The following is a 59688-nucleotide window of genomic DNA, read 5'->3' as shown; positions in this document are numbered from 1 at the left end:
AAGAGAGTGAAAGAATGAATGGAACGGATAAGAAATAACAAGAACCTTAGGCTTTAGAGGAAATAAGATTTCTTATGTAATATGTGATTAATAGGGCTGTTCAAAAAGCTCGAGGCTCAAAGCTCGGGCTCGTGGCTCGCTTGATAAAAGCTCGAATAAAACTAGTTAAAAAACTTGATTTGAAACATTCTGAGTTGAGTTGGCTCATTTTTGTAACCAAGCTCGGCTCGATCATGGCTCGGCTCGTTTGCTCGATTTAAATCTCGTTTAGCTTCAAAATCAAGCTAGAGCCTTAGCTGAGATGCCTCGTTTAATTTCAAGCCCAAGCTCGAAACCACCCTGGCTCGACTCGGTCTCGACTCGTGAACAGCCCTATATGTGAACCAGATGAGCTCGGGATGGTACCGGTACCGATCCCGAAAATTTGAAATATTTGATACCGGTACCGAAATGTTCAGTTTGGTACCGGTATTTCATGCAACATTCTAGAAATACCAGTATTGTACCGGTACCGAAAACTCAAAATTTGGTACCGATTCGAAATCGATGGTATCGACTTGATATCAAGTTATGTAGTGATTATTTTACAACCTTTTTATCTACAAGATAGTATAGATCATCACAACCTATCTATAATATGATAGACATCACAATGTTTTTCATGATCATCGTAGGATGCTCATTTCACTTTTCTAACACCTGTTACAAATGACATGAAATGTTGGTGTTCTCGCTTGACCTTCACTTTTATTATGATAAAAATTGTAAAAAAATTTTAAATTAGTCGATCAAGCTGGTTCTCAAGAGAGAGAGAGAGAGAGAGAGGGCGAAAACAACATTTTACAAGGAACGTACAAATAATTGATGACACGGTTGGATTGTACATCAACCATGGCCCTTTTGAGGTTATCCTATCCTACAACTTTTGTTGCAATAAGTCCAAAGTTGTCTTAAAGCAAACATATTAGTAGGGACTTATTATGTTTTCAAGACAACTTTTCTTACAAAAACGAATGAACACTTGTTTGTTTCTCAAAGTTTCGGACGACACCACATTGCGTACTTAGTTTTAAATTTGAAAATCGTCTTCTTTATGGAAATTGATTTCAGATTTTTCAGGACTTTTCAAGTTGGTTATACATAATTTAATGGGTTTTTATAAGTTCATTCAAGTGTGCCCATGTATATATTGAATCATTGCTTTGACAATGTTGAATGGTGGCTTGAAAGCTTGAACTTGATTAAATGTTGCTTTTATTTTTTTGTTGAACCAAATCATTATTATTAAACTGTGAAACACCCAAAATTGATAAATTAAAACGTTTTGCGACAAAATTTCCAAACTTTACTCCATTATACTTGTAAAACTTACGTCATTATAATACACAACACCTTTTTTCTTTATGTTTAATCAGATTATCCAAAAGTTAAAATCATCTAAGGTTATAGTAACACATTTACAAAAGTTTTAAGTGTTGTAAGTTATTCTTCACGTGTGATTTACAATGATATCTTTTATAGGCAACAAAGACTTGCTTTTAGCCTCACTGCATCTACTTCCATACAAGTAAACATACATAAAACACACTAGTTAGCATAAGCCAAGTAAACACCCAACGTCAAACGAGAAAACAAAAATAAGAAACCATACAAAAGCCCACTGGACACTACCAAGGATTACACCATATAGTCGTTTAACAGTTGCATTGTTATTTGAAATGTTAAGTCATGTAACGACTTTACATCCATTTGAAAAATTTTCCTCTCCACACCTAAAGCCCACTACTATGAACCATGCTAGGGCGGCGTAGTGTTTCACGCATGACATTTGGCTACATCACCTCCACACCCTTCTCCATTGTTCTACACCCCACGGTCTAAGAACTTGTCAACGAAGAAAATAACGAAGAGCATGAGTTTTGAAGTGGCGCTGACACTGCTCAAGAACCTTATTCTTATGCTCACAATTTTGTTGGTGTGAAGGTGACATTGTGCTTGTTGATGAAACTTGAATCAGGTCATATATGACTAAAGAACTTTTTGGGAATATTTTTCGTACTAAAATATTCAGTAAAATTGTAATGTGTTACAATAAAGTGATGTGTTAGCAAATGATTAACTAAATATGTTTACTCGCTGGATTTTTCTCGATTTTTATCCAAGAGTCATGTAATCCCTATAGAGATTATTTTTTGACTGATCAACGCCAACCAAGCAGCTGTTATAATTTATTACAATAAAACAAAATACTCGACACCATACGAGCTCTGTTGTAACATTATGTGCTTCATAAACGTGTAAAACCAAACTTATACGTTCAATATATAGTTTTGTTATTTCGAGTAAACAAGGTAAATTATAAGATGGTTCTTGTTGAACAGCGTTGAAATTGTTTAGAAAGACAAAACCTTATTATGATAATATAATAAGGAATACAATGTTCACATAGTATCTTGTTATTCAATGTGTAAAAGGTTGTAGTAATCTGGACTTTAAAACTCGTGTTCACGCAACCAAAATATTTAGTAGACGTAATTTGACACCTCAAAAACTTGATTACTACTTGAACTTTTTCGAACATTTAGTATGGTTTTGTAAGAACTTACACCTTTTGTAAAATTCATTTTCATTGATATATTATGTAGCAATGGATATATATATATATATATATATATATTGCCATTGGAGAAAGGTGTTATAACAAAAATTTGTACCTATTTCAAATATAAACACACATCTCTCTCTCTCTCTCAAAACAAATCACTACAAAGGTGGTGTATGGAAGAGGGGTTGTGGCATGTGCCAATGATGATTTTAGGGGTGGCTATGGTGTGTATGAAAAGGTAGCTATGTATGTGCGAAGAGGGTTGCGATTTTGACACAACACAAAAACAATTAGTTTTAAGATTTTCATATCTAACCCGTTTAATAAACAATTTGTGTTCGAAATGACAGATTCACCGATTTTACTAAACAAATTGACCCATTAACCCGTTTAATAAACAATTTGTGTTCGAAATGACAGATTCACCGATTTTACTAAACAAATTGACCCATTAACCCGTTTCAACCCACCAACCGATTAACACAATTATTTCTTAATTACTACCCATCAACTTGACACATTTTAAAAAATACTAATAATTTCAGTAAGTTATGTTCATGCTACACAATTTTAAATGTGTGCGAGTTAGGGTTGATGTTTAGACGAATAAATATATGAGTCATGTTCGGATTGATCAAATTAACCTATTAACCAGACACGATTAACACTTGAAAGAGACTGAGTGTTTGTTTGGTTTGTTATTTATTTTTGCTACACATTGATAGATACATAATCTCACCAACATTTACATTTTCAAAAGATTATAATGTTAACTTATTGCTGACCCATATTAATTTTTCTAACATTAAATATCTTAAAAATTACAAAGAGTATAATGGAACAAGGTGCTATGATATATTTAGCCTAGTGCCACAAGCTACAATAAAACCCGAACCATTTTCGGATGTTTTGTTTCTACACGACGCTAACTTATTACATAAACCCGAGTTTAGCAACTAATTAGCTTTCTTGATTGGCATTTCATGATTATGTTTACCTTCATATGTTGTAATAAAAACACTTGGATCATCTGATGTTCTTTCCACATGTTTCCTTACTTCACACTTATCGCCTGTGCATCTGTAGTAACTTCTGCACAAGTTAAAAACATAAACTTATTTACCGAATATACATAAATTTTCTTCTAGTAAAGTTATAATGTAATAATATTAAACCTCGGATAAGGGTTTCCCTTGACAACTTTCTGCCCGTATTTTCTCCAACGATAACCGTCTGAGGTTGCTTCTGAATCATTGCCATCATGGACTACAACCCGAGGTTCTTGTGCGCGCTCACCGTGTGTTTCATTTGATTGACTCAAATTTCTCCTGCAAAATAAAAAAAAAAAAAAAAAAAATAATAATAATAATAATAATAATAATAATAATAATAATAATAATAATAATAAATGGGCTTAAACTTAATTGCATAAGCATGTGATCTTTTGAGTAAAAAAACTAGCTTTTTATTAACAATTATAACCAGAAATAAAACAAGAGTATAAAACTATAATTAAATTTAAATTTAAGTGAACTAAAGAACTGTCTAAAATGGGTAAAAGAAAATATTAATTCAAAATACAAAGCACAAAATATAGTAAATTGGAACACCGTTTCAACTAACTGAACTTGAACAAAAACTGACAGTTTGGTTTGGTTTTATGTTATCGTAAAAACTGAACTTTCGGCACGGTTTCAGTTTTGCATGCAATAAAACCAAAAAATTGAACCAAACAAATGTCTAGATTTTCATTTTTTAACTTGGAATCACAAGTAATTTATAAGAATTTAATAAATAGTGTAAATCAAATATTTTAGCAATTTAGCCTAAATGTATAGTAATAAATTAATCATTTGTTAAAAAAAATTAGTAATCATCTGGTGTTTTGGACCATTTTTTTTTCCCAAAAATTTTAAGCTGAAATGGTAAAACCGAAGCCAAACGGTTAAAAACTCAAAAACCAAATTTCAGTTTTTGATTTGTTTTAGCCAAAACCGACACATGCACACCCTAGTTTCAATTGGTCAAATTAAAGTGAAAAATTCAGCCACATTAAGTATAACTAATTGCACCTTTTTTAACCCGAGGAGTTGCAGTACTAGCATCAAATCCTTCACTTGAACCATGATGGTTAGACTCTTTGACTTTGACCAAATTGGTCAATCGCGAAGACGATCCAACGACTTCATCATCATAATCAACCGAGTTATTTGGAAACTCGCGGTTTACATCTTCACTAGCCCCATCAAACGCATGTCGTCTAGGAACCCGAGGCTTTGAATGATTATGCTCATCTTTATACACAATCTCAGCTATTTTCCCGTCTATTGATCTTTCAACCTTCTTTTTAACCATACAATTCGGGTGAGTGCATTTATAATAACTTCTTGGATATTCACTTCCTTTTACTTGTTTTTGTCCGTATTTTCTCCAGTTATAACCATCATAAGAAGACTCGTCGATATTATTCGTGCATAACTGTGATCGCCTATCGTTTCCAGGCTTCTTTGATTGTGGTGCAAGATTATAAGGTGATGCTTGTTCATGACTTGCATTAGATGTTTCCTAAAAAATTATAGTTATAGTTAGCCTTTTGAATTTTGTTTACAGAATGTAAATAGTAAAAAACTAACCATGTTTGACAATAGACTAATGGCTGCTCTTGATACTGTTTTTGCCAATGGTTTATATAGCAATTGAGATGTGTGGTTTGATTTCAAGGGCTTATCAGATAAATGGAATGATTGAGTTCCGGTTAACTCCGCCTGAAATCAAGAAACCTTAGTAAGCAGCTAGGGTTGTTCACGAGCTGAGTTGAGCCAGGCCAAGGCGCCAAGCTTGGGCGTGGCTTGGTTTTTAAAAGGATATTTAATAAATACATTTCAAGTTACCATTTAATAGTTTAATACTTACGAACTTTAAGAACACTTAACAATCAACCATTATTCAAACTTTTTTTTATAAATATTTATATTATTTGATACTAGTTTTGTCACTTATTATATGTGATTTTATAATTATAATTATGGAAATTAGTTTTATCATAGGGTAGTTTTATCACTTATATATTATATGTAATTTTATGAGCCTTATAATTATGGAAATTCGTTTTATTTAATGATAATTTTGTCACTTATAATATGTAATTTTTTTATTACAATTATGAAACATAATTTATTTGATGGTAGTTTTATCACTTATCATATGTAATTGTATGATTACAAATTATGAAAATTAGTTTTTAACACATATGTAAACTTATTAAAAATATGTAATTTAATTATTCATCATATATCTAACTTATTTATTTACCCATATGTAAACTTGTGATTGAATATAAGTAATCACAAAATGAAATATAATAAATGATAAAAAAAATACCCATAAACAATATTAAATATACAAAAGATAAATAAGTATAAATAACTGTTTGTTAAGAGTTTTTAAAATTCTAAGATGGGTTTGGACTTGAAGGTTAGAAGAGACGAGTCGTTGGTTCAATTGTGTGCCAACTAACCGTCAACTTCACCTAACTATCAACGTATATGCTATGGAGCGTCATGTACAAGGGGTCACAGCTTTGGCCGTTTTAGGCAAGTTGGTCCACTAAGTTATATAGTCATTTAAAGTATAACAACAAAATTTATTAAAGTTGTACAAAATCATTTTAAATTAAAAAAGGTGTTCGAGTTAGGAGAGGAGTTGTTAAAGTGAAATATACAAGTACAAAAGGTCAAAGACATATTAATAAGTTATGAAAGTTTATAAAAGAAACAAATAAAAAAGTAAGTGATGTTTAATTTTATATATTAGATGGAACTTTTGTGAAGGGGCCATGGTGGTATAGTAGTAGGCGACGTGCTTTGTAACAGAGTTCATGAGTTTGAATTTGGTATTGTGTTTATGTTAAGAGTTTATGTAATTTACATAAATCTATATTGATTATGAGATTAGAGCGCTCTTAGATCGGGTGTAATAGGATGGCACCTTAGCCAAACCATTGCATGCCTACAAGAGGGCGATGGTGTGTTAACGGACTCAAGAGCTCTTTTTATGTAGCCAGTTTATTTTCTAACCAATCACATAATCCAAACATTATTTTTATATTAAAAAAAGATTATAAAATAATTGTGTTGTTAGTTAATTCATAGCGTTTTTTAATTTATTATTCATAATAAGAAAATACTTCATAAAACCTGAAACATTGGTAGTCAAATCAGAATATTTTGTTCGAAAAATTAGAATACTTTGTTCACAACAAAACGTATTAATAAAAACATCCTGCATTAGTAAATAAAGAAGCCGTTCTAGCTCAGTTGGTAGAGCGCGTGGCTTTTAACCACGTGGTCGTGGGTTCGAGTCCCACGGATGGCGTCTTGTTAATTAATTTTTAATAACATTTGTTATTTTATAAAAAAAACGTAGGCATAAATTTTGGCCATAATTGCGGGACCCTTCCGTTTCGGGGAGGTCAAACTCCATTAAATTCCATTGTCGGCTCTATGCATCCAAACAAAAACAACATTAAATTAGTTTAGGGTAGTATGTTGTTAGAAGGCCTAATAGTCTATGCAAAGTGCAACACCAAGCCTTCTTCGGAAGTATCTCTTGAGGTAGTAGTATAACATTGGTCATAAGTTTTGTGACGGGTATTTTAGACATTTAACAAATGGAGATAATTGTAATAAACCGAGTGTAAGAGCGTGATTGCTGACATTTCCATGGCTAAATAATGATATCCTAGCAAGCTCGCAACAACGACCCATGTAAATTACAAGACTTTTCTGAAAGAAAGTGGTTAATGCTTACCAGAATTCACTACATTGTTCTAAAATAGTTTCAAATGTCACACTAAAAATGTTGAGTGTAAACGAATGAGGGGTATTTTACAAGAAAAAAATTGGTAGAAGTTTGTTTAAAATAGATTACAACGGTTTTCTAAACCATGAGAACCTTTATCTGAAAACTCATGCAACTTGTTAATACTCAGCTAACCCACAAAACCGTTATTAAGAAGTTATGATAAGAAGCCAGTAAAAACAAGATTCAAACACCCATGACACAGAAAAGTTCAGTGTTTGCCATTACACCGCGCCTTCAAGGTTACATGCTTGGATTTTCCTTCTAAACTAGCAAGTGAAAGAAAAATCCAATGTTTTCATTACACTGCCCCTTCAAGTTACATCTGATAGCCATCTCCCGAGCCAGCGATCACTAGCCATAAGAATTATCTAACCTTGGTAGCGGAATTTAACCAATTAAATTACCCTTTTTTTGTAAAAATTAAAACTGCATATGAAAAATTGTCGGTTTACGTAACTAAGAAAACAATTTTATTTTTAGTGATCATTGCTAAAACTCTTGACACAATTCGTTTCCCATTGGTGTATTTGGAGTGTCCAGACCTAACACGATCGATCGACGGTCCAACTGTGAATCCACTGCACTCGTTTTGTGCACAATTCTAGCTTACAATATTAACTTCCAACTTCATTTTACAAATACAAATATGGTTGGATGTAAACATTTCCAACTTGAGACATACAATCATTTTCATGAATTATGTACAAAGCCATACGAAACCAGAGTACCTACTTGAGAGGAGAAAGAATGGTGTATACCAGAAGAAATGATACAATGACAATCGCACCACCAAGCGTGAACCCTGGACCAGTCCATAAACTCAAGTTCGACCTCTCTGCCCGTTTAATGGGGTCCGTCTCCTCCGATAACGGGTAGTTGGATCGCCTCGGGTTCCAACTCACATACTTGTTAGGGCTAAACTGTGAGAACATGTTCTTCTTCCCTTGCTTCTTGAAACTTGACCATGCCTTATCCCAATCGGTTGAAAACTTATCTGTCCATATACAGAACAAATTATCAACAATTCGGCGAACAATAGATCAATAACCTAAATTAAGTAACTTCCATGCAATTCTACATGTTTAATCATATATGATGTGTGAAACTACTCATTTAGTTCATATGCTTGTGGTGCGTATTTGCGATATACAATTTCTAGGGATTTGACTCGATCCCTCGCAAACGTGTTACAACAGTCAGCTTCATTCTATGCAACTCTACATGTTTATCAGTATACTATTTGTAATGCTACTGGTTTAATTTGTGTCAAAATCAATATGGACAGACATCAAACGGAAGGCTCAGATATTGCGGGTAGTTCCAAACGCTATTAAAAAAAAACTGTGTGTTGTGATGCGTATGCTCAATTTTTACGGTTTTGCAAAATTCAGCTTCAGATTTGAGAACAATTCAATTATTCAACAGAGATATATATAGCAAGAAATCATCAACGCTTCGAAGAAGAATAGATCAATAACCTAATTTCCATACACTTCTACATGTTTAACAGTATCATGTGTAAATCTATTCAATTAATTAACGTGTGTGTGGATATACTCAATTTGTAAGGTTTCGGCTCGATCTATCACACACGAATTACAACAATCAGCTTCAGGAGAACAATCGAATTATTATATGCAACAACAGATTACAGATCAACAGAAATATTGGAGACAAATCATAAACGCTTCGAAGAACAACAGATCGATAAACTAATTACCATGCGTTGTACACATTCCTCTGTTAAGCTTTTACCGGACAAGCGAACGGTTCACGGACATCAAACCGAACAACGTTTCGTTTATTAAGGAAATGAACTTGTTTGTGAATGGTTCACAAACACAAATAATATTAATCACATAACACTCATATATATATATATATATATTTGTTTAATTGATTCGGTCGGTATTGCTTAATTTGCCTTCATTCGTGTTTGTTCATTTAGTTAATCGAACGAAATTCCTTGTTCAGGTTCATTCGTTCGTTCACGGTCCTGTGTTCAACCGTATATGATGTGTGGAGATACATACTCATTCAGTTCATGTGTTTATGGTGCGTAACTGCACATATTCAATTTCTAGGGTTTCATATGAATAAAATTTAGAGTTAAATACCTTTGTTGTTGTTATTGTTATTATTATTGTTGCGATCGTCGCCGTTTGAAGGAGACGGTGGGCGTGGTTCTCTGGCGGAGCAGTAGCAGGTTTTAGGAGGTTTTTGATTCCTCCATGTGAAGCTTCCTACGCTCATCATCGCTCGAATATCCATCTTTGAAGACGCTCAAATTCCAGCCACACAATATGCAAGCGGTTGCGTGTTTTGTCTTCCGTGAAGATGATGGATGGATTCCTCTTCTTGAAGATCATTTTTAACGGAAAATCCCGAAAATACTCGCGTTTGGAACCGCCTTCGATATCTAGTTAACTTTTTTAAGACAAAATATCGACCGTCTATGTTAATTTTGTGTTAATTTTAATGCTCTTGACTCGTCTAGGAACACAAATAAAGAGAAAACCTTCCACTATAAAAAACCATACTAAATTAGGTTTCAAATCTAAGAATTTAAAGACTCATACCTCAACGATCTCACTCATGTTATTGGGCCAAAATGCCAATTTTCCCCAAGTCCCTGACTGTCCATTTTACCACAACAAATTAATAAAACGTTAAATTTGACTAAAAAAAGTGAAAAAGCAATGTACATCCTAAATCCATTCAACCAAGTTGTTTAAAATGTCAAGCGATAGTATTATCAACATATTATAAGAAGCCACATGTCAGATAGAATATGTTGTAAAGAAAATTCCATCAAAACTCCACAATTTTTGTCAGAACTCACAAAATTTCCAACGAAACTTACGAAAATATCATTGGAACTCACAAAAAGTTCATCATAACTCAAAATTTGGGTCAAAGCTCAAAAAAATAGCTAGATGTCACAAAAATTTGTACGCCACAAGAACTTTTTATATGTGGATACTTGTTGTACGTGTACAATACTGACATCTGACATGTTTAAACCATCGGATTCGACAAATTTAAGATGAATATTTAAGAAAATTTTTGGTCAAATGAATATTCTATTGAACTTTGTTAAGTAAAATTAAAATTTTGAGGGGTTTTTTTTCTTTCTTTAATGAGCTAAATAACTATAAGCCCAATTTGTTCAAAATTAGCCCACAATAGGCAAAATAGAGTGAGCCCTATTCTAGGCCTGGTCCAGAAGGTTCAGTCCATTTGTGTCGGTTCGTTTGACTGTTTAAGGGTCCCTGTTTACTACATAATATTCATTTTTCTCAACTAATAATTCATATTTCATAGGCTTACAACTATACAATTGCATCTCCACCTTATGTTATGTGTACGTTTTATTGACTTACTGTGATTTGGCTTAGACCCGCTACCTAAACCACTCCGAAGCGCCCATGTTGCACAAGGAGCGAACCCATGTGTGTGGGATGAGTGCTGGTATGCAAATCGAAAGCCAATGGGCACCCAAATTATTTTTGACACCGACACTCATGTAATTTGTTTTGTCAGTGTCACCCAAATGTCGGTAACTTAGCCTATTTTAATCTTAATTCACCGCTTCTCTACCCACTTGTATGATAATAGTTTAATTGATTATAAGGATGTTTATTATTTGATTGATTCATGTTTAGATTGAGTACTTAATAGTTAAAGAGCTTAAAGTTTAAAATTAGTCGCTAGGAGTTTAGTCTGAGTCTTCAAGGTTGATTAGCCATTTAGATAAAAATTGAAGTTAGACATCCAACCAAATTGACTAAATCGGGCCGAAAACCCTAAAAATAGAGCGACGGACATGCATGAAAACTAATTCTTGGGTCTACCAATGTGTCTCACCTCATTACATTGCCGCATATTTATCTAAGCAATGACGTATGTAGCAATAAATCATACATTTGCTTCATATAGTGTCAAAACACAAAAGCGGATCAAGAATCCACTACCATTTTAAAAAGAATCAAACATGATTGAAAGAAGCTAAAAGAAGAGTGTCCAGGGGGTGGTGTGTCTACAACGCAACACGCGGTGGTTAATTCAAAGCAAATCAAGGTGGATCTTTAGTTTTTTTGAATGACTGAGTCACGCACTCACTAATTCTACTCCCAAATATGCACCTTCGTCCATCATTGAAGCCGAACCTTTACCACTCATGTATGAAAACCATTTTATACTCTCCTTGATAATTGATACCACTTGGCTAGAAGCTCATTGGTAAATGAATATTTGATAGTACCAAGACGACGAGGGTAAGCATTTATGACTATATGAGGCAAAGAAGACGCATCGACAACATAGATGATGTACGTGCAATGCGTAGGCTAGATTAGGCGAATAAGAAATGGCGGCCATTCACCTTCTGATTAGAACTCAAAAGAAAGTACCCGAAAGAGGGGCGCGGGGGTACATGTGAACGCCTCAAGTGCCACAGTGGGTTTTAACATCTAGGGTACTAGAGATATTCCTCTATAGTACCCTAGACTACCATGAAACGCTACCAATCCTACACCATCATCTCAACATTTCCAATAAAATATCCTAAACTACCTTTAAAGCCCATCTTTAGTGATGTTAATCCTTTCAAGTAATCTAACCATTATGTTTTTTTTAGTAAACTTTCATATTATACTAAACTTATTCGAACATAAAATTCAATTCAATAAAACATGAAATAAAATACAATAGATGATTAAAACCAATTTATTTTTAAGAAATTAATTTTTACATTCGAAGCACCAGTGTCTGGATCGTCATGTCACACCAGTTGATTGAAGTGGCTAAATAAAGCATTTCTATGGTCATTTCTTCCTCATCGGTTCAAACTCTTGGTGGCAGTTTAGCTATCAGTGTATGATTTTAAGTGAAATTGTTAAACATAAGAAGAATGTATGAAAAATAAAATGTGATCAAGTAACGACATTTTCATCAAATTCGTCACTACATCATCAACAACTATAACCCGTGAAAGCTAAGCCCGACCTACTTGAACAGGTGACAACGATGTAGCCGCTCGACAAAGTCTACCGAAGAGGGTTGCCTCCTACCCCCAATATAATGAAAATTGAAAACAAAGAAAGCCCAATGGCCACCCAAGGCACGTGAACTATTTCCTTTATTAAATCATTGGCCTATTCGTCCAATTTTGCAAGGCTGTCGTAACGTCCCATGTTTTGTGGATACACTTGACGACACGTGTCCAACTCCGGTTATATAACCCAAAAACAACATTACCTCGATCAAAACATTAAACATGACCTTAAGACTAAGGGGTGTGGGGGCTTTAGTGGGGGCAAGAACCAATAATATTATGACGTGTGGCAGAGAGAGAAACTGGATAAGGGGGTGTTGGAGCCCCTGGTGTGGAGGGGCTCCAGCGAAATTTTTTTTTATTTTTTTATAAATATATTCAAACAACATATTATTAAAAAAACTCATAAATTATTAAAAAAACAAACATTAATAAAAAAACACATTAATATCTAAAAATAAAATAAAAATTAAAGTACTAAAAATAAATATTCTTCTTATTCTTCGGCTTGGTCTTCTTCTCCCGCTAACCGGCTCACGCCTGCCTCATAAAATAAAAATGGAGTATAATTATATAGAAAATATATATATTTTTTTGTTTTTTTCGGCTCCCCAACGGTTCAAAAAACATCAAAAGTTGTGCTCCTCTCTCTCTTCTCCCGCTAATCGGCTCACGCCTGCCTTGTTTTTCCCGCCAGCGCCCTGGTGGTATGGTGTTAGCGTCTGGAGGCGTGAGCGAAGGGGCTCTAGCGCCCCCGTTGAAGCCCCACACCCCTCAGTCTAAGTCTTTAACCGTTAGATATCGGTCATCTAACGGCCATGAAAGTTACATGGTCCCAGGAACCTAAACTAGTGGTCATGAGAAGCTTACACTTTGCAGAGGTGGGGCCCACTGAAAAACATTAATTATCTCGAAAAGTCGCATGTTTGGTGTTTTTTTTCAGTTTTAATTCATTGCAGTAAATAGGCCAAAATACAAAATAAGCCCCTCATGATATCAAACATTTACAAAATACAACTCATCTTTGTAAGTTTCTGTGTATAATATTGAATTGAGTTCAAATAAATTATTATTGCATGCTTGGAAAATCAGTATACAGTTATTATATCCTTATACGTATGAGCTTTATCTCCATGTATTTGTTTATTTAACTTTCATGTAAGAAGATTTCACATATTCTTCTACGTTTTGTGTATCGTCTTGAAAGTTTCAATTAATGTTAAGAGAGGTCTTCATATTTACCTTATATATGTTGATTTTACCTTTGACGTTATTTTACTAATCTCGTGAAAATAACGTTAAAAGTGACGGACGGTTAATCAGGCATCATGTAGTGGCGTTGATAGCTGAAAGATAAGGGTACATGCACCGATCAACATTGTTTTGGGCGGACTAAGCGTGAAATACGAATGAGAGGAGAACTCCAAGTTAAGCATGAACCCGAGAAGTCTTCACTTGGATAATCAAAAACAAAATTACGAGTTTCTTGCGAATACGGCAAACACTGATTAATATCAGAGGCAGACCCAGGAATTATTTTCTTGGGGGACGATATCGGAATTTAACACTAGTTTTAGTGGGGGCGATCGGGATTTTCACATACAAATAACACTAAAAAACAAAACTTAAGGTGGACGGCCGCCCCCCTTACAATTAACATAGGTCCGCCCCTGATTAATATGTGGGGCCGAACCTTACACCTTAAGCCCCCAACACTATCACAGTAGTATCACTCTTTCAAACTCAAATAGGAATAGAGTACTCACATCACATTATTCTAAGTGTATCAACTATCAACTATACAATAACTCACTACCATCATTACATCATAATATTTATAAACTATAGACATTAAACAAATCTTTTCACATGTTACTTCTCAAATAAACCTACTAATTCACCAAAATTTCAGTGTCCTTTTAATACGTATTTTAAATTCATAAAAACCTAATACTACATATAAAATTTAAGACCCACAAAAACAAGTGTACCTACTGCAAAACATTATACCCTAGATCACGAATTAAAAATACTTGATTCATTAATATGAACAATTTGGTTAAATCTAATAACCTTAACTTAATACTAGGATACCATCAACCAACATATCCGCAAATAAAAAACGACCATGCCCATAAATAGGCCGACGGAAACCAAAACATGTTACATGAAAACCAGAAAAGTATAAGGTCCAAAATGCATAAAATAGAAAACACAAACATTAACATTAAAGTTTGCAACAAGTGGGACGACTAATTAATCGAAGTCAGGCTCAGTTCACCTGAGCCACAAAACACACGCACACACACACACTGACCAGAATCCAGCAAATTAAACACATAATATTGCAACTCCACCATCAACTCTCTCTCTCTCTCTCTCTCTCTCTCTCTCTATCTCTCTGTGCATTCACAAGAACAACCTCCATGAATAACTCTAATAAGAATCATGCACATTCAATGGTGGCTGCTTCGGATAGTTCGGGTAAGAAGGTACGGAAGCCGTACACGATTACAAAGTCCAGAGAAAGCTGGACTGAAGAAGAACACGATAAGTTTCTTGAAGCTCTTCAATTGTACGTTAGTAATTATTTTACTTGACTTTTTATATATAATTATAATGTTTAACTAGTCTAGACAACATGTTATCGGAAAGTTTAAAAGCTATGTGTTGTGTGGTAACTAGTAGACCCTAGTTAAAGTGTCACGTGAATGCTACGTAGGCATGAAATCATTAACTACGTAGACATGCCCCCCCTCTCTCTAACGCTCCTTTTGACTTGAGTGGCGTACTGTTTAGGGCGTTAACATGCCACTGTGGCATGAATAACGCCCCATAGTTAGCCATAACATCCGGTCTAAAAGAGTTTTCCCTATTAAACAAGAATAATATTTGACTTATTTTTTTTAAAAATTAAGAGGTTGTTTCGAATAACCAGCCAGAAGCTTACACGTGACACATAGTGCGTCATGGGGCAACAAATTCTATTAGCAACCTTTGGGTTGGTGGGGCCATGGCGCAGTGAATCTCCTACGCCAATTTAAGAAAAGTGGTGAAGGATTTGGCATAGGAGAAGCTATTGCGCAAAATGTTTATTTATTATGCCAGGAATGTAATATGTTGCGATTACAAAGTCCAGAGAAAGTTGGACTGAAGAAGAGCACGATAAGTTTCTTGGAGCTCTTCAATTTCACTTGTTAGTAATCATTTAACTTGAGTTTGTATATATACATATAACTATAATGTTTAACTCGTCTAAACAACATGTTTAGTATTAAGGCTATGCGTTGTGTGGTAACTAGGAGACCTTAGTTAAAACGTCAAGTCAATGTCATGTAGACAGGAAATCGTTAACTACATAGACATGAACACCCCCCTCTAGCGCTCCCTTTTTCTGGAGTGGCGTACTTTTTGGGGCGTTAACATGCCTACGTGGCATGAATAACGCCCCCTAGTTAGCCATAACATCCTGTCTAAAGAGGTTTCCTTCATGTTCAACGGTTTATGTTTTCCCATTGTGGTTTTATAATATAGGATACTAGGAACTACAGACTGATAAGCTTGACAAAATAGCCTTATAATTTTTTAACAAGATTATTATTATTAAATAAGAAGTTGTTTTAAATAACCAACAAATTCAATTTGCAACCTTGTGTTTGGTGGGGCCCTGACGCAGTGGATCTCCTATGCCAATTTAAGAAAAGTGGTGAATAATTTGGTATAGGAGAAGCTACTGCGCAAAATGGAAATTTGTTATGACAGGATTGAAATATGTTGCGTTAAGAAACGCGAAAGTCAATACTACATTAAAATAGTCATTTTAGTGATTTTCCCTAAATATAAGTTTGGTGCCATGTGGCATGAATTGATTACAGTTTGCTTTCTATAACCATCATTAAGACATGAAGGTTGAAAAATAATAAAGTGGTCATCATGTTTTTGCAACTTAAAACCCAAATCTTTAAGCATATGCTTACTGTTTAATTAGCAGTTTGTGTCCCCTTTTTGTTTAAGCACAGGTTTGATCGCGACTGGAAGAAAATTGAAGACTTTGTTGGTTCCAAGACAGTAATTCAGGTGAAAATTTACATATAATGATGTATGTTCTTAATGTCCAATGTTCAATTTGAGCACACAATTCAATCTATTTGCAGATACGCAGTCATGCCCAGAAGTATTTTCTAAAGGTCCAAAAGAACGGGTCAATAGCGCACGTCCCGCCACCTCGTCCTAAACGCAAGGCCACACACCCTTATCCACAAAAGGCACCCAAAAATGGTTTGTATATGATAAAGTTGTAGTTACATTTTAGGCAAATTGAATTTTAATAATTCAAACTATGACTTCTTGACCGATAATAATCCATACTGACAGTGTTACGAGTGATATTCCTCACGTTTACTTTCCTTTTCAGCCAATAAGCCATAGTTTGAATTATTAAAATCCAATTCACCTAAAAAATTTCACATGTTTTTTATATAAGGTTTAAAACTATTTGATTTGACTTTGTGACAGTTTTATTGCCACTTCAAGCATCAATGTGTTATCCTTCCTCAATGAGTGGCCTTGCACCTGGATACACTCCATCTGATGGAACTATGTCATCACATGATGAATATGATCTCCATGGAATTGAAGGCATGCATGCATGTTTGTAACCTATCGTTTCGCTTAATTACTTTTCTGATTAATATTGGAAAGTTATGCTGACATGTAATATCAAATGTCATTTTTCAGCTAATACTGGATCAAAGGGTGTGGTGAACATTCCGAATATCAGTAATAGTGGCATTGGGATGTCAAGTAGAGAAATGCCAAGTTCTGAATTATCTATACAAGGCGAACAAGGCCCTGTCCTTCATGGTAATTCTTTTGATTCAATACATACATATATATATATATATATATATATATATATATCTACATATTATGTGATCATTAATGTTGTGATTGTATAACTTTGTTCAGGTATACCAGATTTCTCTGAAGTTTATAGTTTTATTGGAAGTGTTTTTGATCCACATACTAAAGGACATGTGCAAAAACTAAAGGAGATGGATCCTATAAACATTGAAACGGTGAGATTTAATCGTGTTAACGTTTATTTCATTAACGCGCTTGGATTTTTTAATGTCAATAAAATCTTAAATATATGTCATTGAACTTGCAGGTCTTATTGTTAATGAGAAATCTCACAGTTAACTTGACAAGCCCAGACTTTGAGCCAATGGTAAATATGTGCTTTTCACGAGCATATATGATATATCCGTTTTTAATTATTCGTAGTAACAGATTCAAGTTTGATAATTTATTTCAAGGGTTATGTTATAGGCACGTACACTAAATCTATACACCAACATGTATGTCACATTATACGGGTCAGTATATACTTTTCGCTATAACATTATGGCTTATAGGGTTATACGACCCGTATAACTAATGTTAGGAGAATCAGTAATTTTTGGTCTTCAAGACTACAAGTTACAGACTACCATCCATGACTTCTGTAAATATTAGTAATTTGACCACTAGATGATGTTGATGGGTGCAGAGAAAGGTCTTGTCATCATATGACATCAGTTCCAAAACCATAGGAGTATCCGAAGTCGACAATGTTTATGAACAATCAGAGCAATGAGATTATCGTGTTGAACCATAGGGGCATCGTCGTAATTACTAAGTAGTATGTCTTTTCCTTTGATCTATACTGCACTCGATCTACATTATCTTCATTCTTTTGCAAATCATTTATACAACATACTTAACTGAACATACAAGTTGTATCTAAAATGTTCGTGTCTTGATTGATCAGAACTATATACGATAACCGTTTGCAAGCGTACTAGGGGAAGTTGAAGCATATTGGTGTGTGAAGATGGTTAAATATTCAGACAAATGGAGTGAATTTAATTCTTGAAGATCTTCTTGTTGTCATTTTATCTTTTAACGTTTTTTCGGTTAGGTGCATTGTGTGTTGTAAGAGTGGTGCTACTGCAAGTAAAAGAGGGGAAGTAGTTAATATACCGATCGAAAATACAGTTGGAGAGCAATTTCTAGTTTATGTACCATTGATTTGAACTTGAATATGTTTTTCTTCTATTGCTAGCTTTTATCTTGAAAATGTAGACATAGACGTACTATTAGTTTTTAGCACATTTGTTTTTTTTGTTTATATATATGTAGATCAGTAACAAATCTATGTTTTGCATTAGACCATGTGTAGTTAAAACGCTTCACGTATGAGCGTTTTGCGACACGTTACGACGTGACCTCCTAGTTAGCAATGAGGCGTTTTACAAAAAGTGATGTAGTGGTAAAAAGTCCTTACAATCATTACGCAATTATTATAAATTAAATAAAATATAAATAACTTAAATATTTGACTGGTTGGAGTTTATGGGAAAAAACCTGATTGGTTAGAGGATTTAACTGGGTAACATTTTGTTCAAAACTTTTTTTTTTTTTGTAGGTGTGGGGGTGCGGTGGGGTGGGGTGTTCACAGAGTTTTGGGTGGGTAAGACGGCCATTACACATGGCTAATCAGCCTCAGAGTCCTTAGCCCCTTCCATCGTTACCCCAACATACTAATTTTAAATTATAGACAACTAAATGTTTGAGACTTTAAAAAACATGTGTGTGAGAGAGATTATGATTATATATAACTAGTTTTGAAGACACACGCGTTGCGTCAGGCTCGTAAAAGTTTACTAATTGTAACATATGTTGTTATTATCTGTATATAGTAAAAGAGACTTTTGGTGCCACGTCACAAAGTCGCCCCTCTTTCTTTGCCGAATCTTCCTAATACTCAGGTACACTCTAAATTGTCTCTCTTGTTCTATACAGATTTTACTTAAATAATTACTATCGAATTCCATTAGGATCATTATTGAAACATGAATTAGTAGTTCATCGTGTTTGATTGTATAAACATCCTTATTTGCAGTTGAATTGTTGTGAATTTGATACTCGGTTAGGGTTTTAAGCACCATTGAGAGCGATGATGAATACTGTATACTAATTATCATTGTGAATCTGGACTATGTACAACATCATGTAATAAAGTTTGTTGAATTTCAGATTTGCTGATTATATACAGGTTTTTCGGTGTAAGTCTTGTGTTGTTCTTTATACTATTGGTGATGGGATCTCCTGAAACACATTACTATGCTTTAAGGTAAAGATTAAATATGCTTCAACTTTTAAGATACTTTTTTCTTACATCTGTGCTCAATCATTTGTACATTGTTAGGGTTGTCTCAACATGCCATCAACCATTAAAGAGGATTTAAAGGTTGAAACTCAATCTGCTTCTACAAAGCTTTCTTATTCGCGTAAACATGGATGGTGTTACACTTTTGTGAGAGAATATGCTTCTTTTTATGGGTATAATATTGTTCTATTTTGAATGTGAAAATACTTTCAGTTTGTTTTTCAGTTATTGTCTTGCAAGTTCGAGATTAGCTCGTTAAAAGCTCAACTCGAGCTCAGACCCAAAAATAAGTGTGTTTAATATACGAGCTCGAGTTGGCTTACAAGCATATTAATTGACTTTTAATACCTTTGTTTGTTTACTTTCCATGCAGAAACTTGATATTTAGTTTAAGATGGAGTTGACTACTAAAATGGGTCAAAAAGAGCTTAAGTGGTTCCATAACCTGTTGAGGATCTCATGAAGTATTATTGACCTGGAACTGTAGGTAAGACTCAAAACATTTTATTTTTTTAAAATATAGATACATCAATCTTATACGATTCTACGATTAAAATGTATATAAATATGTTAAGCCAAAGCAAGAGAAGAGTTGCCATGCTTGAGCCGATCAGAGAACATTGTATGAAACAACTGGAGCTGATGCCTTGATTTATTATAATTTATGGGTCATTGTTACTGCAGGTTAGTGTATTAAAATTATTTCATTGATTGGAAGTTTTTTTGGTTTGTGATTATTGAATACTGAATTATAAATATGTTTGCATTGTATAGGAAAATGGTGAAGTTGTATTAACCAGTTAAATAAGATGAAAGGAGGTTTGGTTGTTTGCGGCTGCGTTACATTATGATGAGAATTGTCATTTTTATCACGACATGGTAGAATATTTGAAACTGGAATGAAGGTAACAAGAATACAAAATGAGCCATTAACATCACAATGAGTGCAACTATGCAAAAATACACAGCTGATCTAACATAATGGGTAATCCCAACTAAATTTTTTGATAACGTTTTATTTTAAAATTTTATAAGATAATCCATATTGATTTATGGCTGAAACAAATTGTTATTATATTTTACTAAAATTATGTCTGAGACATAACAGGCCTACTTAATCAAGAATGATAGCAAAACGATAGTTTATTTGTAAATTTGGCATATTTATTACTTTTGTATAGTAACATGTTTTCCAGTATGAACTTACTTTTTCATTTTAGTTTTCTATTCAGATTTCTGCATAAAACTTTATATTCATTCAAAAATCTCAACATACGAATAATCTTTGAAGTTCAGCTTACTTCTGCACTGGACTTCATCTGTCTTCCAGCCTTTCTCATTAATCATGGAGTTATTTGAGATAAACCTCTTTTGCAAGTTACAATACCTATTAGTTTTACTCGCAGGAGAACTGAAGTCAACCAAAGCTTATAAAAATGAGGTAAAGAAGCTTCTAAAACAAAACCATCCACAAACCCGTAGCGTACGCGAAAGTGAGTCCTATGATATGTTAATATAGATTCGTTGATATTCCTTTAAATAGTATGACTTTTATCACAAAACAAACGATCGGTTCGGTTAGATAACGGGTCAAAACAAGTAGTTATTAGTAAGAGTCAAAATGGGTTTGTGTCAAAACGAGTAATTTTTATTATGGACCAATATGGGTTCGGATCAAAACGCGTTCGTGTTTGTTCTTCATGAAATGAGCGTGTTCATGTTTTGGGTGTTCAGTTGTTCGTGAAGATTACCAACAGTCTGATATATACTTTTTTTATTTGCATATACATGTATTTCTTACTAATATAGTTTTGGTTATTAAAGCACCACCAGAATGATTTGGCCTATATTGTGTAGTTGAGTTTGTAGCATGAGGTAAAATACTATTTGAACATCTTTGCTAATTGATTTCATGAAAATTTTGAAATTTAAGGAATTTGAAATGCTACTGGTCATTTTTGATTTGTTGGTCAGAGTTGACTTCAGGTCAAGATTGACCTTTTTATGTGTCAAATCAACTTTTTAGACATATTTGACTTTTTTAATTGTTTGCAGTTTTTTACATCAGGTAGAAGCAAGAGAGGTGTCGGCTTGACCTCCTAGGCGCACCACCAAGTTGAATAAACCAATACCGAAGTGTAATTCAAGCATGAAATAGTCCCAAAGGAGAACAATTATGTTTGTCAAATCGTATCACACGCTGCAATAATTCAACTTGGACGTGGAACGACAATCGAACCCATCGTAAAGATTGTTTCCATATCTTTTAAACTATAGAATGAACCATCATATATTAAACATGACAAAGTGTAGAATCAGGTATCTTTTTTTTAACAATTAATATTTATTCTTGATTATGAATTTTTACTTAATTGGGTTATGTAAAACTTATGACATCAATCAAGCCCACCGATTCTACAAATAAGAAAACTAATAAAAATACTATACAATATATTATGAGAGAGTTGATAAACAAACAGAAAACAAGTATTGAGTTGTAAATTAGCGTTGTCGCGGGTTCCCTACTAGTGTATATATATATATATATATATTAAGTTGTTACAATAAGTAGATCTGGTCCACTGACTTTTGTTACTTTGTTAAAGTGTGTTTCCTTTACTTAGTTTCAGTTATTTTTTAGTTATGTCACTTTTCTTTGTATCATTATCAAATAGTTTTAAAACATGATTTTTTTTTAATTTGTGCCGGCATCAATCCATTTTAAAACATGTTTCCGACTAACGGACTGGACGACAGTTTTATTATTTTGTTTTAGTTTCGGTATCGTAACTAATGTGACGAAACCGACCGACCGAACTTGCGTAGACTCACCGCCTTAGGGCTCGAGTTTGACCAACGTCTGGGTTTTACCAATCGACGTCACCTCATTGGTCTACCTCAATTTTTATAAATTTTTAAATTTTCTGTTTTATTTTCGGTATTGTAACGAACGTAACCGAACAAATTTCTTTGTTTTAGTTCTGTTACCGTAACGAACTTCATGGAAATTGACCAAATTCACGTTGACTCGCCCGCCTCAACGGTCGGGAACGACATTACTCGGGATTTACCAACACTCGATTTTACCGACTGGCACCGCCTTATTGGCCCGCCTCAATATTTATATTGTTTGTGTTTTTGTGTTTGTTTTTGTTCCGGCACCGTAACGAATGTAACCAAAAGCAGAATGAACATGACGGAAACCAACCAAATTTACATAGACTCATTCCCTCAACGCACGGGATCGACAACGTGTAGGTTTTCCAAGGCTCGAGTTATACCGACTGGCATCACCCCATTGGTCCACCACAATTTTTATAGCCTTTTGTTTGTTTTGGTAGTGTAATGAACGTAACCGAAATTGACTGAATTCCCGTCGAGTTATCGAGTTACCGCCTCAACGCCCAGAATCTGCGCAATGCGCGGGTAAATTACTAGTTATATCTAACAAAAAAAATTAACAATTACGCAGCGAAATGTTACATGCATATACATGAGTGTTAGTGACTTGTCATACGCCGGGTTAATAAACAACAAAATTCAATTATTATATTTGGATAATCCATCAACAAGGACTAAAGATGCAAAGGACGAAAACACAAAGGATTTAAACGGAAACAGCTTCTTCATCTTATTAAGGCTGAGGGGTGCGGAGCGCGAGAAAGGGCGCAAGTGGCGAGGCGGTCGCGCCCCGGGGCGCGAGGACCACACCACCGAGGCGCTATAGGGGCGCGAGAGGGGCGCGAGCGCGGAAAAAGAGGCAGGCGCGGGTGGGCTAGCGGCTGGGGGGGGGGGGGCGTGAATGTGGCTTGGGATGCGTGAAAAAGAGCCGTTGGGTGGGTTTTGTTAATAAAAAAAAAAAATTTCAAACCCTATATATTAACATACCATCCGGAACACAAAATCAAACTCGATTTTCAACCTATATCAAACCCAAACAAACACCAATATCACATACCAATATCACATACCACACCCAAAACCCAAAATCACCCCATCTTCCAAACCTTTTTTTAAAAACATGGCTGGAAATTGGTACCCAAACCTAGAATCAGATTACAGTTACGACGATTTATGGTCGGCACCGGACCAACCGATGTTTTATTCGGGGTCGCAACAACCATCCGGCTTTCAACCATCCAACATACAACCGTCTCCTAACTTTGTAGTTCCGGAGACACAAGAACCAGAACCAGAAGGTGAAGCTGCGGGACAAAGAAGACGCGTCCACCGGAAAAAACAAGTTGCAACGGACGGGTCGGGTTCGGCTTCGACCGGAAGGGCGAAACGGAAAATCACTCCGTGGTCATCGGATGAGAAGGAAGCCCTGTGTCGGGCTTGGATAGCCATTTCTGAGGATCGGCGTTGCGGTAATTGTTTTAACGTTTTTAAAAATGATTTTAAAAAAAAGTTAAATAAAAAAGTTAAATGACTTACAAATTTATTTATGCATTTTGCAGCCGACTACCAAAAGAGCAAGGTCTTTTGGACAAAGGTTAGGGAGACGTTCTATTCGCTTGTTGGGAGTACAGAGCGGAACCCCGATATGATTTCGGGTCGGTGGACCGAAATCAGAAAATTTGTCGGCTTGTTTACTAATCTGTTCAACAGGAACGCCGGTCGTATGAGACCAAGTGGCAGTGACGATTTGGCGGTCTATAATTTCACTGTCGAAGAGTGGAGGCAGGAGTGCCTGCGGAGGTATGGGACGGTGAAGACGTGGGACGGTGTAAAGGTGTGGGAGAGGTTGAGAAGGTGTTCCAAGTGGGTTGAGCTGGTGGCGCCGGACCTTGATGCGGAAGTAGGGCCGAAACGGACTAAAACTAGTTCGTCTGGAGCGTACAGCACTTCCGCCGGGTCGGATTGCCGGGTTGGATTCGACCTAAACGTTGCGGGGGAGGAAACGTCTTCACCGCCGAGGAGGCGGCCATTGGGAAGGGACGCCAGGGGGAAAAAACCGGCTGAGGGGGAAGCCGTAAACAACAACGATCTTGTTGAATCCCTCAATAAATTCAACAAAACCATGGAGGTGGTCTCTATTGACAAAAAGGAAAAAAAAAGAATGAGAGATTTGGACTTCCTTGCAAGAGACTTCAGCCACCTAAATCCGGTCGACCAAATGCTGATGGAAAAACAAAAGGAACGTATCCGGAAGAGGTTGATCGAAGAAGACGAAGCCGAAGAATAAGAATAATGTTTTTCTTTAGTACTTTAATTTTTTTTTATATATTAATGTGTTTTTTTAATTAATGTGTGTTTTTTTAAATAATTTCTTGTTTTTTTAATAATACGTTTTTTTAATACATTTATAAAAAAATAAAAAAATAAACCGCTCGCGCCCCCTCTCGCGCCCGTCCACACCATGGCCCGGGGCGCTATCACCACTACCAACACCCATCTTATCAAGTTTCTCTCTCTGCCACACGTCACAATATTATTGGCTCGCGCCCCCACTCACGCCCCCTCTCGCGCCCCCCACACCCCTCAGCCTAACATCCACCAGATTGATTAATTGGAAACCCTGAAACACACTCTTGTCTTGCGCACAAAGAAAAGAAAAGAAAAGAAAAGAAAGCATCAAACATAATACATAAAATAAATACACCAAATTAACAATTCTGTCGTTCAATTGAATTGAATGGCGTCTGTGTCTGTGGATGTGGCGATGAAAGCAGCATCGGAACCAGTCGACAACTGTTCTTCAAGGACCAAATCCTCCGGTGAGGGTTTGAGGCAGTATTACCTCCAACATATCCACGATGCTCAGCTTCACCTTCGACACAAGACCCATAATCTCAATCGCCTTCAAGCCCAGCGTAACGACCTTAATTCCACAGGTACACCCTTTCTTTTGCCAACCCTAGCTTTATTATTATTATTATTATTATTTGTTTGTTGATATGTATCGAAACCATAATAATAATAATACTGAGATCTTTAAATTGATTCAACAATTCAATCAATGTTAACAAAACTAACTAGTAGTTGACCCGGGAATATCAACTTACAAATGTGATTACATTAATTAATTTAGTAACAAATGTGACGCTTTGGTTACCTTCCTAAATGAAACATCTATCCTAAATGTTGCAATATTGTTGAGTCCGCTAACAGGCTAAAACTGTTTGGTTCGGTTAACGGGTCAAAGGTGGCTGGGTTGGATAACAGTTAGGTCGGCTAACGGGTCAAAGCAGGCTGGGTTGATTAACGGGTCAAAACTGGTTGGGCTCGATTAATTTTATATATAACCAGCACGGGTAAAATAATTTTAAATTAATGCAAGGCATTTAAGATATGGTAAAAGATATTCTCTAGTAAGGTTATATTATATTTATTTGTTTAAATATCCTAACATATAAAATACACAAATAAATATGCTAATACGAACCAATGAAGATTACAAACACTGAAACAAACGTGTTTTCTTGTTTGTGATCGTTCGTTAAGAAACTAAACGTGTTTTGTGTTCATTCGTTAATATTCTAAAGAACGGTTTATGAACATAAACAGACACAAATGAACATGACAAAATACAAACGAACACAAACAAATTCCTACAAAAAGTAAGCGTGTTCATGTTCATTAATTTAATTAAATTTAAATGAACAGAAATCTGTGTTCATGTTTGATCGTTTTTTAAATGAACGAACATAAGCGATTTCCGCCGAACGTGTCACTAAACGTTTAGTTCGTTTATGGGCCTATGAGTAGTGCTAAGATATTAAAAGCTTTAAAATAGTTTAGCTACTCACTGCGAAATAGGTGTTTCTCTAAGCTTCCGGAAGCCATATATTGTACACCAAAAGGCGGTGATCTTCTTCACAACAGTATCTATATTAACCGAATTTCAAAATTTAGTCACACTCACACATTCTTTTTTTTTTAATTATTATTTCAAGAATAGTTAATATGTCAGTTTCTTTGACTAACCGTCTGCAAATAAATGCTTATTTGTAATGTTTAACAAATCTTTCAATGTATGATAACAAACAAACAAACATGTGTTGTTATTATAAAAGTGTTACAGTATTCAGTGTATATTAATATTAGAATTTATAATGTTAAAATACAGTAAGGATGCTTAAGGAAGAGTTGCAGCTGCTTCAAGAGCCTGGATCTTATGTCGGTGAAGTTGTTAAAGTAATGGGAAAGTCCAAAGTGCTAGTCAAGGTTAGTGATGATGTTTTATAACTATAACTATAATTAATTACTTAAGAGTTAGTTAATCTTTCTTCTTTGACAGGTGCACCCAGAGGGCAAATATGTAGTTGATATTGACAAAAGCATTGATATCACTAAGATCACTCCATCAACCCGGGTAGCCCTTCGCAATGACAGTTATGTCCTTCACTTGGTTTTACCGAGCAAAGTTGACCCGCTGGTCAACCTTATGAAAGTTGAAAAGGTTCCTGATTCTACATATGATATGATTGGTGGGCTCGACCAACAAATCAAAGAGATTAAAGAGGTTATTTCAAGTTTTATTTTTTCCAACCTTGATTTTGATATCTTTTTGTTTAGTTGTCATTTGATCTTAATATTTTGGATAACAAAATTTCAGGTCATTGAACTTCCAATCAAACATCCAGAATTATTTGAGAGTCTTGGAATTGCTCAACCGAAGGTACCATTCATTGCAAATAGTATCTCTAGATTGGCTTGTAAATGAATTGACTCATCCACCGAACATGAACAGAGCATGTTCGTGTTCATTCATTCAACTCTTACTGAGCAAACGATCAGACATGAACAATAATTAAATGTAAAGGGTTTTCTTGTTCATGTTCGTATGTTAAGAAAGTAAACATGTTTGTGTATATTTCTTTGACCAAACAGACAATTTTACATGAGCAAGGTTTTCGTGTTCGTGTATGTTTGTTCAGCAATAGTATAAACGAAAGGAAATAATTGAACATGGATGAACAAAAATAAACGAACATAACTGAGCGAACACCATTGAAAGTAAATTGAACATCAGTCTATTGGTCCTAAAAAAGTTAATACAACTTGAGTAAATTTTAATGGGTGATTTCATAATTTCATAAACTCGATAAAAGTATAAAGAGCCTAAAAAATTAAGTGAAAATATAAATGGATGTGGTTGAACAAACGTTCACGAACATAAGTGAATGCACAAGGCATGTATTCATGCTTGTTTGTTTATTACAAATATCCTGCTGAATGGCTGACAAATGGTTCACTGAACGTTCGGTTTCTTTACAGGCCTATTTTTCTTTAGATGTAAGCTTTCAAATCGTATAATTAATAATGGTTATGTTTTCACTTTGTATATATTTATGTTTATAGGGAGTTCTGTTATACGGGCCACCTGGCACAGGAAAGACCTTGTTGGCAAGAGCGGTGGCTCATCACACTGATTGTACTTTCATCAGGGTTTCTGGTTCAGAACTAGTACAGAAATATATTGGTGAGGGATCTCGTATGGTTAGAGAACTTTTTGTTATGGCCAGGTTTGTACTCTGTTCAGTTTGGGTTTTCAATTTTCACAATGTGTTTGGTTCGTGGTTTTTTTTTTGGTTTTACGATTTGGGCTTGAAAACTTTGGGCACATCAATTGGCCAAAATAGTAATTTTTGGCTTGAAACTTTTGACCTAACTTATTTATCAATTGATTGTTGCACATAGGAACTAAAATCTTTGGATTACACTATTTGATAGTTTCATGTACTTTACTTAAAATAATTTTTTTTGTACTAATCGGATGGGTTCGGTTTTTTAAATTTTGGTTGATGCAAAACGGGAACCAAATTGAAAGTTTGGTTTAAAAAAATATAAAGCCCAACTGTTGTTCATTAGGTGATCCAATCTTGTGTACTTTTTTTATAACTGTTAGCTTTAACCAAGTTTCGTAATTGTTCATTTTAAGTCGAATTGGAAACAAGTAATTGCTAAATATACTTTCATTTATATCTCTTAACATTAAAAATTTTAGCTTTATAAATTATTTCACCAGATAAAAACACCTTATTAAAGTTTAGCGACTTTAGTGGGAAACTTGGTTTCTATTGGGTGAATTTCCTTTCTTTTGTTTCAACTAGTATAATAATGTATTTATTGTTATTATCATTATAATTGTGCAGGGAACATGCTCCGTCGATCATATTTATGGATGAAATAGACAGTATTGGATCTGCTCGGATGGAGTCTGGAAGCGGGAATGGTGACAGTGAAGTGCAACGAACTATGCTTGAGCTTCTCAATCAGCTTGATGGTTTTGAAGCATCAAACAAGATTAAGGTAGTTGAAGGAATCATGGATGTGTCTGTTTGACTAAATATATACAACATTGTTGACTTTTTTAATGTTTTCAGGTTTTGATGGCTACAAACCGTATTGATATCCTGGATCAGGCTCTTCTCAGGCCTGGGAGAATTGATAGGAAAATCGAGTTCCCAAATCCCAATGAAGATGTGAGGAATCTTTTGACTTTAAATATTTGAAATTTATTTTCATTAAGACTGATTTATGTGTGTTTGTTTTAGTCACGATTTGATATTCTGAAAATTCATTCAAGAAAGATGAACTTAATGCGTGGGATTGATTTGAAGAAGATAGCTGAGAAGATGAACGGCGCTTCGGGTGCTGAACTTAAGGTCAGTTCCTGTTGACTTTGAAGTTTTTATTTAGTAGGTTGATGATAATGAGGTTAGAAGTAGGCTTGAGGGGTGTGCATCGGTCGGTTTTGTGCTTGCTATTTGAAAATTGTTCTGTTTCGGCTTTACTATATGGTCTTGTTTTTTTGGGCCAAATAACTATGGGCCTGAATCTTTTTGTTACTTAATGGTTGATTTATTGTTATACATTTGGGCTAAAATATTTGACACGCTTTTGTTAAATTCTTGTAAACTACTAAACATTCAAAGATCAAGCATGAAATCTTTATATTCGGTTTGCTTCTGTTTTATTTACATCCTCAAATGAAACTGGACCCGAACCTAACCAAGAGTTTGGTTTTTATAAAAACATAAAACTCAACAGTCTATTTGTTTTGTGGATTTTTGCTGTTATTCTAGTAACAGTCAGATGCTCAGACTGGTCCATATTATGTCTTAAAAAGTTAAATTTTATAAATAATTAGTGTGTTAAATGTTAAATTATATATGTTTTTTTTTATTTTTTAATTTTCGTGTGGTTGTGTTATTATTACTTACAGGCGGTTTGTACTGAAGCTGGAATGTTTGCTTTGAGGGAGAGGAGAGTTCATGTGACACAGGAAGATTTTGAGATGGCGGTCGCCAAGGTTATGAAGAAGGAAACTGAGAAAAACATGTCTCTACGCAAGCTTTGGAAGTAATCAATCAAGTCAATGACTTTTCTACCTAGTATTTATTTTCAAATGTTTAAAACTTTTATGTTCGCTCGACTGTAAGTGGTTTGTTTTGAATTGCGTTTATCTTTTCTATCCGTACTATACTGATATTACGTTAAAGGTGAACTTCTAAAGACACGGTTGATGTTGATGAATAGTTTTAAGTGTTTTATCTCATAGCATTGTTGTTTCTTCCTTGTATGAAATCTAGATAAGATCTTTAATCTTTCTGTATATATTTAATACCGACTCCCGGATTCCCTCTAGTTTAACGTAAGTCCCTAAGGGAATTTAGGGGGCGCTCGTTTCATAGAATGGAACGGAATTGGAATTGGAATTTGCATAGGATTTGGAATTTGAAAGAATTAGATTTGGAATCTGAACATATGTGTTCGTTTGACAAATGACTTGTAATCTATCACCACAAATGAATAGAAATCGATTTTTTAACGAGAATCACGGCGAAAACATTTAAGTTTTTTTGATATTTTGATTTTTTGTTTTTATTTATATTTTTTGTTATGATTTTTTTATTATATTTTTGAATTTCTTTATGGGTTTTCTATTAAGATAAAAGCCCATCAAAAAGATATTCAAAAAAATAATAATAACTCAAAATATAAATTAATTTCATATGCAAAATTTCATGGTTTTATGTTCGAATTAGTGTATTAAAATATTTTTGAAACATAATTCCGACCTTTTCACGTGATTAAGAAATTAGTTATCACCCAACAATTTAGTGGTGGACATTCTTGACACTTGCCCAACATAATTAGCTCATGTGTCTAAAATTAATTTCAACTTGTTTGGAACTATTGAATGCCATCATTTTCTTATCATCAATTAGGAAAGTGACCCCGGCCTAAACATGATTTCCATCTTGATGTCTAACATTCTAATAAAATAACCGCTTGTAACCTATCGGTATTAAGATATAGACATTGATATAGATAGATAGAGGAGTAGGTTTAAGGGTAAGCGAGGTAGGCGTAATTTGTAAAATAACACCATGTATACTTTGTTATAATTATATTATTTGATTTATAAGTCGGGAATCATGATTATAATTTGAGTATTATTTCAGATTACAAAAACCAAAGGAATGAAGAGTGTGTGAAAACATGAATGACTGAGGGAGGAAGACGAGATAGATAAGGAGAATGTGCACGAGGCGTGGGTTGGGGGATACCCAACTCGATTTGGACTTGACAATGCGTCTGCTAGGACCGGTATTAGTTTAATCTTAAACCTAATTAAATAAAAAGTAACGTTTAGCCGATTTCAGTCAGTTGGTCAACTATTTGATAAAATTTTGTTGATAGTTTAACAAGTAGAATAAGGAAGCTATTAAAGTATAAGTAAAGAGTAATTATCAACAAAAAAATCCAGGCTTATTATATTCTCCACATATTGTAAATTAACTCATAAAAAGCAAAGGTTAAACATGATTAATGCTATGTTAATCACTACCACTTTAACATGTCTCTGTCCTAAAATAAAAACACAAATATTTAGGAATACGTAATTCATGTGAATGCACGTAGTTTTTTTGATGTGCAATTAGGATAAAGATAAAATATATAACTTAATTGAGATTAATAAAACCAATACATCAAAACTAAAATTAGTAAAACTAATAGTTTATTCTATTACACAGATTAAAAGATGATAATAATAATAATAATAAAAGAAACGATTATGGTCATGTAGGTTTTGGGTATTTAGTATAAAAGCATGTGAGGTCATGTATCACCTAATACCAATACTCGTATCTAATTTTTTGGTTTGGTGGGATGACATAAATAGTTTTGATAATATAAGGATTTAAGTGTGGGAAAATTCCCAAAGTAGCCTCTTAATGGTGAGAGATTTTAAATTTGTCCTCTCAAAATCATTTTCCAGGTTTTTCTCTCTTTTAACGCATCGCCGGCGATGTATTAGGTAGTTCTGTCGACAAGTTAGCTAACACATAGTCAACGATGCATTAGGCCTCCAAACACATGGTCAGTGATATGTTAGACTCTAAACACATAGTTAAAGATTTGTTAGGCATACAAACAAATAGTCAAAGATGTGAGATTCTTCTTTATTTTTTTTTAAAATATTATAATATTATAACTAATTTTACTTATATTTTGTTTTCTTTTTAAATTTTTAATATATAAAGTTTTATATAAATTTGAATATACCATTAAGATGTATTTTTTTTAACTACAAATCGACATAAATTTTACTCAAAACTAAGCCTGTTAAATTAATACCAAAATGTTCATTAAATTTGACCCAACATAATTTTCCCTTAAAGTGTAACTAACTCATGATGAGTTTAGGTGCGGTACAGTACAATTGTTAGCATCTGCAGCAATTAAACCAACGGTGTTGATAACACACAGTCCTTCACATCTCCAGCGTCCGATCACTCTTCCCGCCACCAGTTTTATTTATTTTTTCATCAAAAACCGTTACAATTTTCCCTCTCTAAGTAAGTCCAACAATAAACTTATTATTATTATTATTATTGTTATTATTATTATTATTATTGAGATGAACGATCGATTGAACCTAGGGTTTTGAAATTGTTATGGCGGATGCTCCGGCGAGTCCTGGCGGTGGAAGTCATGAGAGTGGCGGCGATCTGAGCCCTAGGTCATCGAATGTTCGCGAGCAGGATCGGTTTCTGCCGATTGCGAATATTAGTCGGATTATGAAGAAAGGATTGCCTGCTAATGGTAAGATTGCTAAGGATGCTAAGGAGACTGTTCAGGAGTGTGTTTCTGAGTTCATCAGCTTCGTTACCAGCGAGTGAGTATATAGGATTTGCAATCGGTTTGGTTAGGTGTTCGTGAAGCGTTCATGAACATAAACGAACGAACAGAAACTATGTTTTTTTATTTGGCTAATGGTCAGTTCGGTTTGACTACTAAGTTCGGCGTGGTGTTTTTTTTTAAGCATTTATATACATATGTTTATATTACATATAAATTAATCACGTAATACTCGAATATATTTTTTATTTTATAGTTAATAATTTTGCTTGAATCTATATTATAAGATTAGCAAAGTCACTAAAAAAATATTATAAACATTTAATGAGCAAACATAAACGAACGCAAACGAACACAATTGAACAAACATGATCTCTGTTTGTGTTTGTTCATTTAGTTATTTGAACGAACTTGTTCATGTTCAATCATTTATTAAAAGAGCGAACATAAACGAACTTTCTACCGAATCGTTCACCAACAGTTCGCCGAATTTTTGATTCGTTTACAGCCCTATTAGTAGAGATGTAAACAAACTGAAAGTTAGTGAAGGCTGGAGGTTCGTTTATGTTCGTTCTTTTAATAAACAAATGAACATGAAAACATTTTTTTTTCATTTAATTAAACGAACGAACATGAACAAATGTCTAGTTCAATCATTTACGTACGTTAACTCCCGTTTTTGTCTTTATATGTTCATTTATTTTCGTTTATATTTGTTCATTCGTTTATGTTTGTTTAAATATTCATTCTTTATTTATTAGTTGTTTTAGTTTAAATTAATTAGATTTTCATATTTCTAAAACCGATGTTTAAATATTTTGTTTAATTTTGAAATGTTTGGTGCAATGATGATGGTGTTGTTCTGCTTTATGTTGGATATTCACTGAATTCTAACTCGTGTTGGTTAATTTTAGTTCATTTATGTCTGAATTATTTGTTTAGAATATTAACGGGGGAACACAAATGAGCACGTTCATGTCTTAACGAACCAACACGAACAAAAAAATCTGATCGTTTAACTGTTGTGTTTGTTTAAAGTTAATGAACGAACACGAGCAAGTCTCGTTCGGCTCGTTACCATCCTGATCTGGTAAATTTGATTGTAGGGCAAGTGATAAATGTCAAAGGGAAAAGAGGAAGACTGTTAATGGTGACGACCTTCTATGGGCAATGGCTACTTTAGGATTTGAAGATTATATCGAGCCTCTAAAGTCATACTTAAATAGATACAGAGAGGTAACCTTTTGAAATCTGAAGGCATATAATTATATAAATGATTAATTGCTTTTTGTATAAGTAGTTACTAATGGATTAATGTTTGTATATCTTTATGCGTGTGATCGAATTGCTCGTGCAGATGGAGGTCAGTTAAGTTCTGTTATACATCTTTACCATAGTAATTAATGATTAACTGATGTTTATTTTGCCTGTAATTGATTTATATAAAAGGGTGACACTAAAGGATCTGGAAAGGGCCAAGAAGGATCTTCCAAGAAAGATGGACAGGTGATTAGTTATTCGTTCATCTGATTACAGGGGTGTTTGGCATAATCATATAATCAAATGTTTGGCAGATTTGTGAGTATATGAGGAGTTAATATGGCTATAAAGATTATATATATTTTTTTTTTGAAAAAGGAAGGGCTTTTGAGTAGACGTTTCTCAAATTAGGTTAAACAAAATGTTAGATTATGCTGCGGCTGGTATTAAACTAGCTATAAAAAACTAACATTAAAAGTTGATTATGAGAGTTGCCTAATATCGTATATTCTTTTTGTTATGACAGTTTGGACATCAAACTCAGTATCCTCAGGGTCTGAACTATGCAAACTCACAGGTGGATTGTTAACTGGAGTTATCTTTATGTATTTATTGCGGTTGTTCCACTTCCATAAACTTATTACTTATCAAAAAGAAATTTCATTTCTAATTTAGTAATCATGCGTGAAGTTTATTTTTGATAAGTTTATGGAACAATCGTAGCTCGTAAGCAACACTTGGCCAACAAAAGATAATCATTAATTGCGAGAAGTGTTTGTATTGGTAACCTTTAAATTCAACGGCGGAGGTTAAAGAAAAAGGAGGTTGAAACTTCGAATACATTAAAGATTAGATGCTTTAAGAAAAAAAAAGAGTTGGAATCCACTATATATGCAAAAGATAGATTATTTTTAACCCATATATTTAAACGGGTAGTTAACAAGTTGTAAACGTGCTAATCAGCTTAGTGGTTTGTAAAAGTGGGCTATACGGGTCATAAACGGGTTAGCGGGTCGACTTGTTTAATTAATGGGGTTAAACATGTCAACCCGTTTATTTAAACATGTTAGATATGACAACCAAAAAACATGATTATTTACGTGTAGTATTTTGGGTGATGCCGAAAATTGCCACCTATATCATCTCGTGTCGTGTTTTAAACATGTTAGATGCGTCAATCCATCTCAAAAAATACAATGTTTAACTTGACACAGTTTATCAGGGGTGTTTTCAATACGAAATCAGTTTTATATGAACCACATAAGCACTTGTATGCGATACTCATATGATGTAGTGTGAGAGAAAGAGACAGTAATGTGGTTACAACACTTTTATTAAATGTCTGTCTAGGTTATATTAAGTCTTTGACTAATGATTTCTTTGTTGACCTGTTAGTTGTTTGTAGAATAGTAATTTGATTAGTTTCTCAATCATTTCAGGCTCAACCTCAACATATGATGGTCCCCATGCAACGCACAGAGTAGCATTTCCTTCCTGGTTCTGGTAACAGGCGCTTGCTTATTATTATTAAATTAATTATTATTATTTTAGTTGCAAGGTTGTGTGTATTCTTGTCGGATATGTATACAATGTTCAATCGAAATAGGCTTAAATTTCGAATATTAAGAAAAATTCTTTGTGTTTATTTATACATGTGCAATATGCTTGAATCACTATTGTAAGGATTTTCATTATTATTAATAATGCATTTGAAAGACATATTTTGATAAATTTTAATTATTCTTTCTGTTACATTCAAGGATACCCTTTGTGATCATTACTTTGTATATATTTGAACCTAGTAAGTTTTTTGATGTTACAAGTTTCTGACGCGCCGCAACTGTCCAACTCTACCACTATCACCACCGCTGCCACTAACTCTTATCTTGATTCTTGATCATAGGCTGGGGGCGTGTGTAAAGAGTTTGGTTCGGTTGTTGACCAGCCTCCCACTCAATTGTTGTATTCACTATTCACAAACAAAACAAAATGTTGTAGTAATTATCTTTGTCAATGTTTGAATTCATGACATCGGGGCGTCCTTGGTTGTTGGATCGGACTGGTTTAATAGGTGTTCTTTCTCTAATACCCCTTAGCGGTCAAGTTCGTTTCGTATATTCGACTAAAAAGTATTGAATCGCCTTCCCTTGATATAAAATAGTCACAACTGAATATCATAAAGGAATACAGCCCATGATTACTGAAGATTACATTTTTGTGCTCTGATGAGTTCTAAGGTTGAGAAAATACCACACTTTTATACCAGATGATACGGACAATATACGCATGTTTGAATCATAATAAACACGCAAACCTGTTTTGAACTCGAATTCAAGGGTTGGTATTCCAACTTACATTCTCTGTTTGTATTTTGTTTGGTTGTTCATTTGTATGATAGAACTTGATTCACCTTTACCACTTTCATCATGACTCATTTTCTTTTGCATGCTGATTTCCATTTTTAATGCATTTAACTTCCCTTTTATGTCCATAACTTCAGGAGACACCAAAATAATATCTTCGGCGCCTCTTGAAACACCACTAGACGATTTTGCTTTCGCCTTCACACTTGATTGTTTTCTAGACGGTTTAGAAGTAGTACTCGTTTTCTGTGAAACCGGTTTTAACCCTGTATTCACTGCTGCAACTGTTTTCGGCGATAACACCCTTCCCGTTTTTGAACCGTTTGGGCTCCTGGTTTCTGAACGCGATGCTGCCGGCCGACCAGTCAAAGTTGACTTTTGGTTGACCTTACAAGTTGACGATGACGACGATGATTCAGATAACAGCGAAGGATGAGAAAGAACAGGTGGTGGTTTAATCTTCAAGCTGATGGTGGATTGTGTTTTTGGGATTAATACAACCACAGGTTTACTAATTTTCCATTCATCGCTTTTGCTTGCAGTGGTTTCTAATGGTTTCTCATTCACCGAGGATCTACGAGGAACACTGTTACTCCTTTTAGACCGTTGATTGTTAGAAAATGTTGGAGATGATGATACTGGACTAGAAGGCAATGTCTTTGATACACCAGTATTATTATTCTTAACCGGTGTCACTTTATTCTTCGTTGTTTTAAATTCATCGTTTTTACTCGCATTGGTTGTTAATGGCTTCTCATTGTTCACTGAGGTTCTACGAGGAGCACTGCTACTTCTTTTGGACCGTTGATTGACTGAAAATGTTGTTGATGACGATGATCCTGATGTCCCTGGACTAGCAGGCGGGGTTCGTGACATATGGGTACTAACCGGGCCCACTTTATTTACGGTTGCTGATGGTTTCTCATTGTTCACCGAGGATCTACGAGGAGCACTACTACTTCTTTTTGACCGTTGATGGACTGAAAACGTTGTTGTTGATGATGATGACCCTTGACTAGGCGGTGTCCGTGACAGACGGGTACTAACTGGGCTCGCTTTATTCGTTGATGTTTTCTCATTGTTTCTTATTGCATTGATTGGTGATGGTTTCTCGTTATTTATCGAGGATCTACGAGGAGCACTGCTACTTCTTTTTGACCGTTGGTTTACTGAAAATGTTGTTGTTGATGATGATCCTGATGACCCTGGACTGGCAATCGGGCTCGATTTATTCAATATTGTTTTCCATTCATTGTTTTTTCTTGCATTGGTGGTTGATGGTTTCTCATTGTTCACTGAGGATCTACGAGGAGCGCTGCTACTTCTGTTTGACCGTTGGCTGACTGAAACCGTTGATGATGATGACCCTGGACTAGTAGGCGGGGTTTGTGACATACGAGTACTAACCGGGCCAACTTTGTTTACTGTCGTTTTCTCGTTTTTTCTTGCATTGATTGCTGATGGTTTCTCGTTATTTATTGTGGATCTACGAGGAGCACTACTACTTCTTTTTGGCCGTTGTTTAACTGAAAACATAGACGACGATGACGATCCTGATGACCCTGGACTAGCAGGCGGTGTTCTTGATGCACGAGTATTAACGGGCACCACGTTATTCTTCGTTGTCATCCCAACCGATGTTTTGGATGGTGAATCGCCTTTGGCTATATTAAGTTTCGAACTCGTGCTTCTTCTTGCAGGAGATTTAACTTTCTTCACTCCAGAACCACTACACGAGAGAGGTGATTTAGCTAGCGGTTCTGTCTTGACCGGTGATGAAGAAGATGAAAGTGCAGTTGATTTCGTTGATTTTTGAGTTGAAGGTTCAATTTCTTGGAACAATATAGCTTCCAAATTTTCAATCTCTTCAATCTTTTGTAACTCGTGATCTACGTCATCATCGCCACCTCCTTCGATCATGTTTGACAACTCTTCCGCATCGAGAAACCCTGAATGAAAACATAAAGTTATAGTCGTAGAAATGAAATGCACATTTAGTTAATCATAGGCATATACATACATACCATCACTGGTGAAAAAGTCTCGATTCCATGAAAAACTTCTGCGCATGTTGATCGTTTCTTCTCTCGACTCTAGTTCTGTTTGTTCATTGCTGCATGCCATATTAACCGCTTCTGCTAGAATTCAAAACCCTAGCCGTTACCTAATTAAAATTCATAATATTATATCTATAGATTTTAAAGTTTAACGCAGGATTTACCCGATATCAATCAATACGTCATCATTGTTACGAATTTCGTACAAGACAGCATGAATATATGATAACATTAAGAACATAAAAACGACAATCACCTGAGAATACAAGGTCTGTTATAAAAGGTGCATCAAAGATGAAGAAACAACGATTACAGGATCATCGGGGTTCCACATGAACGGATATCATCAACAGCATTTGATCCTTAAAACCTCGGTGATATCCGTCATTCCAATGGCTGGAAATATCAGGTCATTTCTTGAACTGAAATACGAAGAAACGACCCGATTGATTTGGATTTAGAGCTGAGAAGTAGAAAGCCCCAATTTCACAGAATGGTCGTTTGGCGGAAGAATAACGGTATTTTGTATCCAATAAGTTACAATATTAGTCCTTGGTCTTTAAATAATGTCTTTTTTATTTAACTTATGAAATATTTATCAATGGAAGAACACGTATACCTTTTAGGGGTGTTGTTTTTATCCAAACCCAAGTAACACGTAACCCGACCCAAATAAACCCGAAACCAAACAACCAAACCCAATTAAGATGGGACTGGAAACCTGAAGGTACGTAGTATTCAGTTCGGTAATTCGGTTAAAAAAAGTATAACTGGGTTAACCCAAATCCACATTAAAAAAACAATTATACATATACATACATGATCAACCGAAAAGTCTAGTTTCCTGCCCATATGTTTTGTTTTGTCGTGAACATGATATTTTGTTTTCTTGCTTGTGCGTGAAAAGTAGTTTTCAGTTAAATAATAATTAGTTATTGTGTTAAAAAGTGATGGCTTTTGAGTTTATAGTGTGTTTGTCAGCTTGTGTTATCGAAGCAACATCCTGGTTATTGTTGTTTCCATCATTGATAATCAAAGGGTTTTCACTTAGTTGTTTCGCAATCCGTCTTGTCAACATATTTGTGGGTTACGAGTTTGTATCTCTTGTGAAGTTCCCCATTAAGAAACGCGCTCTTAACGTCCATTTGATAAACTTTGAAGTTCTTAAAGTGCGACTAAAAATGTTCGGTTTGGTTAATACAATTTAAAAGATCATATTGTAAATGTAACTTATGAATTGAAGTTTGAACTTAAAAACCTGAATATCAATTAACCCGACCTGAATAAACTCAAATATTATTTGAGTCGGTAAACAGACGGAATTCCTATAACAAAACACCCAAATTACTAGAAACGCGATTAAAAAATCCGAAGACCATTCCTAATACATAGTTGTATCAGCTTTTTTTGCTGCCTAGTTAAATTAGTGGTGTTTGGGAGGTTGCTTCTACAAAAGCTGATTGAAAAATCTTTTAACTACATACAACATATTGTTCAACCACAAATTGTTACTAATTCAAAAGTGAGGTATGAAGTTACCATCCTAGTCGTGTTAATTTGAATACAAAGATGGCCTACACATGAGCTCATGCTCACAACACAACATTTGAAACCAAAACCAAGTCATACGCTTAGCGCGCACACACAAAAACAAAAACAAAATTTAATGTAGCAAAAACGGAAACAAAAAATAATTGTAACAAACTCAAAAAAGTAGCATTTAAGACTTAAAAGAGTTGCATATGAAGTATCAAAATTACTAACTAGAAAGACTTAAGACCTCGGCTTCTCTTTCTTCTCCTTAAAGAGAGCCAAAAGTGAAACACCGGATACCTTAACAACCTTAAACCGTACTCCAGGAATATCTCCCACCGCATGTCCTTTCCTTCCAAATCCCGCAATCAACACTTCATCCTGTCCCATAAAACAGCCAAAAGTCAACATCTAAACCATCAAAAATGTTATCTTTATTAACATAACTAGGTTAGAAGCTCGTGTCTTACAAAATAGTTAGTAATCAAGATCTATGAATTATAAAACGATACTTTAGAATATAATATGATTAAAGTTACATATAAACTCATAACTATTAATTTAATATATTTAAAATCAAATATCTCACATAAGTTACTATATTTAAAATATTATATTTCATTACTAAGAAATTGTACTCACAAATATGTAACACATGGCACCAACAGTGATTTATTTATTAGGTATAGATAACGAAGCACTTACATTTTCTTCAATGTAGTTCAAGCAACCATCATTGGGAACAAAGGCAGCAATCTTCTTTCCGTTCTTGATTAACTGAACTCTAGCACACTTTCGGATAGCAGAGTTGGGCTGTTTGGCTTCAATACCACTGCACAAATGGTTATCAAATTGTAATTTGAAATGTAACGAGTGAAAATTCGAATAGAATAGGAAGTGTCTGGTTACATCTTCTCAAGGACAATGCCTTTAGCGTGAGAAGAACCTGCAAACGGCTTCTTCCACTCGTTACCGAGATGAGACTTCTTGTATGACTTGTCAGCCCACCTTTGCCTCCTTCGGTGGGACTTCAGCTTGCGACCTGCTCCCATTCCATGAGTTTTCCTAAAATATACCAAAATTCAGTAATGCATAAATCAAAACAAGTGATCAGTTTACTTTAGCATTTAACGTAGCCGTTAAATTGCTAATCTTACTTTAATGCTTGATAACTTTTACACACTTTTTTATTTTTTTAAATATTTTTCAAATTAAGTAAAATATATTTTTAACTCATAGATTTACCTTAAAGTTTAACCAGCCACTAACTCTGTTTATATTAATAGACACCAACTCAATAAGAATTCGAATAGTTAAATTGTTTAATTTTCGAAATTCGATTCAATGAACACAACTAAGAATACAGGATCTGAATCATGCTACTGACTAATGGTAAAAGTTTATTTGAGCATGAGCCAAGCCAAAGTCTCCAATAAAGCTCGTTTATTTATCAAGCCAGAGCTCGAGCCAATTTCACACTGTGCAGCTGAGCTTTGGCTCTTTTAAAGTTTTTTTCAAAATATATAAAAATAATTAGAAATATATAAAAGAATAATTAATAGTTACAAACAAGCCTACTGGGTTAGGGCTGTTCAAAAAGCTCGAGGCTCGAAGCTCGGGCTTGTTGCTCGCTCGATAAAAGCTCGAATAAAACTGGCTAAAAAAACTTGATTTGAAACATCCTGAGCTGAGTTGGCTCATTTTTGTAACCGAGCCAAAATTGACCTTGGCTCAGCTCGAACATGGCTCGATCTTAATCTCGTTTAACTTCAAAATCGAGCTAGAGCCTTAGTTGAGTTTCCCCGTTTAATTTCGAGCCTGAGCTCGAAACCAACCTGGCTCGACTCGTAAACAGCCCTAACTGTGGTAAGTCAAAACGAGCCGAGCTCGGCTCGTGTACACCCCTAGTTTAGTAACTTAAAAATCCAAGAATACAAGAAAGTTTACAGCTTCAGTTGACATTTATGGCTTCTAGCTCACAAAAGCATTTGGAGACATTTATGGTTTTCAATTTTGATCATCATTATATAATGCAAAAGATCTAAATAAGTTTACAGTAATTAGTAAGAATACAAGAAATGGCATAAAGTTTGATCATTTAATCCAACCATGAAACTAAAAAGATTATTATTATTATTATAATTATTATTAAACTAATAAAGCACTTATACAAATTGGATGAACTCTAGTAATAACAATAAATACACATTCAATCAACAGTTGTAAATAGAAGAAGACTATAGATTACTTACCCCATGTTTGCCTGAAGAAGATGTGCTAACCAAAAAAACCCTAGTTTTAAAACGGCGATTATCTGCTTTTTGTGCTTGTTTGCTTATATCAGATCAAATGGGCCAATTATGGGCTTTTATTGTCAGGGTTTGACTTTGAGGTCTTGGGCTATTTTTCTTTTAACTTTTTGAATCACTGGATCCAGAATGGCACGCACAAAAACCGGTTTATTCAGTTAATCGGGTCAGGTACTACCAGGTTTTCGAGCACAAAAACCTTAACCGGTAAATAACGGGAAAAAACCTGTTTAAAAAATAATTATAAAACTTAAACCGGTTCTAGGGCCAAGATGAAAAACCGGTACTAACAGGCGGTTTTTTCAGGTATAAACCGGTTAGAGAGTTACCGGTTACTAATCGGTTAGAGAATCATGTACTAACTGGGTACAAACCGGTTAACCAGTTAGGCTGTGCATATATATATAGTTAGAATCTGGTTTTGAAACCGGGTTTGGGGTTGAAACCGGTTTAGAATACGGCTTGAAACGAATATAAATGGTTCTTTAGAAGCCGGTGCATAAAATGATCTGGTTAGGGCGAATCGGTTTTAACTTTGTTTGACTTTATAACCGGGTTCATTTTGGCCCAAAACCGGTTATGTGCATGCCTAGACAACAATAGAGTTACTGTTTTGTTGGTACAAGTGTTGTGTTCAAACCTAAGCAACAATAGAGTTTTGTTCGTATACTAAACAGTTTAGACAAGTGTTTTAAGTGGTAGCCATTTCGCATTTCACTCAATGATCATGGGGGTGGTCTTTCACCGAGTATTTATTAGGCGTATCCGCGTATATATTATCACGCGTTATATACATTTAATTGTAATACATATTAGTAACGCCGATTTTGAATACTAAGAAAAACTCACATTTTGATCAATCATTTCGGGTTTTGAAAACAAAGAATTTGCATATACTAGTTAGTTAGCAGAATTTGCATGCATATTTGAAAACCTATCAGTTATTTAAAACAATGCCATGCATGTTATCTCAAGTGACAAATCTTATTTTGGTTAATTGTATCATGCGATCAGAAAACTTGAAGAATATTATTACAAATCATTGTTAGTTAGCAGAATTTGCATGCATATTTGAAAACCTATCAGTTATTTAAAACAATGCCATGCATGTTATCTCAAGTGACAAATCTTATTTTGGTTAATTGTATCATGCGATCAGAAAACTTGAAGAATATTATTACAAATCATTGCATTCTCCATCAAATTTGATCAGCTGATCGCCACAACATACAGCAGGTCAAAGTCAAAGTTAAAAGTCAAACTCACACTAAAGTTCAACACTTCAACTTCCTATACATAACCCTGCCTCCATTACACAAAACTAAAATCCTAAAAGTAACAAAAGCCTCCACCTTCATTCCTTGAACTCCAAGCAACAACCTTGATCATCAATCTTCACAATAAAAAAAAATAAAAAATTAAATCTTTAAAACATACCCAACAAAATAATCAAATATTTCAAGATTTTGATTAGAATTAACAACATTACCTGCTAAACATCTTGAATTACTTCTGGCTCTTCTTCAACAAAACTCCAATCTTCTTCAACATGTTACCATTCTTTTTCTTGGGTGATTCATCTTCCATGTCTTCGGAAAGAGGTGAGTTCAACCTCCCGCCAATGGTGTGGGAATCAAGGGACCCTGTTCTTTCCATATACTTCCCGTTATTATTGGCGCCTGAAAGCATGAAAGTAGCCGCCTCTGCCGCCTTCCGCCACTGATCCGACTGCACTTTCAGCCGCCTCAACTCGGTTTCTATTTCTGCATTTGCAGCCTGAGCCAAATCCAGCTGTTCGGTTACCCTCACCACTTTTTTACTGCTTTTATCGGCCTCTTCGGTCAAATAGTTGACTTTCATAACCGCTTCTTTCTCAGAAATTCTTGCAGCTTCTGCAGATGCCACCGCTTCATTATCCACTTGACACTTTTCCATTTTCAATCTTTCATTTTCCTCTGTCATGTACTTCAACTCGGTTTCTTTTTCAAACACGACTCGTTTCATATTCTCCAAATCCGCCTCCAGTTTCTTGAAATCTGTGACATCGTCGGTGTCTTTTTTGATTATTAATTCGGTTTTCTCAAGTTTTTCGTTCAAATGCTTGTTTTCTTCTGATATGTTGTGAAGCTTTTCTTCTTTCTCCGCTAGTTTCACCTTCAAATCTTCCAATTCAGCTTTTGAGCTCTCCAAATTTGCCTCCAAGATTGAAACTTTTTCGTACGATTCAGTTCCCGTCTGTTCAGTCTCTTTCACTGTGAGCTTTTCATTCAAATTCTTGTTCTCTTCTGATATCTTTTGAAGTTTTTCTTCTTTTTCCACTAATTTCGCCTTCAACTCTTCCATTTCGGCTTTTGAGTTCTCCAAACTTGCCTCCAAGATTGAAACTTTTTCGCAAGATTCGGTTCCTATTTGTTCAGTGTCTTTTACTGCTGTTATTTCGATTGTCTCGAGCTTTTCTTTCAAGTTATTGTTTTCTTCTGATATGTTTTGAAGCTTCTCTTCTTTCTCCACTAGTTTCGCCTTCAAATCTTCCAGTTCGGCTTTTGAATTCTCCAAATTTGCCTCCAAGATTGAAACTTTTTCGTATGATTCCGTTCCTTTTTGTTCAGTCTCTTTTTCTCTAAGCTTTTCATTCAAGTTCTTGTTTTCTTCTGATATCTTTTGAAGCTTTTCTTCTTTCTCCACCAGCTTCACCTTCAAATCTTCCAATTCGGCTCTTAAATTTTCCAAATTTGCCTCCAAGATTGAAACTTTTTGGCAAGATTCGGTTCTTGTTTGTTCCACAAGCTCATACGCACCTCGAATTTGCAAAGTGCTTTGAATATACTCCTCCTGGTATCTCCTTTCAGCCCCCTCAAGTTCCGCCCGTAGCTTTTCCACCTCCGTTTTATTATCTTCCAGTAAATCAACTTGAGATTTAGATTTCTCCAACTCCATGGTTAAAGATTCATAAGCTTCCAAAGCTTTTACCTTTTCCAAAGTTAAAGTCTCTTCAGTTGACTTCAGGGTTTCCAACTGTTCTCGGGTTTGACTCGCAGTTTCTAAAGCTTTAGCTTCAGCATCTTGTGAATCTTTCAACTGGAGTCTGAGTTCTTCAACTTTAGCAAGAGTATCAGATAATTCTAGCTTTGATTTCATCATCTCACCGTGAGCAGCTTCTGCATATTTAGCTTGATTAGCTTCAGATTCCGCCACCTTTTCAAGCTGATTCTTGAGTTTTTGAACCTCATTCATGGCAGCAGTTAAGGCGGCAGAGTCCATTGAGTGGTGTTTCTTGACTGCCTCGAGTTCAGATTCCCAGGCCCGGTCCCGGTCTTGAGAGATCTTTCTGAGTTCTTGAATCCGGGATTCTTCAGAAGCGGAAATCTCGTCAAGCTGACATTGTGATTCTTGGAGCTTTTCTGATATTTCAACAAGCTGTTTTTTGGCCTCTTCGGCTTCTTCGTGGGCCTGTTTCTTGCTTGATTCTGATTGGCTAAGTTGGTCCTTGGCTTTCTTTAGTTCCGCTTGAAGATTAGCAAGCTGAGTTTCTAGTTCTGAAACTTTACCCGGACGTTGTTTCTGCGTATTTTACATAACAAGTTGGTATGGGTCATTTTATGTGCAGACTGAACGGGTCAGGTTGACTTGCTAACACTTTTTGACCCATTTTAAAAAGATTTGAAACTAGCAAATGTGTTAATTGTTATTTGAAAACAATATCATTACGATAAACATCTATGATCTATGCATATGCGTAAATGTACTTATGATATTCGTATAATTCCATGTATTAAATATAGACCTTTTTTTCTAGGGGCGTGTGCATGAAACCGACATAACTGAACCAAAGTAACCGAAGCCAACCCAAAACCGAATTTCCGGTTATGTTTCAGATTTGCAAATGCCAAAAACGAATCCTAACGGAACCCGTAAAACCCTTAGCATCGACTTTTTTTATATTGAATTAAAGAATCATAATTTTTATAATGTTAAGTATTTTTAAAAGAAATTTAATAAATTGCGTAGACGAAAAAATTTAAGTCCAAATGTGTAATGGTCGATTAATAAATAACTAACAACAAATTTTAGGCCCAATGCTTCATGCCCAGATTCATTATTTTGGACCAATTCTTTTTCCCAAATATTTCAAGCCCAAATGACAGAACCCATAAAACGAACCAAACCCGTTGTTTAAACTGAAGAAACCAAAATCAAACGGTTTTCAAAAGATGTTGCACAGTTACCTCTGAAAAAAAAAAGTCAAATGCTTGTTTTAGCGGTATTATACCTCAGATGTTGGAGTACGAGGTGATCGACGGTCAACTTTTGGACTTCTGCCTTTAGGTGTTTTGCTCATAGGACTTTGAGACGAAGAATTGTCGGCTTCGGTTCCTGAAGTTTTGAGCTGCCTAGCAGTTTTCGGTGTCCTCTGTGGCACCTCCAAGGTTGCAGCTCTGTATTTAAATCAAATTTATTTACACGTAGATTAATATACAACAGTTAACAAATTATATAACTTTGCATTCTAAATGCATGTGTTATAGAACTAAATAAAGCAGGTGACTGAAGATCAAAAACAATCTGCAACAATAACCAGGGGCAAAATAGTAATTTTACACTCAACATTTTCCAAAAATTGTCAGGAGGGTGATTTTAATTTTCAAGCACATGAATAACTATGGACCATTTGTTCTAAAAAAAAGTGAACAAATTAAAGGTTTCCATCCAAAAACTAATGAGTGGGCAGCAGCAAACAGGGCCCCTTATTAATTAATATCCAAAGACACCACTCTGCAGGGTCAAAACATACTGTTACTCTTCAAATTGATTAAAAGCAACCAACTTTCATAATTTCCCTAAAAACCCATCTCACATTTGAAAAAAAAACATAATTTATGCTATTTTAAAGATCATAAATGAATCTTGAAACAAAAAAAAATATATAAAAGATTATAAGAATTAAGAGTTCATACCTTGTCTTTGGAGTTTGCATTGTCTATTTTACCCTTGAGTAAAAGCAATCCTCTAAAAAGGCCCACTTGTTGACCCACAGTTCCTATAATGGTTTGCAGAGGAATGCTTGGGTCAGAAAGAAAGATTTGTTTATATATATATATATATATATATATGTATGCAAATTGCAGTGCATATATGAAAGTATACCAACAGATGATGTCATCAAGGTAACCATAACTTTAATCAATGTCAAAAAAAGAAAAACAAAACACAATCCTTCAAAGAAACTCCAAACTCCATAAGAACTAACCTCACTCCCAACAACCAAACTAACACCACAAAAAAAAAAGTAACACTTTAAAAAATAAAAGTGTCTTAAAAATATTATCAAAGGGCATTTATAGCATTTAAATAGCGGTTGATCTTTTATTTGGAATACGTTGGATTCGAACCTAAGACCTCTCTAAATCAGGCGGTTATAACCATGTAACCGTCTTGAAAGTTAAAAAAAATGATTATTTTTATTATAATAATAATAATAATAATAATAATAATAATAATAATTATTATTATTATTATTATCATTATTATTATTATTATTATTATTATTATATTTGAGGCAATTAGGTTGGATTTGCATGATCAAAAACTGATTCTTGTTGTTGGATGAAGTCATGAAGGACAAATAAGGAGAAAGGATGTAACAATAGAAAGAAAGATAGATATTATTATACAAAACAATATTTTTGCTTTTTCCCTCTTTAGCTTCATTTTCACTCTTCATATGTTTATGATGTATATAAAAACATAATTATTTACACAACATCATATGAAATACATTATCAATAAAACTGTTATTTTCTGAAATTTACCTAAAAGTAACTCATCTCACATAAAGATGTCAACTTTGTCAACAAATCCTTATGAATTTAGTCAAGTATCAAGTTTGATCACAAAAGTCAAAGAATATATCTAATGTTTAAAAGACAGGAACTGTGATGGAAATTATTATTATCCACATAACTTCAACACCATGATTAAAAGCTTTTTCTCAACCATGGGTTGTTTCGGTACCAGCTAACCCGAGCCGGATCCAGTGTCACTCGGGTCACCCGACTTTCTATTAAAATGCATGCTTTAATGCGGTAAAATTCATCGGTCAAAAGTCAATATACACATTTGTGAAAACAAGGTAAACATAACAAAACCTTATGTTTGATTTAAAAGAGGAAACAATAACAGCATCTTGAAGCCTTCATATACATCCAAATATGGTACTCTTCTGTACTGATAAGTGATAACTAAAGTCCAATTTTGTGTCTTAAAAATCTAATTTTTCAATTTATTATTATAATCTGCTAGATATTTTCTTGTATTCAGTTTCAAAAATGTTAATTTCTGATTTTTCCAAATCAAACAATCTCCCAAAAATCCAAAAAACAGAACACTCACAGGCTGACACAAAGACATAATAATAATAGGGTATGAACCAAGAATTCATTTTGACTGGAGAGTCAAACAAGCTGCTGCATTCAAGTTTTCTTGACAATGGGTTTAAATGTTAATGCAGTCTTGAAATACACATAAAAATATTAGTAACAAATACTTAATAAATATTATATTTTTGTCCAAAATTTTCAACAAAATATACTAATAATCATATTTTGAAGCAGTTAGATCTCTACCAAATAGATTCTCTGAGGCACACAGAAGCATGCTGATCTATTATTTCATTTGACAAAAAAATAATAATAATAATTTTATAAAAAAACAAGAAATATAGCAAACTAAAACCATGCAAATGCAGGTAATTAAACTACAAAAATACCCCAAAAAAAATGCAATTTTCAAGCATCCTAGATAGCAACAAAAAAAAAGCAAATTTATGTTCTGCAAACAGCAATGTTTGACCAAACATAAAAATCAAAACTTTCCCAGATAAAAACCAAAATCACGCGGCAAAATAGCTAACAAACGAAACAAAACATGAAAACACTACAAAAAGCAAAAAAAAGATTACATTTTTGCTAATGTAACTGCAAGAAAGACCTTGTGAGCTCTTAAAATGCAGGTTATGTGTATAAAGTTTCAAACTTTTTCATACCCAGATGAAAAAAAATGTAACAAAAATGAGAAATAAGTGGAGTTACCTGAGAAATTAAAGCTGAAAGTTAGTGGTCTGCAAGTGTAGATAAACCCTAGTTTTAAGGAAGATGAAGGAGGATGTGTTTATCTTACTTTGTGTTGCAGTTCCCAAGTTAATTGGTTTTATCTTTCTGATGAGAGGGAAAAAGAGTGTTTGTAATTGTGTGAAATATTAATAATAATATATAAATAATTCTCTTTATTAACGTGTGTAGGAAGTCTAGGTTATTCAATAAAGACGGTTCTATCCTGACATATAACATGTTAGGATAGTTCGTGTTACTTACGGGTGAAAAATATTTCAAACATTATATATATCATAAGAATTGTTTATCTTGTCACGAGATGTAAGAAAAATATGTATAAATGATAAAATGAAAAATTGTTACACAAATCATTGAGTTGCTAAAATAATAGTCATATGAAAGAGAAACACAAAATCAATTATAAATAATTATTCATTTATTTGTGGTCAAATCGGTTTTTAAATCATTTGAAAGGAAATAATTGGTTATGATTATAGAAAACATTAATTAGCGCGGTTATGATTCTAGAAAATATTTATTAGTGAATTATGTGGCAATTCTATAGGAGGAAACCGGATGACTTGGAAGCCTGTGTGGACATGCTAATTGAAGATCATATGAATATCTTGTATTGTTTGAATAGTATAGTAAGATTGAGGGCATGGATGGCTTAATTAAGGAAAACCGTGGATCTTTGTGATCTTTAGTTTGATTTAAGAGCGTTTGGGTTTTATAACCACTAGGTCTTCAGACAATGAATTTTCCTTTAGAATTAGAGATAATTTAAAAACGTTTAAGGACTATGTATGGCTATGTATGACTAGGTTGGGTTAGCTAACGTATATATGTAATTGTTGGATGTTACATTATAGTAAACAAATAAAATAAATGGGGTTTTCTTGGTTTGAGTTAAAACAGGTACACGCGCTCTTTGACTGACGCGCTTAGTGCACGCTCCTGTTGGCAGAGTCACATGGTTTTGGTGAGATTGTTTTATCGATTTTCAAACTTTTGGAGGATAAGATAAATGAGGTTAAAATTTCATATCATGACTTAGAGTTGATCAAAAAAACCGGTTCCTGGAACCGAACCGGTGGACCCGAACCGGAACCGAACCGGTTCCTACCCGTTTTTGGTAGGAACCGGACTCTATCTGATTCAACCCGATGATCCGTGACCGGTTCTTGCATTTCTGAGTGGGGGCAGGTAGGAACCGGAACCGGTTAGGAACCGGTTCTAGCCGTTGGATCGATTAAGCCGTTGGAAATCGTTTTTTGGGCCGTTTTTTGACCGTTGGGGTCAAAAATAGCCGTTTTTTGGCTCCCCCAAGCACCCCACTACTAGTATAAATAGGTATTTGGTGTCATGGGTTCATCACAACACTCAAAACGCAAACGAAAAACGAAAAAAAAAAAAAAATTTTGAAGATTTTAAAACATGTAACCTTTTTTTTTGAACTTCTTAAAGTAAATAAAATGAATTTTACGTTAACTGTTTTGTTTATTTTTCATGCTATACAAATACGAATCGTAGTTTAGAATCCAAATCGCAAACGAAAAACGAAAAAAAAAAAAATTTACACCGTAACCGGTTGGTTGGAACCGGTTACGGTACAGGAACCGGTTTAGGAACCGGTAAGAACCGGTTCCATAGGTTAGGGGTCCGAGGGTGGGAGAACCGGTTCAGTTCCCTAACCGGTTCGAGCCTGGAACCGGTTTATAAGGGAGTTTTGAATATAGGAACCGGTTAGGAACCGGATCCGGTTCCTAGTCCCAAACCGTTTTGAACATCTCTATCATGACTTACTATTATCTTCTTTCGTTCAAAAATAATATCTTTTTTTCACGTGAATTTTGTTAATGTGGGAAATGTTTAAACTAGAATGCATTTTGACATATTTACAAGTCAATATTAATGTTATGATTATTCTTAAGGCTATGTGTTATGAATCAACTAGCTGACCAGCTAGTTAAATTGTAATGTTATTGTCAGTCTGTTACGTAGACAGTGAGCTTTAACTAACTCATCATTTAACAAGTATGTTGCGGTTTAACTATATATTAAAAAATATGATTTGTTAAAATGAGAATAACGCCACCTCCAAGTGTTAATGGGTTGTTGCTAGCCCAAGCCTTTAGCGCCCCCTTTCATTAACCCAGCACGATGATTGGGACGCTAAAGAGATGATGTGGTGAGTGGTTGGCACATCTGGTGAACCCACAACACTCAGTCTAATAATAGTAGTAAAAATGGTTGGACAAGTTTTTAAACAATTTAGAATAATAACACTACTGTATTTTCACCTATAAATACAATGACAAAATTTGCAACATCTTTAAATTGAATATGGTATTAGCTCATGTCTTGTTTTTTGTTTTATCAAGTGTTTATCAGTTTATGTATGGTCTTGTTGTGTACCAACCAACTCATGTCTTGTTTCATATGTTCAAAACATAATTGCTTTCATGTTGTGTTTTCATGCGTACCATTGTAACTGAATGATGCACTCGTGTTTTTTCGGTTTGACTTTTTCGTTTTTGTTGTATTTGTCGCTCTGTTTGTCAAGTCTATTCGGAAGGTGGTCAATCTTGTTAAGTTTTAGTGTCATTGTTCGATGAGTCAATCTGTGTAGCGTTTAATCATTGTAAGACAACAATGTCATTTTGTTATTGTTGAGTATAGAATTTGTAGATGTAAATCTTCGCAAACAAATCTAACAGTGGTAATGTTTAAAAAACTAATATGGTGTCTAACGCATCAGTTTATCAAAACTAAAAAATTTTAGTGTTTCTTAACAAATTTCTTTCCAATCCGTCAATATCTAGCTAAAACTCGAAATTAAACATATCAAACAACTTCTAAATATCACTTGCATCATTTCTAAGCAATCCATTGCATATAAGTCTAAGGTCATTTTCATCATACATGGGTTCAAAATACCACTTATAGATACCAAGAAATTTCAAGAGAATGCCTATCAAAGTGTGTTTATAATTTACTCAACCCCATTTCTAAATGATATTCATTGACATTTTCAACGACTTCTTTAGCTTCAGTTTATCTATAAATCGGATATCTCATTGGATCTCTTTCAACATTCGTAGTGCTCTTTTCTTAGAGTGTCTGCAAAGCTGACACGTCATATTTGAAAATTACCCATACTTTCGACAAATTAATTTTACCTCCAATGCTACCATACGCATTCTTGCCACAAACAACTCATGTATTACCACAAAATAAGATTATTTTTTTTATTAAATGGGCCCCAACATAATCGCATATGAACACCCTTATAGACAGTTAGACACGCAACTCAAACATGCAAATGCAGCATCACTGCAAGATTTTTGCATTTGCCCCCGGGGTGCCAGCTTGGACATGCGGGATATCTCCCGCGCGTTGAGAGTCTTACAAGGTGTGACCCAAAATCAAACTTCCTCTCTTAGTTTGTTCATAGGATTCTATCTTTTACAAGATGCCACAAAGGTCCTCTCTTATTGTGAAATGCACATCATGTGGCATTGTTATATTCCCTCGGATACTCAAAACTATAGAGTTTGTATACAAAAAACTATAAATTAATACAACACGTGTAAATAATCTATTTCTAGCTGTATAAATAAATAAAAAAAATCCAATTAAAAGAAATTACTGTGTATATAAATTAATTATTGAGAAAGAAGTTGATAACAAAATTTGATAGTAAATTTTATTGCATATATTAAAGTTTAGTATTAGTATAAAGTATAAACCATATTTTTTATGTTACACATTAAATTATCATACATGTGATATCATTCACCTGTAACCATCATTTTTGCCATTATATTGGACAAGAACAACTAAATAATATTCATTCATTTTTCTTTCATCAAACTCAACAAATTACACATGTTGACATGATCTTTCAAGTATAACATTAGTTACCTTGTAAGTATAATATCATAAACTTAATACAAGCTAATCATGCAACATCTAGTCTATACTAAGCAGTGTGGATCCAAGAACTTAACGACACGGTGACAAAAACAAATCGAATCAACGTAAACGAACAAACAACTCGAGTTGCGAACAAAGAAACATAACATCTTCATTTCAAAATCACTACAAAAGCAAATAATAACAAATTGTAATAAAAAATCAATCTCAATCAAAGTAATTTTTAATATTCATTTTGAATGCACACAAGACACAAATAATAAAGAAGACACAAACCTTAACCTTTCATCCCTCAATCAAATAACTTAAATCACAACAAATAAATCTTTACTTTTCTTTTCTTTTCTTTTTCCCAATTTTGATCTTATAAACAGTACACAATACTTTCTTTACTCACCTAGACACAAGTTACTCAACTCACCATCTTCTGCTCCATACCAACACCAATATTCACCTTAGGTGGGCCCGAATGCCGCCTCGGGCCCACCCTAGCTGGCGAAGCCGGGAACGAAAGCCGTTTCTTAGCATTCAAACTCGACCCTTTTTCCGGTGTGGGCCCATCACTCACCTCCACCGGGCCCAACGGGCTTTGACCCCGTGACTTAGCCTTCGCTGACTTAGTAGGCGCCATGTAACTAGGAACCGAGGGCGAGCTAGCTAAACTTTCGTCGTCTCTAACCGAAGAGCCCGCGATGCTATGTCGTCTATTCTTCTCGGACTGCACACTGAACACGCTCTTCGAGTCCTCATCCGGGCCGGGCTTAAACTTCCGTGGGCCGAGCGGACCTGGGCCCGCTCGGGCTTGAGGGGTGGAAGGAGTGGAGTTGAGTTGGTGACGGGCGTATGACTTGGCTATTTCACTCCCGGTAATGTTGATACCGGATCTAACCGATGCGTGATCACTTTCGGCCCTATGGGCCGACATGTAACGCTCTAACCAACTCCAGCCCCATTGCGGGTTCGTGGGATCCATGAATAGCAAGTTTGTTGTCCTTGATGTCTTCTTCCAAGGTTGTTGGTGAGAAAACGAATATGCCATTGCGCGTTCTCGTCTCATTGTGGCTTCATATTTGCTTAGTAGTTTAGCTTCAATTTCTTCTTTTGACTGCAAACTATCATTCCATTCTTCTCCCATCTGTTCAATGTTCATTAATAACATTTTGTTATTTGATATGTGCGCGAAACAATAATAATAAGTATCTCGTGTGAAAGTATGAAACGAACCTGTAAGGTTTCGATTTCATTGGCTCGTTTTTGAAGGAGTTGTTTCTGAAGGGCTTGATTCTCCTCGTACATTCGGATCCTTCGAGAATTGATTTGGGAATGCACGCGAGACAAGTTTTGCATGCATTTAAGCGTGTTTGTAGTTTGCCGTTTCACAGCAGGCCCCTCGACTAGTGTCTTCAATCTCACCAGACCTCTTAATGCTCTCAAAGCTCTCCTTGCCTGCAAAAAACAAACACGAAAAAATGTTGTTTATTGGAGAGAACAAACAAGAAAAGGGTTACCTTTTGGAAAACAAACACGAGAAAAACAAATGTTATTATTCGAAAAACAAACACGAGAAGATGTTCTTTTTCAGAAAACAAACGCCAAAAAAATGTTATGTTTTCAGAAACAAATGCTAAGAAGTGTCATGTTTCAGTAAACAAGCACAAAAATATGTTATTTTTCAGAAAACAAACACTAAAAAATGTTATTTTTCAAAAAACAAACACTAAAAGATGTTATTTTCAGAATCCAAACACCAAAAATTGTTATTTTTCAAAAATCAAACACTAAAAAATGTTGTTTTTCAAAAAACAAACACTGAAAAATGTTAATTTTCAGCAAACACGCACGAAAATACGCTATTTTTTTCAGAAAACAGATTTTCGAAAACAAACACAAAAGGATCTTATTTTTCAGAAAACAAACACTAATATAATAAACGAGTTTGAGGCTTCAAGACACGGTAATCAGAAAATCAGCCTGATAACACAAATCCAAACACACCCTTAAAATTAGATCTTAAAACTGCAATTAACACTGACATACCAAGTACCCACGAAACGTGGTTTGAATTTTGATAGCAGCTATTTCCTCCTTTGATTTCCCTGAATACCTAGTCAACTCAGCGAGTCGAACAAACTCAGCAGCAGCCTGAGCAGCGGCGGCAGCCGCCTGAGCTGCCGCAGCAGCCGCTGCTGCAACAGACAAAGCATGTTTTGCCTGCTCGTCCTCCACCTCAACCGGTTTCACTTCTTCTGGTGCAGGAATCTGATGAGAAATTTCAGGTTCTACTAGTGGAGCTACTATCGGTGCAACAGGCGGTTCTAAAGATTTATCTTCCACAAATGCTTTCTTCTTTGATTTCTATAATAAAAAAAATCCATGGATTACAGAAAATCAAATATTATTATGACATACTTAAAATTTAAAATAATAATGATTTGATCATATTATTGTCAAACCTGGTTTTTCTTTTCTTTGGAGCTCAGACTCAACGCCTTTTTAATGGAAGATATCCAATTTCCTTTCCTCCCCATTTTTATGATCTACAGAATAGCCTGTTTCAGATGTAATGTAGTTTATAACACAGATGGAGAACACTATCGATATACTTTGACTTTTGAGGTCAACCCTATCGGTTTGGACTTCGAGATTCAATTAACAGGATTTGACTTTAACAAGGAGATAGTGTTGGTTTTAATTAAGAATGCTGTTTTGATTAATATCAAATAAAGAGTCATCAATTAACATTAATACCGTATTAATGTATGAATTGAATTAATGTACAGACATAAAGATGAACATACATACATGCATAAGTCGTAACTCATAACACAGCTAAAAGAAAAAAAAATGTAGATGAAATGTATTAACATGTTTATTATGTTTTTAGATATGCAAGAATCTTTGGTGTCCATATATAAAATTTCTTGAAAATTCTAAAACTTTATATAATTTTTGAAGTTTAGTATCAGTCCCTTTGACTTTAAAAGTCAAACAACAATGTTTTACCAATATACAGTTGAATCACACAATGATGTCAGAAACTGAACACTAACCACATCCATGAGTCCAAATCAAATCTTTACCATGATCAAATTCCTTAAATTATTAAAAACTAAAAAATTACACTAAACCCTAATTTCAATCAAAGAACAACAAAAAAGTCAAATAACATATAAAACACTCAAGATCCATAAAATTAACAAAGAAATTGAATTAATTCAGCCACAAAGAGCTCAAACTACAGTTCAAAATCAAAACAAACAGAAAGATACAACTAATTAGCCAATACCCATATGAAAATGTGAGAAGAACATCAAATGATGACATAAAGAAGTGATTTCATGGTTCAAGAAACATACCCAGATGAATCTTGATTGGATCTTTGAAGTGTTTGTTGTTAAAGTTTGAAGCTTGAAGTGTAATAATGAATCAAAAGGGTGTGAGTTTTGGCATCTATAGAAGATAAAAAGTTGAGAAAGAAAGAGATAGAATATGAAAACCAAATCTTGGCAAGAGAAAGAAGAAGGGGTTCATGGATATTGAATAATAATAAACAGCTGGTTTTGTTTGGATTGACCCCACTTCTAATCTTTCTATAGGTTGGAGCAGATCAAGTTTTAGATTTTTTATTATATTAGTTATGGTTATGGTTGTTATTTGTGTAGTTTAATCATTTTTCTAGGATTCATCATTGGTTATGAATGTGTATTTGACTTCCATTCTTTTAAGAAAATTATTTGAGTTAGTAAAAATTCTTTAGTATCTGTCTATGTATTTAGTGTTTTTCTTAAGGTTTTTATAGATATTTAGATTTTCTTTAAAACAAATTATAGATTGCTTGTAATGGTACATGGAAAGTGCTAGTATAATTATTAGTAAACAACTTTTAAGGTTCACAAATATTAAGTTGTGATTATTAAGTTACACGTTACTAAATGTTTGATGTCAACTTTGGACAATTGGTGAAAACTAAAGTACACATTTATATTTAGAAACTCATATTCAACCCTCTATGTTATTGTGAAGTTATAAAAAATATGAAAAATAATAAAGTAAGTTTTTATAAATAGGATAAAAATAGAGCTGAAGAGTTGGACGTGAGATAATTTTTGAAAAGTAAACAAAAGTTAAAGAAATATATGTTTTAAAATTATTGAGACAATATATTCCATGTGAATGATCTTAGAGCAGTTTCATCCGAATCTACATATCCACATGTATAATTTAACTAAAAAACACATATTTCTCTAAACTTTGTTTGTTTTTGAAAAACATCTCAGAGCTTTCGCATCCCCTCCACCATAATCTACCTTATAATTTAACTAAAGATAATATGTTTCAAGATTTATTTCTAATTAAAAAAAACACGTCTCATTCTCTATTTCTATCTTCATCTTTCTTAAAAATGTTTGGTTTATTATTTTTCACATTTTTATAGATTAACGTAAATATGATGAAGAATGAATAGTAGCTTTTTCATGTAGCATTAAAGTTATTGTATCAACTTTTTATAATATAAGGTTAGATAAGTAAAAAATGGTGATTTGGATGGAGTTTGTTTTTGCAAAAATCTATTTATATTTTAAATATGAAGCTAGTATCGTCGGTCAGCTCACGTACCATTACATATAGTCTTATAAAATTAGTTGGGACGAAATATGATAATACATCTTCTAGGTTACAAAAACCCATGAACAAATTCTATAATTAACTCACCATAAATGACATTAAACTTACATGGATGCTGATCTTCCATCTGTTGCATCACAAAATCCTGATATAGCCTCAACAATGAGCTCCATTTTAGAACACTTTCTAATAGGTTTCGAGCTCAATAACGTTCTTTAGATTTTCTAAGAAAACTTACAAATAGTTAAATTTCACAAAATCTAAATCTTTCTCAAAGGTAAAATAAAATTTTGAGTTTCATACAAAATTTCTTTGTCCAATCATTCCCTGTCAATATGTTAGGTAAACCAAATGATTATTATCCTGTAAAGTGTCGCTTACCACAGTTCTTTTACCTTTTATATGCTGTTCTTGTATGTTTGCCAACTTATATGTAATTAGTTTATAAATTATACTCCGTATTTGTTTTTAAATAAGCTAAACTAACTTTAGATATTTTATTTAATAATTATCTTAAAACCTCTTTTATTATCTTATATGTACTGAAAACTTGTATTATATAACATGTGTTATGTCAGCGTGCTATAGCTCAATTGACATTGGAAATGAATTAAAAATTTAGGCTGAAGACATCAAAGTTTTAAAGAAGATGTTGGGTCTAGACTATTCATCGTAAAATATAGATTTTATGTTTTTATATAAAATAGATACTCTACATCATTATAATAGAAACCCTTATAATATATTTAAGGGTGAATCTTGAAAGAGTAGGAGGCACGCATTTGTTTTTGTCAAATTGTAGGGCCCCGAAGAAATGGAACTATGGAAGGGACATTTATTAACTTCTAAATATTAAATAAATATTCTATGGATGTGAAATAGCCGTTGTAATATGAAAAATGATAATGACAGACAGGTTATATGTATATGGTGTTATGAATATCTATTAATTCAAGATCAAGATTTACCCATTTAGATTTATCAAGCAAGTGGATGAGCTCTTTGTCAAACTTATTGATAATGTCCTATACTACATGACCATCAAATAGTTAATCTTGTCTAGAGAAAAGGTTAATCTTTTGTAGTATAAATACTAGCTCAATGTAAAGGAGAAAATGCACCTCATCATCATCATCATCATCATCGTACTCAGTATATCCCACCAATAGCAATGCTATGGTAGGGTCTGAGGAGGGTAAGATGTAGACAGCCTTACCTCTATCCCATAGGGATAGAGAGGCTGCTTCCGGTGAGACCCCCGGCTCGATAGTAGTTTTGCATCAAGCCTTGGATAGAGGGTAAAATGCACCTCATACATACAAATTCATAAGTGATACATTTCACTACTTTCTCTCTTTGCTAAATTTTCTAAAGTTCTCAAGTTTTAGCACTAATCTTGTGTTAATTCTTAAAATCATAACACGTTATCAGCACGAGCCGCTTGTATCCTAACCAAGAAAGGTAATAGACACAAAGGTATCTACATAAGCATCATAAACACTTCTTTAATTATGTACATTATATATATATCTATGTATATACATATACTAACTAATATACTGAGTAATAGCAATAATGTGTATAAACATTGTTATTAAAATTTGATAACTATTTTAGAAGTTAGATTTATTTACACTAACAATTCTATTCTTATTAT

At 34.3% G+C, this 59688-nt stretch overlaps 8 protein-coding genes and 1 non-coding gene across 10 annotated transcripts; 4 read left to right on the top strand and 5 right to left on the bottom strand.

Annotated features, from left to right (window-relative positions):
* Positions 1 to 3304: 3304 nt before the first annotated feature.
* On the bottom strand, positions 3305 to 7827 carry LOC143530357 (putative WRKY transcription factor 3). Its single transcript, XM_077025910.1, has 5 exons — positions 7789 to 7827; positions 5239 to 5370; positions 4663 to 5170; positions 3781 to 3937; positions 3305 to 3697 (listed from the first exon to the last, which is right to left on the bottom strand). The coding sequence occupies exons 1-5, from the start codon at positions 7825 to 7827 to the stop codon at positions 3562 to 3564; spliced, it is 972 nt and encodes a 323-aa protein (XP_076882025.1). The 3' UTR covers positions 3305 to 3561.
* Positions 6907 to 6979, top strand: TRNAK-UUU (transfer RNA lysine (anticodon UUU)). Its single transcript has one exon. It is a non-coding gene; the product is annotated as a tRNA-Lys (tRNA).
* Positions 7828 to 8073: 246 nt separating the features above from the next.
* LOC143530346 (uncharacterized) lies at positions 8074 to 9809 on the bottom strand. Its single transcript, XM_077025903.1, has 2 exons — positions 9586 to 9809; positions 8074 to 8462 (listed from the first exon to the last, which is right to left on the bottom strand). The coding sequence occupies exons 1-2, from the start codon at positions 9737 to 9739 to the stop codon at positions 8197 to 8199; spliced, it is 420 nt and encodes a 139-aa protein (XP_076882018.1). The 5' UTR covers positions 9740 to 9809; the 3' UTR covers positions 8074 to 8196.
* A 5111-nt stretch (positions 9810 to 14920) lies between these two features.
* LOC143530345 (protein REVEILLE 8-like) lies at positions 14921 to 18364 on the top strand. Its single transcript, XM_077025902.1, has 9 exons — positions 14921 to 15099; positions 16544 to 16601; positions 16679 to 16802; positions 17040 to 17174; positions 17262 to 17387; positions 17493 to 17602; positions 17695 to 17754; positions 18076 to 18207; positions 18337 to 18364. Exons 1-8 carry the CDS (start codon positions 14951 to 14953, stop codon positions 18160 to 18162), a joined length of 849 nt encoding a protein of 282 aa, XP_076882017.1. The 5' UTR covers positions 14921 to 14950; the 3' UTR covers positions 18163 to 18207; positions 18337 to 18364.
* Positions 18365 to 25375: 7011 nt separating this feature from the next.
* Positions 25376 to 30174, top strand: LOC143530369 (26S proteasome regulatory subunit 8 homolog A-like). The gene is made up of 9 exons (XM_077025920.1): positions 25376 to 25574; positions 26810 to 26907; positions 26981 to 27205; positions 27299 to 27361; positions 28045 to 28208; positions 28839 to 28995; positions 29070 to 29168; positions 29241 to 29351; positions 29912 to 30174. Exons 1-9 carry the CDS (start codon positions 25376 to 25378, stop codon positions 30050 to 30052), a joined length of 1257 nt encoding a protein of 418 aa, XP_076882035.1. The 3' UTR covers positions 30053 to 30174.
* A 2404-nt stretch (positions 30175 to 32578) lies between these two features.
* On the top strand, positions 32579 to 35951 carry LOC143530344 (nuclear transcription factor Y subunit B-8-like). Its single transcript, XM_077025901.1, has 6 exons — positions 32579 to 32872; positions 33942 to 34071; positions 34193 to 34198; positions 34285 to 34341; positions 34622 to 34672; positions 35535 to 35951. The coding sequence occupies exons 1-6, from the start codon at positions 32652 to 32654 to the stop codon at positions 35577 to 35579; spliced, it is 510 nt and encodes a 169-aa protein (XP_076882016.1). The 5' UTR covers positions 32579 to 32651; the 3' UTR covers positions 35580 to 35951.
* Positions 35952 to 40209: 4258 nt separating this feature from the next.
* On the bottom strand, positions 40210 to 42327 carry LOC143530343 (small ribosomal subunit protein uS12). The gene is made up of 4 exons (XM_077025900.1): positions 42301 to 42327; positions 40958 to 41113; positions 40754 to 40880; positions 40210 to 40429 (listed from the first exon to the last, which is right to left on the bottom strand). The coding sequence occupies exons 1-4, from the start codon at positions 42303 to 42305 to the stop codon at positions 40289 to 40291; spliced, it is 429 nt and encodes a 142-aa protein (XP_076882015.1). The 5' UTR covers positions 42306 to 42327; the 3' UTR covers positions 40210 to 40288.
* Positions 42328 to 43518: 1191 nt separating this feature from the next.
* Positions 43519 to 49615, bottom strand: LOC143530367 (interactor of constitutive active ROPs 2, chloroplastic-like). Of its 2 annotated transcripts, XM_077025919.1 has the most exons (6): positions 49534 to 49615; positions 49316 to 49445; positions 47313 to 47395; positions 46628 to 46793; positions 43847 to 45918; positions 43519 to 43750 (listed from the first exon to the last, which is right to left on the bottom strand). In XM_077025919.1, exons 3-5 carry the CDS (start codon positions 47330 to 47332, stop codon positions 43864 to 43866), a joined length of 2241 nt encoding a protein of 746 aa, XP_076882034.1. In that variant the 5' UTR covers positions 47333 to 47395; positions 49316 to 49445; positions 49534 to 49615; the 3' UTR covers positions 43519 to 43750; positions 43847 to 43863. The 2 variants fall into 2 exon arrangements, with proteins under 2 accessions (XP_076882034.1, XP_076882033.1); XM_077025918.1 differs by lacking the exon at positions 49316 to 49445 and having other exon boundaries at positions 49446 to 49609.
* A 3997-nt stretch (positions 49616 to 53612) lies between these two features.
* On the bottom strand, positions 53613 to 55933 carry LOC143530366 (protein IQ-DOMAIN 2-like). The gene is made up of 4 exons (XM_077025917.1): positions 55859 to 55933; positions 55443 to 55760; positions 54630 to 54851; positions 53613 to 54540 (listed from the first exon to the last, which is right to left on the bottom strand). The coding sequence occupies exons 1-4, from the start codon at positions 55931 to 55933 to the stop codon at positions 53818 to 53820; spliced, it is 1338 nt and encodes a 445-aa protein (XP_076882032.1). The 3' UTR covers positions 53613 to 53817.
* Between the last annotated feature and the right edge of the window lie 3755 nt (positions 55934 to 59688).

Source organism: Bidens hawaiensis, unplaced genomic scaffold, assembly GCF_021521415.1.
Source record: "Bidens hawaiensis isolate Kalapana, Puna unplaced genomic scaffold, B.hawaiensis_p1.1 tig00008933_1, whole genome shotgun sequence".
In the NCBI taxonomy this organism is placed as follows: Eukaryota; Viridiplantae; Streptophyta; class Magnoliopsida; order Asterales; family Asteraceae; genus Bidens; species Bidens hawaiensis.
The sequence above is the reverse complement of the archived record's forward strand: the minus strand, read 5'-3'. Positions and strand labels throughout refer to the sequence as shown.

Excerpts from the sequence above, each read along its gene's own strand:
- LOC143530345 (XM_077025902.1), top strand. The coding sequence starts at position 14,951 with ATGAATAACTCTAATAAGAATCATGCACATTCAATGGTGGCTGCTTCG. Across the intron at positions 16,602-16,678 it reads GTTCCAAGACAGTAATTCAG|ATACGCAGTCATGCCCAGAA; the intron begins GTGAAAATTTAC and ends ATCTATTTGCAG. Across the intron at positions 17,603-17,694 it reads ATCCTATAAACATTGAAACG|GTCTTATTGTTAATGAGAAA; the intron begins GTGAGATTTAAT and ends TTGAACTTGCAG.
- LOC143530344 (XM_077025901.1), top strand. The coding sequence starts at position 32,652 with ATGGCGGATGCTCCGGCGAGTCCTGGCGGTGGAAGTCATGAGAGTGGC. Across the intron at positions 34,342-34,621 it reads CTTCCAAGAAAGATGGACAG|TTTGGACATCAAACTCAGTA; the intron begins GTGATTAGTTAT and ends TTGTTATGACAG. Across the intron at positions 34,673-35,534 it reads TGAACTATGCAAACTCACAG|GCTCAACCTCAACATATGAT; the intron begins GTGGATTGTTAA and ends CAATCATTTCAG.
- LOC143530357 (XM_077025910.1), bottom strand. The coding sequence starts at position 7,827 with ATGGCTAGTGATCGCTGGCTCGGGAGATGGCTATCAGAT. Across the intron at positions 5,371-7,788 it reads TCGGGAGATGGCTATCAGAT|GCGGAGTTAACCGGAACTCA; the intron begins GTAACTTGAAGG and ends TCTTGATTTCAG. Across the intron at positions 5,171-5,238 it reads TTAGTCTATTGTCAAACATG|GAAACATCTAATGCAAGTCA; the intron begins GTTAGTTTTTTA and ends ATAATTTTTTAG.
- LOC143530346 (XM_077025903.1), bottom strand. The coding sequence starts at position 9,739 with ATGGATATTCGAGCGATGATGAGCGTAGGAAGCTTCACATGGAGGAAT. Across the intron at positions 8,463-9,585 it reads TAACAATAACAACAACAAAG|ATAAGTTTTCAACCGATTGG; the intron begins GTATTTAACTCT and ends GTATATGGACAG.
- LOC143530369 (XM_077025920.1), top strand. The coding sequence starts at position 25,376 with ATGGCGTCTGTGTCTGTGGATGTGGCGATGAAAGCAGCATCGGAACCA. Across the intron at positions 26,908-26,980 it reads AGTCCAAAGTGCTAGTCAAG|GTGCACCCAGAGGGCAAATA; the intron begins GTTAGTGATGAT and ends CTTCTTTGACAG. Across the intron at positions 28,209-28,838 it reads GAACTTTTTGTTATGGCCAG|GGAACATGCTCCGTCGATCA; the intron begins GTTTGTACTCTG and ends ATAATTGTGCAG.
- LOC143530366 (XM_077025917.1), bottom strand. The coding sequence starts at position 55,933 with ATGGGGAGGAAAGGAAATTGGATATCTTCCATTAAAAAGGCGTTGAGT. Across the intron at positions 55,761-55,858 it reads CCAAAGAAAAGAAAAACCAG|AAATCAAAGAAGAAAGCATT; the intron begins GTTTGACAATAA and ends TTTTTATTATAG. Across the intron at positions 54,541-54,629 it reads ATGAAATCGAAACCTTACAG|ATGGGAGAAGAATGGAATGA; the intron begins GTTCGTTTCATA and ends AACATTGAACAG.
- LOC143530343 (XM_077025900.1), bottom strand. Across the intron at positions 40,881-40,957 it reads GGCATTGTCCTTGAGAAGAT|TGGTATTGAAGCCAAACAGC; the intron begins GTAACCAGACAC and ends CCATTTGTGCAG. Across the intron at positions 40,430-40,753 it reads TGAACTACATTGAAGAAAAT|GATGAAGTGTTGATTGCGGG; the intron begins GTAAGTGCTTCG and ends TTTATGGGACAG.
- LOC143530367 (XM_077025919.1), bottom strand. The coding sequence starts at position 47,332 with ATGCAAACTCCAAAGACAAG. Across the intron at positions 46,794-47,312 it reads ATGCAAACTCCAAAGACAAG|AGCTGCAACCTTGGAGGTGC; the intron begins GTATGAACTCTT and ends ATTTAAATACAG. Across the intron at positions 45,919-46,627 it reads CTCGTACTCCAACATCTGAG|AAACAACGTCCGGGTAAAGT; the intron begins GTATAATACCGC and ends TAAAATACGCAG.